The 60937-nt window shown below is 36.8% G+C and overlaps 4 protein-coding genes across 10 annotated transcripts in view; 3 read left to right on the forward strand and 1 right to left on the reverse strand.

Annotated features, from left to right (window-relative positions):
* LOC116165479 (calcium/calmodulin-dependent protein kinase type 1) overlaps nucleotides 1-1912 on the reverse strand; it is a 9342-nt gene extending 7430 nt beyond the window's left edge. The window contains exons 1-3 of the mRNA XM_031479948.1: nucleotides 1543-1912; nucleotides 1353-1487; nucleotides 1222-1296 (exon numbers count right to left, since the gene is read on the reverse strand). Of these exons, the coding sequence (XP_031335808.1) occupies nucleotides 1222-1296; nucleotides 1353-1487; nucleotides 1543-1655 (323 nt within the window). The 5' untranslated portion in view covers nucleotides 1656-1912. The remainder of the gene's footprint in view (nucleotides 1-1221; nucleotides 1297-1352; nucleotides 1488-1542) is intronic.
* A 7698-nt stretch (nucleotides 1913-9610) lies between these two features.
* LOC116165350 (double-stranded RNA-binding protein Staufen homolog 2) lies at nucleotides 9611-30349 on the forward strand. 7 transcript variants are annotated; one of them, XM_031479708.1, is made up of 13 exons: nucleotides 9612-9790; nucleotides 9892-9963; nucleotides 10148-10239; nucleotides 16718-16828; nucleotides 22308-22400; nucleotides 22454-22641; nucleotides 25899-26183; nucleotides 26233-26545; nucleotides 26597-27036; nucleotides 27088-27276; nucleotides 27352-27498; nucleotides 29019-29383; nucleotides 29435-30349. In XM_031479708.1, exons 2-13 carry the CDS (start codon nucleotides 9911-9913, stop codon nucleotides 29508-29510), a joined length of 2352 nt encoding a protein of 783 aa, XP_031335568.1. In that variant the 5' UTR covers nucleotides 9612-9790; nucleotides 9892-9910; the 3' UTR covers nucleotides 29511-30349. The 7 variants fall into 7 exon arrangements, with proteins under 7 accessions (XP_031335567.1, XP_031335569.1, XP_031335568.1 ...); XM_031479707.1 differs by having other exon boundaries at nucleotides 9611-9790; nucleotides 26233-27036; XM_031479713.1 differs by lacking the exon at nucleotides 16718-16828 and having other exon boundaries at nucleotides 9613-9790.
* Nucleotides 30350-33221: 2872 nt separating this feature from the next.
* Nucleotides 33222-46547, forward strand: LOC116165311 (oxysterol-binding protein-related protein 8). The gene is made up of 14 exons (XM_031479627.1): nucleotides 33222-33602; nucleotides 33654-33700; nucleotides 38745-38972; nucleotides 39052-39196; nucleotides 39243-39449; nucleotides 39497-39657; nucleotides 39710-39888; nucleotides 39944-40139; nucleotides 40214-40489; nucleotides 42542-42667; nucleotides 42716-42905; nucleotides 42953-43176; nucleotides 43537-43703; nucleotides 43751-46547. The coding sequence occupies exons 1-14, from the start codon at nucleotides 33422-33424 to the stop codon at nucleotides 43959-43961; spliced, it is 2538 nt and encodes an 845-aa protein (XP_031335487.1). The 5' UTR covers nucleotides 33222-33421; the 3' UTR covers nucleotides 43962-46547.
* A 5295-nt stretch (nucleotides 46548-51842) lies between these two features.
* LOC116166131 (polycomb group RING finger protein 3) lies at nucleotides 51843-59314 on the forward strand. The gene is made up of 4 exons (XM_031480972.1): nucleotides 51843-52061; nucleotides 52114-52266; nucleotides 57490-57779; nucleotides 57833-59314. The coding sequence occupies exons 1-4, from the start codon at nucleotides 51857-51859 to the stop codon at nucleotides 57956-57958; spliced, it is 774 nt and encodes a 257-aa protein (XP_031336832.1). The 5' UTR covers nucleotides 51843-51856; the 3' UTR covers nucleotides 57959-59314.
* The last annotated feature ends 1623 nt before the right edge of the window (nucleotides 59315-60937 follow it).

A 60937-nucleotide genomic window follows, 5' to 3' on the forward strand; every position in this document is an offset into this window, starting at 1 on the left:
TTATTAACGTTTTTTGGTTGCTTCTAGTATAATGTTCATGGGAAAGCACTTTATATGTATCTTTGCGCTCAAAAGTAAAAGTAGCATTCTTTTGCAGATAGGTACAATTGTCGAATCGTTAATAATCCCGATTCAGCGAACAGAAAATTGGTAGGGTAACGATAGTCTTTACCCATAAGTATTTTAATCATCCGTTTCTGTAAAATTTCTAATTGATGCAAATAACAATCTGCTACTGCACCCCATCCTAAAATGCCGTACATAATAATAACCGACTGTACTGTAGCGTAATATACCATATTTAATAAATTGTCAGGTAATATTGGTTTAAGTAATTTAATTTTGTACGTTAACAATCTTATTCGTTTAGTTACATTGTCCACATGGGCTTTCCATCGTAAGTTACAGTCAATTAGGATACCTAAGTACTTAACCTCAGAAGCTGCCATTATGTTGTGATCACATACACAATTTAAGTAGTTTTGATTTAAACAACTAAATGAATGAATCAAAACGTTATTGAGAGGAACTTGGCGATTTATTAATGAAAAATACACAAAATAAGTTTTCTTTAAATTAAGAGACAACAAATCAGTGTTTAGTTGGTATCCCCATGACCCCAACTTGAAATGGCAGGAGCTGCCACTGGCTGCTGGAAAAATCTAAATAAAATTTTTGAATTTGTGGGTACATTTCTCCGACATGAAACATTTTGATCCTTCGTATTATTTGGAAAAAAATATTTGTTTTTGCTAACGAATTATGAGGGTGATAGATTTTTACTTTGCTATTGAAACTATTTAATCAGGACTGTACTTTACAAGAATATTACTCAATTTTCCAACATTTAAAGTATCAAGAAAACTAATACAATGTCAATTGGGTTAACAACTTGTATCTTGGGTTTTTGTTTCTGACAGAGGGCATTGTCCGTAGCCATCAAACTTCATCATTCACATATAAATAGCTACTTTTCTATACATTTTAAACTCATTATGTAAAAGGCTTGATAACAGGTATATCATTTCAACATATAACAAGAGTAACAAACAAATGGAAATACTAGAAAGAAAGGATTGATATTAAAATCAACCGGACAGTGCATGTCAAAATTCAATAGCTAGGAAGTCAGTTATAGTTATTGCAACGAGAAATCCTGCAAGGTAGGACTTGATAATTTCATATGTTTTGTGGACCGCCCCTAGTAAGAAGCTCACTTACAATTCCATTACTAAGTAAACTTTAGATTTGTCCTCATAAGTCTCTAAAAGCTGCACGATATTATGATGAGTTAATCTGTAATGTAAGCAAATACAATTATAAATGGTATACTAAAGTGATGGTCATCTTACTTCCGTAAAACCTTAATTTCGTTCTCTAAAGAATCTTCTTTACCCTTCAGAGCCTTCTTATCTATAATTTTAATAGCGTACAATTGGCCATGCTGCTCTTTACTTTCACCTAGCCTTACAACCGAAAAGGCACCCCTAAAGAGAATATTACATGGAGAGAGCGACCAGTGAATAAGTAAACAAAACATACGTTCCTAGCAAGTCCTTCAATGTGTATTTGTCCTCTACACATTGAGGTTTCTCTGCATCTTTGGACTCCTTTTTACTCTTCTTCTCTGGATCTTTCTTTCCAAATAAGGGCATTATTATAATTTTAACTCCTTCCTTCTGGTTCCTATAAGTATGGTGTGCAAGAACATAAATATCACAATTTATTTTTAAACTGCCACTAAAAGCAACATCACAAAGCACTCAATACAAAAATTCAGCTATGAAAATATGCTATTTTACACATAAGCACGTTGGACAGTTGATATCGTATCAAAACGTTGCCAAAATAATCATCAAAAATAAGTTTGAGTATATAGCTGTCATTTATATTATGCTGGCAGTGATACCAATATGAGCATTAATGAGGACCCCATTTAGTTACCATGGCCATACTGCGAATCAAGGACACCGACATAAAAACCAAAGAGTACAGATAATTAAAGCAGTGGCGGCTTTTATTATTGGTCGATAATGACGGCACGGTTTCAATGCCTATTTACGCAGTGACGTCACCATTTCATTGATTAACTACCACAGTTACCATATCGTCTTCTAAAATTCAGAGAGTTGTTAGGGATTTGTTTTCCTAGAACCTTGAACCCAGTAATAACTTTCCCCAACGAAACTTAGCGTACATAGCAACTTTACCAACAAAACTCTGCAAAGCAATTCCTACTTCGACAGTGCTTCAAGAAACAACCAGTTCTCCTCCTGCAGAACCAGTTCGCCATCTCGACCTCACTCCGCGTTCCACCAGCCAGAAGACCCGCATCTGCGCTCACTCCGACGACGGCGCTCGCCGCGTGCACTTTGGCAATACAACAGCATTTTATTTAGCGCCGCCCGCTAAAGTGTGCATTAATAATTTATTCTTAATTATTATGCCCCTGGAGGATAGAATTTTTCTTTCCTTGTTAGTAAAGGTGCTGTAATGTGAAATTGGAAAACAGCGAATGCCAGCAACCCTCTGCAGTACCTACTGAGAAAAATGCGTGCAAAGTTGATAATTTATTATTTGTTATGTTCCTGGCAATTCCCCTATCATTTGCAAGAGATGCAATTTTTTATTAGTTGTTAAAAATAGTGCTATAAAGTAGAATTTAAGAAATCATCAAAGTCCTCGTGTGAGATCGAAGGGACTTCAGCGCATTTTTGTGTGGTGGATCATTAATTTATTAGCCAATTTTGACTCCACCATTAATACCATCAGTAAGATGTCGGTACCCACCTACGTCCCGTTCACTCTCAATGCGCATCTTGGTGGATTTCTCTAAAAACCCTCCACAAAATAGTACTCAATTTTTGGGGCACTTCTCGCTGGTAGCTCGAGCTTCTATTGGCGACACGAGAAAGGGAGACCGCGATTCGAGCTCTAAGACACTTAGGGCACAAAGGTCAAATTCGACTACCCCTTGAAAACGCGCGTCTTGCAGAAGGTGGTTAATATCACCCTTAGAAAAAAAACAAAAATTAGTCACGCAGGAGCAAAAATACCACAAAAATTACAGCCCTCACAATAAACGGATTATTATGTCAAGTGAGTTTTATTTTTTCTTAAATTGGAATTTTTGAAACACTGTAGGGTGGCTTGGGGTCCTATAAACAAAATCAAACAAGGAAAGAAAGCTGTTCGATGTACAAGAATAAATTACAGCTCTCGCAATAGACGCATCGTTATGTAAAAGTGAGTTTTTATTTTCAAAATTTTTGAAACGGGAAGGAGCTACACCTTTTATGTGCACTAAAAAAGTGACCGGTCACACCTGTAAGCAATATTAAACAAGGAAACAAAAATGATTTAAGTACCACAAAAATTGTAGTCCTCACAATGGACGAATCGTTATGTAAAAATCTAGATCATTTACTGATCTTATTGAACAATAAACTTGTAACAAATATAGCAAACGAGCTCTTGGGTCACTAAAAATTGTCATTGAGGTATGATAAACATAATACTAAAAACAGAATTGGAAAATTTGAAACAGTTCGCGAGATGTACACAGAGGGACGAACGGACGAACGGACAGAAAGTTCAAAATCATGAACCCGCTTTAGGAGCTCATTAATAACCAACCATCTTCAAAAGGATTTATGTATTACAAAAATACTTAAAACATTTATTTGTAGTTTTTATTTTTGGGTCATAATTTGGTGGTCTCCGCCTTGAAAAATGCCTACCATCTCTGCTACATCACCCTGGTTACGGGTGTGAGTCTCACGGGACCCGTGCTCTTTTATTTTTTTGCCAACGTCGTCTATATTCATTTATTCATTCGTGGGGGTGGATCCATGAGAGCGGGGCCTTTTCTCTGGTCCCTTCAGTGGCTTCTTAGGCTTGCTCTGCAGTCAGAGCTGGAGCCTCGCGATATTGGCTGATCCAGCACAGAAAGTGTTTCGTCCAAGGACAACAGGCAATTTCTGCCTCTGTTTCCATTGAAGTCCGGTGCACCTGTCTTCATTATGTTTTTTGTGTCACCTACGTTGGGGCTCCATACCGTAGGAAGGGGAGTTAGGTATTTAGACTGGAGCTTCCCTGGTATTCAGTTCGCGTATTATAGTAACCAGATCTGTCCTCCTCATTGAGCCTTTCGGTATCAGTAGTTTCATCTTTGGCTTACGTTTTTTTTTTGTTGAGAATGTCTCCTTTTGATTCGGGCGTTTAAGACTAAAATCCCCCCATACCTCCAAGTTCCAAAGACGTGATGAAAGTCAACTTGGTTTCTCGTCATGGCCTATCAAAGACCATGTCCAAGACGGCGACGTTTAACCCCGGCAGCAAGGGGGGGGGGGTGGCTGTACACACGATGCAGCATTAGATGAGAGCAACAACTGTTTCAGAAGCTGCTAGCATCTTATTATTCCATGCATTAAGATTAACTAGGGTGTCACATTTGATCATTCACTTTGGCTCTGTTGGCTCATTCTCATCACCCGGGAATGCGCCCGTTGCCAAAAACAGTTCCGCTTTCTACTTTGTAGGACCTTAAAGGTTGATTCTCACTATACATAACGTTTCCATACCATATCCATTCCATAACCATTCCGTAAATTATTATAGGCTACGAAATTGACCTTTAAGTGATATGTGCGTAAGAGATTTAGCCGCGCGCTAATACACATTCTCCTTTCCGTTCACGATTTTGCGAATAAGGGGGAGGGGAGGTTGCAAGTGGTTAAATTTTACAATAACTTGCGCGTTCAGATTGTCCCTTCAACCTCAACGGTTTTGAGTATTTTTTTAATTATGATCTATTGCCACAACTGTCAACCTAACACGCCACAAAGACTATGCAGAACTTGCAACAAAGCATATATAGTGCTCAAGAGCTCTATTCCTTTTCACCAATGGAATGCAGTAAATATTCTTCCTTTCGAAACCAGCAAGCAAGGAGATCGTTTTATATTCGTCACGCATATCAGTCTATGCGGAAATACTCCCCTGAGTGGACCTCCATTGAGTCAAATTTTGATAAGACCTTCCGTCTTTGTGGTTACTAAAACCGTCCCGATTTGGCACCGTTGAAAGTTAGTCACGGAAAAATAGAGGGACATTGTGTACCCACATGGTTTCGTCAAAGAATGCATTCTAATGTTATATCATTGAAGAAGAAATCCGATTTTGTAACAGATTTTCTAACATCAATTAAGAAAATCCATAATGATGTACGGTCACTGCCAACATTAATGGTCCTACAGCATTGATGGTTTCATTTTTTATTCATTTTCGTTTCTAACTGTGGAAGAACAGTCATTTTATCGTGTTCTTAAAGTTTCGATCGAATTTTCTTCTTACAGTTGAGGATTCCGAAGACCATTAATTCTGTCAGTGGCTGTAACCAACTGCAATAATCGTGTTTAAAATAATTGATCATTGCACGCCACGTCGCCACGCTGTTGTGGGAATGAGTAATGCAGCATACCAAACCCATTCCCAGAACACTCCTGTCATCTCATTGCAGACTACAATGATTTGATGTTAATTTTTGTGAGGAGACGTGTCTCACGTGTCATTAGGTATCAATAGAGAATTCCGCAAAAGTGTGTCACACATATTTCAAACTTATAGGAAGGCCTGTATTTTATTTCTATAAACATTTTTTTCGAGGAACGTGTGTAATGTACACCTTATGGAACCTTCAAGTGTTTCAAGGAGAAGCCAATGGATTGTTCAATGCTATCAATTTAGCGAATTTGTAACACCAAGTAATTAGTTTTTAGAATTTGAGACTTTTGTAATATAATAATAACTGATTATATTCGGAAATTACTGGGTCCTCATATCCAGACTTTATTTTTTTTGTTATTTATTTAAAAAAAAACGTTACATGAACCTATCATTCAAACTGGTATGACTCACTAGCATGTGTAATTCAAACTTCCCACTCTGATACAATGAGGTCGTTCAACCAATGAAACGTCACAAAAATCCGAACTGCGTGGTTGCAACTCGTATCACTATCGTCACAGCGTTGGCCTGTCCCTATTGGCCAATCAAAAATTGTCGTTAGTGAAACGAATTCTATTCTACCACAACCACCAGTGCATACGTCTAGTTTTGGTTTCGTTTTACTTTTGTTAAATAAACACGCCTTTTTGTTAAACAATTCCGTAAAACCCGCTGTAATTTAACGTAGTTGTTTACTTCATAACTAACCTCAAGTAAGTATTTATAGTCACCTTTTGCCTTCATCAAAACGCCTTTTAGAAGTTAATGGTCAATTTGTTTGAATTGAACTGATCAATAATTTTTTTTGTTTATTAGAATGACTTCAACGAACGTTAATGTTGGAATCGAGGGTAAAAGTTCAAGTCGTGTACTGAGACCACCTGGCGGTTCTCATTCAGACATTTTCGGTAGCAGCGGGAATTCTAATCCTAGAATTTGTGTAAGACAACAGGACAAAAGCTCTATAAGCGCATGCTTCGATTATGACTCGCAAAACAAGGAGGTAAAGGATAATCGTAACGATGTTAAAGCAGATTGTGATGATAAAAATGAGGAAAATAGTTCTGAGTTACCAGCGGGGATGCCCACGATTCCCAATCGAGTTCGTGTACCACCAGGTGGATTTTCTACTTCTTTGTGGTAGTTGAACTGATTAATTAAGTTAATTTAAGATTTTCATTATTACCTTTATCTTTATTTGCTGTACTGTACATTTACGATTTAATTGACTCTGACAGCTGACTGCGATTATAAATTGCCAGTGCCTTCATGTGACTGATTTTATAGATTCTTTTAAAATTTGCTTAATGTGTGAATATCAACTGAAAGTGTATCTAATCATACGGTAGTCGAACTGAAACCAAATTCTTCTAGAATTAAGTTAACACCTTTATATCTTTATTTGCTGTACTGCGTATTTACCTACAATTTAATCAACTCTGATTGTAGTAGTTATTTTATAAAATGCCAGTGCCTTCGCTCTGACTGACTTTATAGACTTTATTAAAATTTGCTTGATGTGTGAATATGGAACATGTATCTCAATTAGCGATCCATTTAGATAATAAAAACTTGTGAAACAACTTTATTACTTTGAAATTGACATATGGGGGTGGAGGTATAGAAATATTTAGCCTGGCAAAGTAGAGAAACAATTGAGTGGGGGAAGTAGCACTACTTTGTGTTTTTTAATGCTTTACTACCTTTTGTTATAGTTTTCTGCTATAAGCAGCAGGTTTTAGTTTTCTTCCTTTCTCTATCCATTGCCTCTCGTTTCATATCCTCTTCTTTCAGATTGTCTACCATCTTCATCTCTTTTCCTTGTACTCTCCACAGCTCCTTCAATCATGCCTTTTGGTAAACTATCCCCTCTTACCACATGACCAAGCCACATTCTTTTCCTTCTCAGGATTGTGTTATACAAAGATCTTCCTTCTATTCTTTCTAGTACCTGTTCGTCCGTAATCGCGTCCTGTCCTGCTCCAAGCATTCTTCTCCACATTTCCATAGCCTCATTTCTTATCTTGTTTAAAATTGTCCATGTTTCACAACCATACAGAATAACACTTCATCAAAGCACGTTATTCTTTTCCTTAGATTCATGTCCAACTTGCTACGCATCAGTTTCTACTTTTCCTGACAAATGCTTTTGCGATTCCAATGCGCGTCTTTATTTCTTCCCAGCTTCTCCTGCGATATTTCCTAGATATTTACAACTTTCTCTACCTGTTCCACCATTTCATCGTTCATATATACACTTGCACTTCTTCCCCCTCTCCAATTCTCATTACCATTAATATTTTTCTGATTCGAGCTAAACCATAATTACTTTTCCCCATCTCCTACTTGTTTAATTACTACTTTCAGATCTTATTTATTTTCGCTGTAAACAGCTAGGAGGGTAGAGGTCATCAGCAAACCAAGTAGGTAGGTACATTTTTCTTTGCAGAAACAAAACTATCTGCAAACTTATATGTTTATATCTGGGAATCGAAAGGCCTGAGGATTTACAGATCTATGTGGGAATTGACTTCCTGACATTATAAGAGATCCCGGCAACTTCTCGACTTTGATCACCACAGCAATTTACAGTCTGCCTCTGGAAAAGGTAGTTATTAAAATACATTTAACAATGAATTTAATATAGAAAATACAAAATGCATTCAGACCCCGCTTTATAAATGACCTGTGCACTCCCTCTAGAACCATCATCAAATAAGCCTTGAAAGCTTTAACATAGTAAGGCTCTCGAAAACAACACGGAAAGCCCTGGAAAAAAGGTTCTAGAAAGCGTTCTCGCGTTTAGAAAAAAACCAAAAAGTCCTACGAAAGTGATTGAATGCTCGCTGGAAAGGTTTTATATAGAGATCTGGAAATTGCCTGAACCTGGAAGGTTGTGTGTGTATTTGGCGTAATAATCTTTTTGCATTGATTTTTGGGAACTAACATAATTTATTGAGTATTTATTTGTGCTGCTCTTACTATCGTTTTAGAATAGTTTTAGCCGATTGAAAAAGCTAATTACTGCTCTCTGAGGTTTAGTTCCCCCATCTCGTGCGGTTTCAACTTTTTAATCTTTGCCCGGCAGCAGCCTCCCGCATCCGCATAAAATGTGTTTGAGCTGTCTCATCCTGTCCACAATGTCTGTATGATGGCCTCTACCGCTGGAGCAATCTTATTAAAGCGGTATATTGGCCTGTCAACAGCCTTAATATATTGTAATGGACCGTAGGTCTTTCCTAATAACGTGACCTTGACGAATAATTTGTCCTATATGGTACCCTCTACCAGTGATGAATCCTGTTCATCTCCTCCCACTGGTGTAGGGCTTCTTTTACGTGGCTTTGGTGCAGTCCACAGAAGGCTCCAGCTCCAGCACTTGATGTCTCCTTGTTTGGCCAGTTCATCTGTCTTACATATGTTGTCTGCACTATCCGAATGTCCTGGCACCCGCCATATGTGTGTAATATGGCTGTCATCAGTTGCTATAATTTCTTTAGATTGCAGATGCACTCCCAGACTAGCATTTCCCAAAATTCCCACGGAAACGGGCAGATAGCGGGTAATTATGGCCGCACGAATTGTCGTGGGCAAAAGCTGAAAATGAGATAAAAGAAGTATAATATTCCTCCTGTAAATCCAGCTTGCAAAACTTTTACAATCGACGACAGTTGTACGCCCACTGTTGCGTCCAGAAGTACGATATCTCGATGTCTAAATTTGTTTCCCCGTCCACAATTCTAGCTATTATGAGTGCTGAATTGGGAAATAGGAGAGGTATTTAAGAGGAATCAAATATTCCTTGCGATAAAGTGAGAGTTTTATGCATGGGCATTGATTATGACAGCCTGACAACGTTCTCAACTTCAATAGATGTGGATTGAGGATCATTTTGTAATAGTTTGCTCTGGTGTGGTTGATTTGATCTTTCGTCCTTAAAGGTTTGTTTACTACCTATTATTACCTATCTACCTAATAAATTTAAATATTTACTTTTACCAGGCTCGACAAAAATGAGAATCCATCCCGTATTGAAGCTACGCCACTGGAAGACCGATTCACACTAGAGCAAAGGCGCTCATTTTCTTATAGACAAATAATTACGGTCGAGTTTTATCGGGGCTTTGAATAACATGGCCGCATGTTAGTTACTGATTTTTCTTTACTGTTTGCCAACGTATTTAAGAGATTTAGTAGTGGTGTTTCGCAATTAATTTAAATTAAAAAAAAACTATAACGGTGTTTAATCATAAATTTAAACTAGTGATTCATTGACTAGCAGGTATATTTTGTTATTGCGTTTCTACCGGTTTAGGTTCCAATAATCCCTTATAATTAGTTAAAAACAAGTAAGCGTCGAATGTAATAAATCATTTATTTTAGGTTTAATAAGACGTAAATTATGATGCGTCACCCAGAACACCATCATCCCCCTAATATGCAAAGAAACACAAGGTGAGAGTTAAATTATGACCCAAGTTGCAAAGGCTGAGGATGCAAAAGCTCTTAAAGTAAACACCGCCAATGTAGTAGATTGTCTGGATTAGTGCATTTTTCGCAGTACCTTCCTATCATTATTATTGTTACATAGTATTTGTCGCATAATTGGTAAGATAGCGAGTTATTTATTTATTTACAGAATTGGTCTGCCACAAATGGGTCCACCACCCAATGCACGAACACAGCCTATGCTGATGAGTCTACCGCCGACGGTGCCGGTGCCTCATTCAGGTTAGTATCCTCTTTTGGTTATATACTCTAAAGTTAGCTAATGCATGATCATTCGGACAAGGTATTTACTTATTTAAATACATTATTTCGTGTATCTATCTTGTTTAGAAATAGCACAAAGTGTACATATGGTTGGGTGTTGTACCACTCGGGAAATAATATGAGTTGTCACAGTGATTAAGGGAATCCAATGCTCTAGGGATGTGTTTTTGCTATCGATTTTTGGCAAATATGTAAACAGTTTACAGGAATGACCTAAACAAGCTGTTACAAATTAAGATAGATTCATTGAAATTGGGAATGTCTCTAATAATGATGGTGCATAACAGGGGGTCACTTGTGTTATGTACGGTCAGCACCAAAAGTAATGTCTCTTGCATACCTCAACACTGATAACTGATAAGTCATGTGCTAATGTTGAAGCAAAATTGAACCAAATCACTGGGGAATTTGTGCAGTTGGGGTAGCTGACCGACATTACTTCTGACCCAGATTGCGGCCCTCTTTTGGATAAAAAATGATAATTTGATTCTCCTGGGTTGATAAGAACTTACGATGCCAACGAGTTTGCATTTCCTTTCCAGTGCATTAGCTAACTGTATGTAAATATAAACAAAGGTATCGTTGCTTTCGTTTAATTTATATTAAAATCTTAATGTACCTAGCGTAATTAGTAGTTTTATTATAGAAAATAGGGCCTAAGAACTTTACGGTATATATTTATTTCTCTGGCAGTTGTGTAATTCAATTGTGATCTAGTTCACAATTAATCTACCAATAATATTTCCATTTATATGATCGTTTGCACCAAAATTTGCAAGTTTTTATTTTGTTATTGTATACACCAGGTTTTAAGGTGGCAGGGCCTCACCAAACAAATTCGAACCAGGGACCTTCTATATTAAAGCGGAGCAACTTCCCAATTATGCTTTTTGCCCTACCGATTGACAGATATTGCTTTGTTTCTCTGGGCATGTGTGGAATCATACTGTGGGGTAATTAGAAAATTTGACACATGATCTTGTTTGTCGGAATAAATAATATTTTTTATTATCATTCTACGTAAAACAGGACTGGAGCTAAACATTAACACGTTTTTCCTTACTTTGAGAGGAATAGGTAGATTTGTCAACTGTTTTCCATTGGTCAAAGGAATAAAATAGCTAGGCTTCAATATACCGGGTGGTGCACGGTAAGTACCTACATAGGGATTTAACATCAGAAATTAGTTTTATGCGATATCCTGCCCTCCTGTACATTTTACAGAAAAAATTGTCGAGTTTAAAATTGTTCAGAATTAAAAGGTGCATGTTTTATTAAGCGTTTGGTATACCCGCAAATTTAAAAATAAATTTCAACATTTCTGTTATTAGTAGCAATTCATAAAACAACAAAAGTCATGGCTAGTGCTACTAATAACAGAAATGTTGAAATTTATTTTTAAATTTGCGGGTGCGAGGTTCAGATCTTGGCACCAAAAGTATGTAGTTTTAACAACAAAGCCGTAATCATCAACAATCAACCTACCTACTGATAATTGTTTATTGATGACACAGCTGGGACAAATCTTCCAATAAAGGATTCGAATCACAGATCCGAATCCTCTGTAGTGACTGGATTCACAGAGAGATGCTTCAATCAAATCCATTTCAATCCTGTAAAACGATTTGAATCTTAATCTGTAACTGTAAAAGTAGAAATCTGACCAAACCACCGGTCTCTGTAAAGGATTCGTTAAACGTGTGAAGAATCCGGACTCCGACTGAAAAACAGACGTTCACCATCAATCCTGCTTACAATTAGTTTCATATTCACTGATATTCAACTAGTAGGGCTGGGCGATTACGGGTTTGAATAATCGATAATCGATTATGAAAAATAATCGATTACACTGATTAATCGATTAATCAAATAATCGATTAATCAAATAATCGTTTAATCAAATAATCGATTAATCAAATAATCGATTAATCAAATCATCGATTAATCAAATCATCGATTAATCAAATAATCGATTAATCACCTAATCGTTTAATCAAAAGTCGATTGTCACGTACAAGGAGTGATAAATATCTGTTTGTATGCATTAATACGTTAATTATTTAATAATAAAAATAAAAAATAATTCCATTACTCTTTTCATCAAATCGTTCATTACTAGGCAGATCGATTAATCAATAATCAACAAAGTGTCCCTGGTTCGAATCCGGGTTCGGGCATGGATATTTGCAAATGCATAGTGGGTTGGTTGGTAGAACAGCCTTGGCTGAAACCCTGTCCATTTGAAAATGAAGGTCAAAAATAAAAATAAATAAATAAAAATAAATGATTAGGCAGCTTACTCTCCGATGAGGTGTGCTTTAGTTTTGATGATACAATCTTAATTCATTTTAGCTGCTTAAAGTGACGTTTTAACATCCGCTATAAAATAAAATAATACTTGTGAGCTGTGAGTGCTCCTTTTTGCGTAAACTGATTAATTAATCAAACAATCGATTAATCAAATAATCGATTAATCAAACAATCGATTAATCAAATAACCGATTAATCAAATAATCGATTAATCAAATAATCGATTAATCAAATAATAGATTAATCAAATAATCGATTAATCAAATAATCGATTAATAGATTAATTTAATAGGATAATCAAATCCGATTATCGATTATCGTTTGATTATAATCGATTAATCGATTTTTTTGCCCAACGCTATCAACTAGAAGGGTCAGTGTTGGACTTGATATAATTGGTTTGTAGTAATTACATCCAGGCGGAATAAGTTGTAAAATTGTACAAGCCCGTAAGTTGCGTAGTTCAACCATTACATCCAAGATGTAAGACGAGTGCAAAAATTACTATGTAATTACTTAGCACAATAAATAAAATGAATGAAATGAATGAATGAATGTAATTGGGCGCAAGCCTGTTGAGGGCCCAGAACAAGAGAGGGATAATAAATAAATTAATTAATTATCACGTTGTATTTTCATTAATTTAGTAATTAATTGCCACACAATTACAGGTTGTGATTAATTTTTTTAATACATATATTTGTTCTTCAGTAAACAATAAAGCGGCTTTGCAGTAGGGAATAGACGTTCTAGAAAACATGCATGTGTTCGGAAATCAAAAATTTTCAGTTATTTGTGAAATGTGCGGTTTGGTCCACCTTACACCGAAATAACTGAAACGAATCAGGTACGTTCCAAAAAATTGTATCTGCCACATGGCCATCTTGAAATTCTTCATTTGTATTGAGCTAAAATATCAACTTCATGCGCTCTGGGTCAAACATAAAATACTAAAATCAAAATATTTGCTCCCTTAAGACATACGGGGGAAAATTAAAAAATTTTGAATTCCAGAATGAGGGTAATAGAGATACAGAAAAATGTTTATTACAAAGGTTTCTTTATAATGATTGTAAAATAATCTGCCGTTTTTGGCATCAGTATACAGGGTTAGGTAAAAAGGTTATCGAACCCAACCAAATTTTTTTAAATAGAACTACCATATATTTTATTCTGAAAATATAGCATATTATTAAGTTCTATTTTTAAGAATACACTAAAAAAGTCAATATTGATTCAAAAAGACTCGTGAAAGATTTAAAAATAAATAAAAAATCTGAAAGTATTTTTTTTGGGCGTCGATTTCTGTGATCACTTGCCCATTCTGATGTAAATTTTTTTATATGTTTCTCGCCCGCATTCAAAAATTCCAACTTCCTCAATTCTATTCGTACTTTTTTTTAATTATTTGAACCGTTTGTTTAATTTTTTTAATCTTTTTGAATCTTTAATTTGTCTAATCACTTGAGTCTTTTTGGAATATCAGGTGTGTTGAATTTTTGAAAAGTGAATTTAATATGCTATTTTATACAGGCTGTTCTAATAATAAAAAAATTGGGTTAGGCCCGATAACCTTGTTACCTGATCACGTATACTTATTCTTAAAACAGAAGATACGGGAGAAAATCAAAAAGTTCTCAACTTCAATACAGAAAAATGTTACAAAGTTTTCTTATAATGATCATTGAATCGCGATCCGCTTGAGACAAGTATACGTGTTAACTCGTACATATGCATAAATAGCATTACTTTAGACATCTCAATTCGGGCCAACACTAAAAATAATGTGGAACGATAAAGCGACCAGTTTAACTCGGGTTAAATCTTGACAAAAGTACAAACCCGAATATACTCGGGTTGTAACACTTAAGCGGTTAAATAAAACATCCTGTGTTTCATTTTAAGAAGATAGCTCGATTCTGGATTACAATAGGAGGGTGGACAGGGTCCACACGTACATACGCCTCAAATTCGGGCCCTCTCTGACTAGTCGTCCGACCGCTCAACGTCACCCAAGCCATCACACACCTGAGGTGCACCTAAGGATGCTTGAAGGGGAGGTGGCTCTAATTGTAGCCATGTCCGGCCAGGATACGCCAACGTGGATTGTCTCAGTTGTACTAGAGCAGGACATTCACGAAGTCTGTGTAACATCCTCTACAGACTCTACCGCATGGGTTTCTTTAGTTTGCAGTGCCCAGAAAGTATGCCCATGACTAACCTCAAGTTTTTTCTTGATAGCTCTGTGCAAAAACGCGCCAGGCTACGAGATGGTCCTTTGAAGGCTTCTCTCGCATGGTGACAATTTAACATAATGTTCCACCTAGCCATGTGCTCCGTTTGGGTGTCGTTGCAACTGTAAGTGGAAGAGCCGGCTCTGGACCATAAGAGGCCAGTCTGGCTTTCTGTTATCTTCCGTTCCAGCATGCCCTTTGATCCATGCGAGCTCAATGCATGGTGAGATTCGGAAACCAACCTAGAGGTCATTTTACAGTGACCCCCCCTGCTGTTCTGGAGATTCTGATAGTTTTGTTGTGTTTGCCTAGTGGTTGGGTGATATGGAAGTTCAGTCCTTTGGAGTAAATACCAATGCCTGTTCTTTCCATTGTTTTAGATCCATCAGTGAATATGTCTGATTGGGATGCCTCATCCTCATCACAAAAGATATGATAGTTTCTCCCTAATATCGCTCTTCTAGGATAGGCAAACCGCTTAACCGCCTCGCCTGGAGTACGAGAATGGGCCACCTCAGCACCTCTGCTATTCAACAACCCCTTATTTCTCTGATGCAAGGATGCCAGCGTGGCCTGGTCTCTCACATGAAGATCTAGTGCCAGTGGAGGCAGACACAGAAGGGAGTTGCTCCCATCGCACCCTCTACCTTTTTAGCGCGTTTTTGAAAAAAGTAGCGCTTATATATTCACTTCGGCCGTTCGATTGGTCGGCTGCAAAAGTTTTTTAAGTATAACTCTCAAAGGAATCATCGTAAAATGCTCGGGTTGGCAGCATTAGCTTTGTGTGACAATTCTTTGCATGCAGATTATATTTCAGGACAAAGAGCTTCCTTCATAGTAAAACTAGCATAAAATGGGTTTGCTAATAAAACCTCTAGGTCGACGCATCGAGTACGTTCCAACTTGTTTTTTCTTGTGACAAGAGCTAGCTCCATTTTTGTCGGGTTGATGAACAAGGAATGTTTGCTACACCATTCTTCAGTTACTCTAAAGAGCTGATTGTATCAGTCTGCGTAGTAGAGCCTCAAATTTGCCCGTTATTAGTATGAATATATTGTCCGCTTACCCCAGCGTATAGTAACCACTGTCATTGAGGCGATAGAGGAGGTGTTTACACTAATTATTAATACCCTCCCCCCTCCAACCATCCACTGATCTCGAGAATCAGTTGCGGAGGACAGGTATAGTTTGTAGAAATTCTATGAAGAGTAGGATGTACGCCCCCCCCCCCCAAATCTTCAAAAGTTTTACTTGACGCCGCTAGAGGCAGGCGTATGCAAAATCTGAGACAGTCACATATAAAAATTATGCACATTTTACTTTCAGAAACGGCACCTCAGGAAATAATTCATTGGGAGGGAGATTAAGACAATAAAATTTCAAGGCCATCAGCCACGCGTTCAAGGTATAGGCTACCTATTGCAAAACATTCGAGGGTGGACAATTCCCCTAAAAGTAGTTCAAAACTGTAGCGCTAAAATCATTTGGGTTCATATTCTAAGCAGAATTTTTAATGCCGCATTATAAACAGTTCCAGAGTTTCTATAGCATAATTGTATGAAACTGATTGATTACCTTATCCATTGAATGCTCTTTTATGAGGTGATTTTGTTTATCATTTTAAATAAATAAAGGTTCTTCATTTTTCCTTATACTTATCTAATCTAGTAATTCCATTTATTCATTTACAAACAGAATTCCGCAAAGTACGCTACATGCTGGATAGGGTCAATTAGTGAAACTTTAGTTGGTACAGTTACACGTACTACTAAGATTAGCTGAGGAGTAAGGCAGGTATTTTTTGTTTAAATTCAATTTTTTTATGTGTTTTTTTTACTAAGGGAAGTACAATGTGTTTAATTTTTATTTACTTGAGTATGTATTAATTTCAGACATGAAGACTTTTTTTTTGTTGATGTTATGCCTCTCGCTGTCGTCCAACGTCACCGCCCTTTCAATAACCGAATTAAAGACGATCATGGGCAACCAAGCCTGCATAGAAGGTATTTTATTTTCTTTATGAACAAATAAAATAGTTTATCATTTTTTTTGTCTCAAAATCATACATCCATAAGGTGCGTTAAAACACATTAGGCTAAAATATACAGGGCGTCGATGGTACTTATTCTTAAATCAGCACGGAGGTTATCATAGCACATACTCTTTTCTGGGTCTGAGTCTACACTTAAATGGGACACCCTGTATGTTTTTATGGCGCACTTGTTTATCATTCGGAAGATTTGTTTAAACAATTATTAAGTTATACATCTCAACCATTGAATTTATAACTATCAGAAGCGCGGGTTAAATGGCAGGATATGTGACTGTTTTCAATAGTTTAAATTACAAGACGTAGATGTCTCTACCATCGAGAAAGATGAATAATAAAGTTTTTTACCTTTGTTAATTATTATACAGGAATCTGTAATGAACCCACTATCTCGATTTGTAATTGTTGTATACAGAATTCTAGATACCCAAGAAACGTACTTATAAGGCATTTATGTGGCACACAGGATGTTGAATGACGTAAGATAAACATTCTTCCTTTCATGAATCGTGACCTACTTAACATTCCTTAAGGAAGATTGAATTACATTTGAACAGGAAAGCAAAAAATACGCAGGCATCCTTGATCACTGTAACAGAAATTAAATGTACCTACCTATCTATTCTTAATTTTTGTGTGTGTCGGTTAAACCGTTGCCACCGGTTAAACTACCTAGGACAGGGGTCGGCAACCTATTGAAACGGAAGAGCTAAAAATTACAATTTACAAAATTTCCCAATTCTTAAAGAGCCACAAATAATTTTTGATTCAATATTATAGTTTTTGGCTATATACAGGGTCCTGCAACAGTCCGTCGGTTTTTCCTACATAGCTGATAGATACCTGGTAAAAATATTGGTGGTTGCGGATCTACAGAAATTATTTTTGAATGTACAGGGTGTTCCATTTTTACGATGTCAATTAATAACTGATCTTTTTAAATAGAACATCCTGAATATTTGGTTGTTTCAATGCCGTTTGTTCAAAGTGCTATAACTATTCTTTTTCAAATGGAACTACCACTATTTTATTTCGCTATTCGCTTTTGTCTTCTCTTAAATGTTTATAAGGGGTGCCCTGTGCTTAAACTCCGCAGTGTTTAGGTTATTCAATATTTTTCACAAAAGTACTTACTCATTAATTAATTACGTGTTTATACATCGGAGTAGGCTGGCTATAATAAAAAAAACAAAAGAATACCAGAAAGTAAACAAGTGTCAAAAATTAGATAATTATTTGCTGCAAGTATACTTTTGATACAAAATAAGATTAATTAAAAAGGCGAATTTCGAACAAATGAACTAATTTCTTTAGATAAATACGGAGAGCCGCAACTTTATAGGTATCAAAAGAGCCGCAGGTTGCCGACCCCTGATCTAGGATCACACGTCACACCTGGCAATTTTGATACAAAATAAAAAGGTCGTTAACCTCTTTTCTTTTAAATTCTGACGTTTGAAATTTGTTCTCAATGGTTAATCGATAACTTATCGATAATTATCGATTAATAGATAGTCAATCGATAAATTTTAAAAAAAATGGTCGACCGGTCAACAAAAAAAGAATTTTTTGCGCATGGGATTTACACAATATATATTCTGACTATAATAAGCAAAAATAAATAAAAAGTGCGATTAAGACATCGAAAATATTTGCTTTTACAAAAGTTACAGCGATTTGATTGAAAGCTTTCAGGGGCGAAAATTAAAGCTGGAATCTTTGTTTTCCCTAAAAAAAAAAAGAAAAATGGAGGGTGATATTTTTCCGCGGTTACTTAGCAAAGAGGAAAAAAAAATCCTGGAACAGTTTTAAGGCAATATTCCATGGTTTCCCGTTCAGTGTTTCCTGGGAAACCATAGAGCTGAAAATTATGACGAGCTGACAGGATTTGGTTTTGTATCATGGGGTATAGAATGTCTCTAAAGAATAAAGATGCACAGGTTACATTCTCATTTAGATCAATTTAAGGATAATATGGGAGCTTATTCGGAATAAGGACAACACTTTCTCGAGACAATGGAACTTAGGCACCTTCCCAAGGCCAGGAAGTTGGAAGCATGATGGAAGATCAGATTCAGTTGAACATGACAAAAACAGCAAAACTGTTCCATTTTTAAACATTTAGACTCTAAGATAAACAAATTATAAATGTAGAAACGTTACCATTTAATAAATCATGCCTATGCAAGTAGGATTCTATACGTATTTTTATTTTTTGGTTTTTTGCATTTTTTTCACACAAAAACAAATACATAACCATTTTTTGTTCTAATCCTTATTTGTGGCTATAGAAGCAATAAAAATAAGGTATATATGTCCCATGCGCAAAAATGCTGTAGACCCGTGTAATTTATCGAAAATGTTAAAGGATTGGTCGATAAACCTATAATTACCGATAATCTATCGATTAATCTCACAACTACACTATTAAGATAAATAATTATCAAGAGAATTTTTAACGACATACACTTTTCAATGTTTAGGTATACCAGTTTACTTCCAACAAAAGCGATGTAAGAGCATTGTTGAGTTGCCATATGATCACAATTCACAACCTACTGCTGTACTCATTTTTGAGGATTATCGTCCACTTGATCACCTTTGATTTCAGAAAACTTGAGCATCAAAAGATCCTGTTTTATTTAAATTATCTCTCGCAATATCAATACCAAAAAAACAAAAATGTTAGCGAGTGTACGCATGGATGATGTAATATATCGATTGAGAATATATATCGATGAGATTTATGAAAAAGTATCGATAGTTTTCTCTTGATAATTTCCGCTACTTATTTATTAATCGATAAATATCAGAGATAGACAATTTTCGTGGCAATAATAATCGATTATTATCAGCAGCTAACAATCATTATTAATTATTTTCAAAAGTTATCGATAATTATAAAAAGTTATCGATAATTATCAAACGTTATCGCTCATTATCGAAAATTAGCGTTACGATTTATTTATATAAGTGTTTAAAGTTATCGATAATTATCGATAGTTATCAATTAACGATTAATCGATAATTATCAGACTGAACAGACATCGATAAATCGATAACAATTTCATTTATCGCTCAGCTGTAGTAGGTATACGAATTCACGTAAACTGGGACCGATTTATTTGTGCACAATGCTGCATGGTTATAAAAAAAGCTGATTCGCGAAATTTAGTTATCAAATGTGAATGTGGAAATGATGTAGCTGCCTGCTTGCAACGGACAATATTTTGCCTTCAAATTTTTTTTGATCGTTTTTTAATAACAAAATCTCCCGCTTTCAGTAAAAATGTGGAACCTGCTTATTTTACTGCCTGTCAATAGAATGTATGAAATTGCATTCCTTCAAGGACGATTAAAAAGGAAAATATTCGAATGGTCAAAATAAATGGTTTGTAATGCTACCATCTAATGTCAATGTAACGCTCCACTTTCGATCGCCCACGGACTTTCAAACAATCGAACTGCCCCTAGCGGCGGCCAGTTGGCACATGATCACAAACTGTTATATGGGATCCGCGCTTCTGATAGTTATAAATTCAATGATCTCAACAAATTGTGAAAAGTGGATTGATGGTTACACAAATTTTTCTTCATTTCACCTAAGTTCTCTTTAACTGCTTTCACTCTTGTTCACAGCCTAATTTGTGTTGTCGTTGTCCCAAATGTGGAGCCTGCAGATTTTGACCATTGGTAATATTAATAAACCCCAGTAAGCAACCAGTTTACCCTCCCTCAACGTTAATCGAATTCACAGATTTATTTAGTCTGTCTTATTTTCTTGCACTATTCCTATTCGTTGTTTTACGGAATTTTATATACTTGACATGAACGCCCTGTATATTATTAAATCGTTTTTGAGTAAATTTTTCTTTTTGAATTAGAAAATCGGATATATATATTTGTGATTCTATGCTTGCTATCTGTATAACCATTTCATTTTCTATCCTTGCAGCCCAACTATGATTATTTTGATGTTATTCTTGATTGTGCATAGCGCGCATGTGTTCGGGTCTTAACAACATGACTTGCTATGGTTTAAGTTCAGATCTAAAGATAGCGTCGCGTGATCATGGCGACGTACATGGGGCCAGGCTCATAATCTGCCAATCGCACATTCTGTCACCTTTTCGCTGAAATACGTCTTAAGATATTATATGGGCGGAGGTAACTGATAGTTATTTTAAAAGATTATCGGGCATGACTGCTTCACTGCTCTGCAACTGTGCATTCATTTTACTCTCTACTCTCCCCATGTTTTATGATGGGAATTTTTTTTGCAACTAGTTCCCACAGTTCCCTCAAGATCTAGGTGTTTTTTAGAATCTTGGCGTGTATGGAGCTTTCGACCAACCAACTCGGTCTAGCACAGGGATGGGGAAATAAAATTAAAAGAGGGCCACATAAAATAATGACTCCATTTAAGCGGGCCAAAGAGAATTTATCAGATCAGAAGTAACAAAAAATCAGCTTGATAAAAATTATTGTTTCGATGCTCTGTGTGACAACTGAAATTATAGCGTCGAAATTTGGTTCCAAATTAGTGGAAAAAATTCGGAAAACGATGTTCCTCAGTCGTCCTGTTCATAAATTTGTTTTTACGAATAAAGATAACTGGTATTAACCGCGGGCCGGATCGAACCGTGTCATGGGCCGCTATTTCCCCATCCCTACAAGATATACTACCTGGTTTTAGCCTGGTGAGTTTGGGTCTCTCTTGGCTGAAAACCCACCAACTTAATATAAAGCGAATAACCTTGTAGCAAACTTGTTGCCTTTTTTTTATTTATTTTATAGTGGGCAGAGTGTTAGGTAATTAATATAGCTATTCAGCCCACTATACAATCGCAAACAGCCGTGCCTTATCCGGGATTCGAACCCAGGATGCTTGTAGCCAAAGTTAGAGCTACTAATGTAAACACATCTGCCACATAGGTCGGCGATCTTAATTTTTAGGTTATTTTCTCGTCTTAGAAGTTGACCGAAGGTGACGGGCTCTCGGTCATTTGGAGATGTCTTATAATACGACTATAGTCTTCTTTTTTTTTCTTTATCTTGAAATGCACTGTTTGGTAGTTATTGAGACTCAAAATGGATTACAGATATAATTGATACTCTTTTTATGGATTGATTAAACACAGCGCTCACACGTACATCAATGAATAAGGTTTAGGGGGTAAAAATTATAATGATTGTTATCTATGTCCTATTCTGTTGATGCAAACACAATGTAAAAGCTCCTTGTATTTAATTGAGTATCGCCAAATCTGACTAGAAAAACGGCCCTCTCTCCTTTTTGTATTATATATTTGCAATAAAGTTCTTGGGCCGCAACAAGTTATTGTACTATATGCAATCTTCTATACTTTTTATATTTTATATTTCTTGTTGTTGACATTACCTTATCTTAATTTATTTTTATATTTAAACAGGCGTACTGGTTACAATGCCGCAAGGCACTACGCTGATCACATCCACTGCGATTCCACATCAGCCGCAACCAAAGTCGAATATGGCCCAGCTTGGTAAATTCGTTAATCAGTGGCGATCAGCATTGCGTTATCCTAATATTTTTTAGTACACTACGATACAGAAATTACCGAAAATTCTCCCGATCAAATTACCACCACAGGAAACACTAATACTTCGTCTACTATGCCCACCAATAACTTGGCAAACAATAAAGAAAAGACTCCGATGTGTTTAATTAATGAACTTGCTCGATATAACAAAATTCAACATCAATACAGACTGACTAGTGAGCAAGTAAGTACTATCCGTGCACCCATAGCAACGATATAGCTCATTTGCATTTTATTCATAAGGACTGCTCCAAATTATACTTTTGGAGCAAGTTTGGGCAAAACATTGGTTCAAAGAATGTACTGCTTGAATTGGTAAAACATTTTTATATAATAGCTTTGGAATGTGGGGGGAAGGGAAGGTGACGATTTTGGTCGTTTTTATGGTTTATTCATATAGACAACAATTTAAGGAAATTTCTTAATCACGCCGATGTCCATGGGTTACGTTCGCCCAGTACTGGCAGTTCTCAGAGTGTAGTTTAATTTGGTCATAATTAGAGCACATGTCCACTGTAAAAGGCATTTCCTCTGTATGAGAAACGCCAGACCATGTTAGGGGACATTACTTCACTGTTTTGCCTGGTAGGAAACCTAACTTTTAAAAATTTGTCAACAGAGCTTTGGTCAGGTATTAAATTTTACGTGGGAAATTGAACAAAATTGAATGGATCTTGCAGATCTTCAGCTTCAACATCTTCCTCGCGAAGTCAACCACTATAAATCAATCTGGTGAGACAAGAAAGACATCTCATAACTTTTTTGTGACGGTATGCAAACAATCTCTACAGAGCGTGGGAACATTTTGTCACGTTACTAACTCGGACAAGACCTTCAGATCAACGCATTGCCACCTCAACCTTAAGGTCCGTTCAGATATGCGGGAACCGCGCGATTGCAAAATCAAGCTGTAGGACGTGTCTTCACTCAAACTTTGTTTTTTTGTTGTGTCGAGGCGCGATGGAGCGTTCACTGAAATAGCGATACGCGATGAAGTTCTGCAACGGAAACTCAAGCGGCCTTTAAGGAGGAATGCATTCGGAAATCCAAAAGTTAGAACTCTGAGTGGCACATAATCTTCCCCCAAATCCAAAAAAAGCGCGCATGACCAAGTCTCGCATAAAAAATGTAGATTGTGATTTTTGACGTCCGAGGAATCGTCCATTTTGAGTTTGTATCTCAAGGACAAACTGTCAACGTAGACTGACTTGGATGTGTGTGAATAGTGCCGACCGCGCTTCATGTCTTCAAGCTCCGCCATGGCGACACAGCATAAATTCAATTCACAATCATGGAACTTTTAATTAATGCAGGAGCGATGTACCGCCATCTTTCTCAACTTGAACCATACCCCCTTGTTCAATAATTTTTGTAAAAACCTACTCATCCCCAAAAAGTGAACTTTTTCGTATAATACTGTTTTACGAAATAGTTGACCAATACGGTTGATAAGCTTTAGAAAATTAGTCTAAAAATCGGCGATCAGACCGAATAGTTTATGTAGTTTTGAAAGTTGGTAGTTATTTTTTGAGGTGTAAAGATCAACATACTAGAAGTCCCTGAGCGCGAGCCGGGGGAGGGGGTTTCTTTGTTCAATTTTGTGCTTGTATCTCGAAAACTATGTATTAATAATATCTTTATTACCCTTTCATTACTCGTACATTAATTATTAACGAGCTCCTAGAGAGTTTATAATTTTGCAGTGTCTGTCCGTTCGTTAGCACGATATCACGATAACGAATGGACCGATTACGATAAAATTTAGTAGATGGATTCTTTATCAAATTTGTAGATCGGAGTTTGTGAATTGGCAATGTAGCCCAAAAAATAAGGAAGGCCCTTTTGACATCTCTGTGAGTTATGAACCGATGCATGAAATTCAATATGCGCATAGCTTTAGCCATATCAAACGCAATTCCAAAAATTGAGCCTAATCGATCAACATTCACAGTGCCCTTTTCGCATCTCGACCATTTATAAACCGAATTACAAACTTTTTTATTTATGAAGGTATTTAAATGAAATTTGATACATAACCACTTGGAATAAAAGCAAATTTAACGCCAGTTTCAAAATTTGGTTTTGCGCATGCGCAATGCCAACTCTTATTTATGGAGGCATTTAAATAAAATTTGATATATAGCCACTTGGAATAAAAGCAAATTTAACGCCAGGTTCAAAATTTCGTTTTGCGCACGCGCAGTGCCAACTTTCTTATTTATGGAGGCATTCAAATGAAATTTGATACATAGCCAATTGCAATAAAAGCAAATGTAGCGCCATTTTCCAAATTTGGTTTTGTGTAGGATGTGCAGTGCCAACTTTCTTATTTATGGAAGCAATTAAATGAAATTTCATACATATACACTTTAATAAATAAAAGCAAAACTAACACCAGGTTCAAAATTGGATTTGCAAATGCGATAGCCATACCCAGGAGCTCGTTTTCTATATTTGTTTAGTTTATTTATATTAAATTTTCACAAATTATGTGTACATTTTTACTGTAAGATCAATACTTTGAGAGATACAAGGGCTCGAATACCTGAGAAGACTAAAAAAAATCCCTTGCACCACATAGTAACTGATGCAGCTCATGGCACTCTGATCGTATGTCCTTTTCTCCCGTCACCCGTGTTGCTGAACAGTGTGCAAAATAAATTAAGTAAAATAATATCATGTAATAATAATTAGTATTAATTGTTAGCAATATTGTACATAAATAGTTAATTAAAATTTGTTAAAAAATCTTATTCGGTTAAAAACTTAAGGTCTCATTCTTTACGCTATCAATAAGAGAAAAAGAAGCAAAAATTAGCAACCATTAGGTGCTAATCTACCTTCAGCACATTATTGTATATGAATGCAATTGGTTGTGAAAATTTCGTCATAAGTTTCTATATAAATAAAAATTGTCTGTTTGTATATATGTCCCTTATGTCTTCCTACACCATTCATCGGATTGCGATGAAAATTTGGGGAACGGTGAGAGGTATACTGGTGACGGTTTCTAATGTAGTACACGTGGTCGAGGTGAGGCGGCGCAGTCGCACCGAACATATGTCCCATGCGGAAGCGGGTTCGCCGCGCCGGGTCTGATAAAAACTGTATTTGTTTAAATAAGATTATTAGAAATCATAAAATATATATAATTTATAATAATCAATTTATTAAGTAATAATTATACTTACAGTAATTAACACTGACTTTTTAAGAGCAACAATTTTTTGTAATTTTTATCTGCCATATTGGATCCGCCGTTTTGTTTGTTGAAAATCTAACATCAGATCGTTAATCAGCGCACCCAAATCTGATACATACAGCTTTTTAGAAAAATCGCTCATTACCTTCATATTTTGTCCAGCTTTTTGGGATTTGGTACCCAATAGTTATCCTATAAGCAATTAAGTAAAGAGCAAGTTTTTTTTTGTTGGTTTGCAGGGTCCTGCTCACAAGAAGCTGTTCACTGTTACTCTCAAATTGGGCAATGAAGAATATGAGGCAGAAGGTGCAAGTATTAAAAAGGCCCAACATTCTGCGGCTGCTATGGCCCTACAACAAACCGAGTTTAAACACCCTCCACCGAAAACTAACCGTAACAGTCGAGGTAGTTTAAGAAACGGATCAGGTATGGTAACTCCTACAGTCGAACTGAACGCATTAGCGATGAAACGTGGTGAACGAACCGTATATGTATTAGAAAATGGCGCTCCCGCTCCGGCGCAGGTATTTTGAGCGTATTAAATTCTTTCCTGGCTTACACCTTCCACTGTAGGGTTACATACCGCAAGCTTCATATTATCCCCGGCACGTTTACAACCCCGGACAGCCGAGATACGCGTATGATCCCAGAAGAAACGCTTCTGCGAGAAACTACCACACGCACTATGAGAATCGCTACTACAGTCAGTATCGCTACCAACATCCTCCCGGAGAGCCATTTTCAATTCGTTTGCGTGTGGGCGAACGTGAGTATCCAGGCATGGGATACACCGTGCAAGCAGCCCGCCACGATGCAGCTGCCAAAGCCATCGAAGACATTAAACAGAAAGAAGTTGACGATTCCCAACAATGTCCGGCGAATAATGGTAACACGTATATATATATGCCTCACAGTTTTATGAATCCCATGTTATTAGTTTTGTCTCAGAATGACGTCTGTAACGAACTTAATAGTGAGCTTAAGTCGCCTATTTCTTTGGTACACGAAATAGCTCTTAAACGAAGTCTCAATGTGATCTTTGAGGTGTTGAGTGAAAAAGGACCTCCCCATATGAAAGTTTTCGTAACTCAGTGCCGTGTAGGAGATTTCATGACCGAAGGAGAAGGTAATGGCAAGAAAATATCGAAGAAAAAAGCCGCAGAGAAAATGTTGGAAGAACTGAGTAAACTGGGGCCACTACCAAATACTAATAGCCAAATCGCTTTAAAACGTAAACGTGTAGTTAATAAGAAAAAACAGAGAAACCTAATTAAGGTTAACACGGACCGTGCGACAGATTATACCGAGGAAATTAATCCTATCTCGCGTTTAATTCAAATACAACAGGCTAATAAAGAAAAAGAACCCGTTTATAATGTAAGTGTAGCAGACGTGCATGTATGTTCGCATTGAATGAAGTTTTTGTAGGTAATTGATGAACGTGGGGCACCAAGGCGAAGAGAATTTGTTATCGAGGCATCTGTTAATGGTCACGTTTCAACCGGCATTGGACCAAATAAGAAGGTGGCAAAGAGGAATGCTGCGGAGGCTTTATTACAATTATTAGGATATACAAACACTTCACCAGCTCAATCTGTTCCAAAACCCGCACTTAAAGTTTGTATTTAATTTAATCGTCACTAGCTTTGCAATATTTGCTGATTGTATAAGGCGTAACAGATTGAATTTTAGGTAGAGAAGGAGGTGGAAACAATTGAAAAGACTAGAAAAGTAACTTTTATGGAAGAGAAGCAGGAAAATCACATTGGAGGTAGTGGGGGACGCCAGCTTGTTCCTGGATTGCTTTTAGTAAATGATCACACCGTGGCGTTCCAACAGGTGGGTATTCTGCTTATTACACTACAGAGCAAAAAAAATTTGTTGAGTATAATTCAATTTCATTGCATACATAATAAAAATATAAAAGATATCAGTTTCAGGGGATGATTTTATTGGGGTTTAAATCCACCTGCGTAAGCTAGATGAATTGGGGTGTAGCAGTCATTCTTTTGTAAGTTTGCGACTACCAGTTTCATAAACTATATGTGAATGTTACTTAATTAATTTATATATATAGGGGGTCCCATTTATTTTCAGACAGTCGATTATTGCAGAAGCGGGGATATCAAAAATTGATTTATATAAATTATTATTCATATGGAAGGGCCCATTTAATTATACGAAACTGTCCCTTAAGAGTCAAGTGTAGGGCAACTTAATTTTTTCAAATAGAAACCTATACTTTTTATTGAATATTCTTATTCTACATAGTGGAATAATAAACTTCTGTGGGAAACACTTTTGACGCTTTTTCAAAGGTGCGATTTTTTGTTTGAGCTAGGAAGCTGCTCTGTCAAGAATTTGGCACATTTTCTTATAAACGCTGGTCTATCTCAGTTGTAATCATGGTGTATAATAAAGATAAAGGTGGTTGCACCGCTGCTTGAGTCAATGCGGTTGTAGTGAGCCTTGAAACTCACGGAATTGGAGTGAGAGGTAGTGAAGAGAGATGCAGTAAACGTCAGCGCGGCGGGTACTTCAGAATACGTTAAATACCCCCTTCATTGATCTTTTATCTTTTTTATCGTGTTACTTTAATAAGTACTAGAATTTGTTGTTTCTTGTAATTCGCATAAAAGTGGTATTTTTGCAAAAGCTGTTCATTTTTTTATGTAGTAATGTGAATTAAACAATTTTATGAAGGACAACAACATAAGATACGGAAGCTGACAGCTTTAAAACTGCAAGCGAATTAATGTAGTTCTTAATATACAAGTTCATTTTCAATTACGGCAAATGCTATTTATTTATGCTATTTATAGAGTAGGTATACTGTTTTAAGTATTTATTGTAGGAAATAATGATTTATTTATTTATTTGCTGTAGGTCACGTGCCAGAATTTGGTTACATTTGTAAATAATGCTAAAAAATTAACAATTTGCCCAATACTTATTTATCGAGTAGTGTCCGTGTAAGGATAATTACGAATTGTTGCTGATTTAGCATTATTATATGTCAGAATAAAAGTCATTATGGTGCAATAAACCTGTATATTTTTTACGTATGTCCATTATTTCAACGAAATACACGCCATAAACGTCGCCACGGCGTGGACGTATACTCTGTCAGAATTTATCTTCAGTGCTGCTCGGATCGCGCGCACCTGTCTTTATTATACACCATGGTTGTATTATATAACTAATGGTTCAATTTACTGACAGTTGTATGTACAAAATAAAATTGATAACCCTTGGATTCCTCAACAATTTTTTGTGTTACTTGTCCCAGTTGACAATTTCAAAACTAATGTTCACTAATCTGAGCTGAGGAAGCAGAAAATAATACAGTATGTTTTTAGAGCAAAACCAAAACTTCGGAAGCTACAACATCGGGCACGAATTCGGGAGATGCGGGTAAAGGTGGCGGATCAGGGCAAACTCCGAAAAAGTCGCCGACCGTAACGCAGAGCGTACGAGCGAAAGATCAGTTGATATATTTGGCGCAGCTGCTCGGTGTGCAGGTGCAGTTTTCCGATTTTCCTAAGGCTAATCATGAGATGTACCTGACGTTGGTTTCCTTAAGTACAAATCCGCCTCAAGTTTGTCATGGGGAGGGGCCCAGTACAGACTTGTCGCACGAAAAGGCTGCTCTGGAAGCACTTAGTGTGCTTTCAGAATTAGGGTTAGACAATGTTACACCTACGAAAGACGCTAGTGCAGAAAAGTATTTTCCTAACATTATCGGTGGGGGAAGATGATAACTTTTTTGTTGTAGTGTACATGGAAACAAACCACAAGTGCAGATACCAAAGGGCGGTATTAATCAAAACGGAATAAAGAAGCAATCATAAAAAATTACTTGGAACTCTTTTACATCTGTAGCAATGAAATAATGCGCCAGTCGTGTAATCTCATCGTTGCGGATCAATTTGTAACATGGGTTCCATGCGGCCATGTCCGACTTTTAATGTTTTTTATGATTTCATTACATATAATATTATATGCCATGATTTCATGTGCACTGGCTATATAACAGTGCTATCCCCATTGCGTTTTACAGGGCAGAAAGCACAATAGGGAAAATACAGTAGTACAGAATTGATTTGCGAATACGGCAACTCTTTTTTATGAAATTGGCCCATTTGTTAAATTGATTACTTCGTAAAATTTATATTGTCGCTGTTGCCTTCAGTTGCTCTCGAGAATATAATGTTACTTGATATTAGATGTTCTCTTGTGCTATGCAATTCTGACTGCTGACACGTTGAAGTTTGTCGATTTCAGTATTTTGAGTTAAACAGTCTCGATTAGACTTTTTCTTTTTTTTTGTTCCGTTCAGTATTTTAGTAAACATTCTAACTTGGTACCTACTTTCTGTGCAACGTAATATTTATTTTCATTGAGGGTTTAGTTGTTCTAGTAGGTGGCATTTGGATAGTGTGTATGTGCTCTTAATACGTTTCTCTTGTATTCACTGAAATCAATAAACATACTTCTTAGTTTTTTTAATATATAAAAGGTACACTGTAACATAGCTTGAAAAAAAACTAAATACATGTGTTTGACTGATGGTATGTTATATTCATATATATATGAAATCATCTGTTGCCCTTCTATGTTTATGTTCTACTATTGTTTATTTTCGTTTTAAAAAACTTCATAACTAATAAAACCAGTATTTTATGAAAAATATTTAACTGTGTCTTATTGATGGTATATCTTACATTGTGCTGTGTACTGCTTTTTTTTTAACCAACTCTTGACATTATTAAAACTGGTTGTCATGCATTTCACTAACTGCATTTCTAGTAAATAATTTAATTTAAAAAATAATTTTAGCCCAAGTGTTGCATACCATGAATCCTTAAAGGCATTATTCTTTAGAAGAAAGAAGTATTCAAATCCTACAAATATGTTCTTAATAAATTGAGGTCGAGGAAGCAACATTTGAAAGCAGCATTCCAATTGTCATTCTTAAACCATCCACTCATAACATGCTCCACAAGTTTTTGGTTTCAGATTCAGCCCAGTTGCACTTCGAGAATGTATGGTTTTTAATAATAATAATAGCCTTTATTCCCCCATAGGTCTCATGTCAAAATTTGAAAGTAAAAGACATTCCGTGACAAATGTTTTCTACTAATCATGATAACGTGGGCATAGATTGAATGTTTAATACAAATTACAAAGCGTCTGCAATTCGCTTAATGAAACACAGGTGATAGGTAATGTCAAATTGGTCTCGAATCTGGAGAGGGAAAAATAATTTTCACAGTTGGTAGGGGTAGTGAAGGATTGCCAGGTGAGGCAAGTGAACCTTAATTCGAAAACTTCAGCCTTTTTTTACACTTGCAATATTAAACTGATTTTTAATAGTTTCAAAAATTGTTTAAAATCTGTTATTGGATCAGTTGGGAAAAATGTTTGTAGTGGTGTAGTCAAGTGTTTGTCCATTCACCTAGGTTAAAAAATAAAGTTTAATTTTGGGTATGCTATTGAAATTTGAAAGACCGAAAGTAATTGGAGAATACCAATGACTGTTTTTTTTGCAGCAGAACTACTGAAAAAAATTACAGTGGCATTCGAAGTATTCAAAAACCCTTTTTAGCGCATTTCCAAAAAAATTTTAAAAATTCGCTATTGCTTAAAATTTCAAACATGTCAATAAATTGACATTGCACAGTCTGCGCATGCGCACATCTGTTTTTACTATGTGCAATACGTTTGCCTTTACTAGAAGTATTTGTGGTTCAGGTGCCAGAGCTATAAACTACCGAGAAAGAACGAACTAAGCGTAATAGCGCGCCCAACTTCGTTGGAAATGCGCTAAAAATGGACCTCATCTAACTTTCTTATTATTTATGTGTACCACTATTTTTTAAGGAGGTTTAGGAAACCTTTTAAGATTGCTCCCGCTAGGCTTTATAGCGGGTGGGTTTGTATCCACTAAAACACTGTAATTACACAAACCGGGTACTGCCCTAGGACATATCTTCCAGCTTGCGCGCCTTGGCGGTGGATGTAAGTAAATTTGTATTATATTGCCTGCCTTATTATTCTCTCTCTTCCGTTCCTCCACCCCTACCCTTGATCTCTCTCGTTGAGTAAATCGTGAAGCGTAGTTAAATCTTCGCTCGCTACCGCCCATTGTCATATATCCGGGGTTGCCTCATCGTCACCTCATTGCGCCAATCTTCTATCTTGGGCATCAGCCGCTTCGTTCACCACTGCCTCCTGTTCCATTCCTGCTGTCACATCCCCATCGCTTCCACTTTACCCTGGCCCGCGAGTCCTTATTAGCCTTGATGGCCACGTATAGTGAGACTAACATCCGCGATCACAAAATCATCTTTGCCCGCCACCGTCGTATACGCGCTTGTTACCCTGATTGCCAGAAGCCCTACGGAATTTCCAGCTCCCTTAACACATCGCCAGGACCAGCTTACTTGACTTCCATTTTTCTGGGTACACTCCTGTATCCAAAATCTGGTCTGAGACTATTTTCCAAATCTAGGGTGGATCTGAGCCTAGGTTAACCATCTCCGCAAAGATGTCCGGGCCCCATGCTTCATTTACCGACAGTTCGTTGGCGGCAGCTACTATTTCATCAACCTTCACTACATCTTCGGTTCTCACTCTATTTGGTTGCTCACCATCAAGAGCGGCCTCAGACGGTCGTGGATATAGGCAAAGCGTCGAACACCACCGCCGTTCTTGCCTTAATCTTACTCCGCCACTATCCGGTCCGGCCTTCCCCCAGACGTCATTGTCCAGGTTGTCCCACAACCTCCTCTTATACTAGCGCCCATCAGGTGCTTCGACTCGTTTCTTTTTCTTTCCACAGTCGTCTGCTCTGCCGCACACATTCTTGTTCATAACTGCGTTGGAATCTCCTCCTTATACGCAATGCGGGCCTTTTTTTACGTTGCTGGGTAATTTCGTCGACCCACCTGTACACCCCTGGTGATACGCTCTTCTTCCAGACTTACTTACGAGGGTATAACGTAACATTGTAGCCATTTGGGAGGTTCCTATCTCGTATCCCTTGTTATGCTTGTCAAGCTGACACTGATCCCCAGGAAAACCAAACGCGCCAAAATGACTGGGAAGAGGAGGATAACCGCGACTACCTTGGAAGTGATGGGGCAGGTACCTATAGAACCGAAGGATCGTCCTTGGGGTATGGATCGATAAAAATCTTTTCCTCATACCGCACGTTACGGTAACTTGCGAGAAAATCAGGAGACGCTACGCGGGGCTGCCTACGGACATGCCCAATATATGTTGGGGGTGCCAGGGCGAGCAAGAGGAGGTTGATGACCACAGCAGCGATCTCTGTCATGTGTCGAGTGTTGAGGGCCAGAGAGTTCGAAGAACGGGGAAAGTGAAAAAAACAGGAGCACAGCTATAACTAAACACTACGCGACCACACGTCCCTGACCCGGTTTCCAGCGACGAATGCGCAAGCGGTCCCCTGGAGAACATATGCGTGTTGACACACTGTGTACATATCGTGTTTCCAATCGGTACGTTAGCGCTCTTTCTTACCAACGATACGCTGTCACTGCTGAAAATCTCTGTTATGTTATGAACGCACGTCTTGCTTTTGTACCTCGTAATCAAAGCACAAACTAATGGAATTACACTTTCGTTTGCAATTTTTTTAGCAAAAAATGTTTCACGTTACTTGCCACCTTCAAGCACAGAAATGTCACTCGAAAACCGCTAATCGTTAAGTGTTTCGATTTTATGAATTATTTATATGAACATGCCAATAATACATGGATCTCAATCCTCCACCGATGATTTGAATTCCAGTGCTACCCAGAAGTCATTTAAGGGAGATGATCGAAAGCAGCGTGCCACTGTACTACAAATGCTACCGAAATTGCCTTCAAACGATTCACTCCCTCTTACTAGCAGTCCAGGTCCAGCTTCGCCAGGTTTCGATTTGTCATTCGAATAGATTGTTTCAATTTAGATTCATGTTTTAGGTGGACCTAGTTTCGGTGAAAAAGTTGATAATACTTCGTCCGACAAGGTAATTGTTTCTGTAACGCTTCATTGTTTATTTGTAGTGGAATATAAGAGCTAAAAGGGCTTACTGTCAGTCCCTTAAGTTCTTATGTCATTTGTATTGATGTTTTATGGTAAAAGAATGTATTTCGTTTTAGATGTTTGAATTAATTGCGGAAACAATCGTTTCCTATTGAGTACATTGAAACAAAGAAAGCTTGCACAACGTGGTGGTGGCATATTGTATTCGAGTGGTCGACAAGTGTAATGTGGCATGCATCGCATATATTTTTACTTAAATTTTTGCCCAGCACTTCTCAACGTTAACTTTTAGTCTTATTAGTGAACACGTTTTAATCACGATGTAGTTTTGGCACTATGAATTTTCCATTGCGAAAACAACTTCCATACCTACTTGTGCCGTTTTGCATGCCTCTTTTTGTACTTCATCAATTTTCATTTAAATGAAATGTGGCAGTAGTAACTCACATTAACACATCATGTTTTGAGCATACGTACATGTCAAATGAAAACGAGTCAAAACATTGTTTGGGGCTAGTATGTGTAGGTTAACCGATCCACATCTTTGATCAATTGTTTATTATTGAATGATATATGAGGCCTATAGGTTTTTTTGAATTTAGGTACCCTTGTTTAAGCTCAAGTAATTGCATACGATTTGTCTTATGTTCCTCAAGATAATACTACACTAGATAAGACATTTAAATGGAAGAGTTATCAAGTACATATTTATTTAGTTCCTTGATGAGGCTGTAGGGGGCTTTTGCTTTGAAACACATGATAGGTGTTCGAAACAAAGTACATCACTTCCATGAGCTAGTGAACATTTCTTATCATCAAATTTCACATAAAGGTAAAAACAAAAACTGGGCGTCTCTATTTATGATTTTGGCAATTTTGTATCTTCAGGAATCTAAACAACATCTGATATTGATTAACAATGGCATTCCAGTTTCAATTCTCAATTTCAAGTGCCTTCCAAACAAAAGTCAATGTTTGATAGGGGTACAACAGGTAAAATATTGGTTTTTCCCTGTAACTTTTTGGTCAAGTGGCATAGGAAAAATTTATACCTGGGTCTTCCTGTTTTGTTCCACATACTTGCTGCGTGGAACAAAATAATAAAGAAACCATATGTTAAGCAAAGGTCTGATCAATCTTTGCGGGACGTCAAAAAGCCCATTTTTTATTATTGAAGGTATGCTAAACATTTTGGTGATATTATATTCGGAATTTTAGCTGTCTGCTACTATTTCCATAAGAAAAATATATCCAAGAAACAATTTAGTTGGAATTTTGGATTTGCACAAACATTTTTAAGATTTTTCACAAAGTATACAGGGTGTCCTAGGAGGAATGGGCAATATTTTGGGAAATTTAAAGTATAGGTTATTTTAAGACAAAAACTAATAAACTCGACTATGACTAAAATCATTTGTCTCTAGCCAACTGCTTCGAAACAGTTGAGAATAAAAATATAGTTTATTAGCGTTTTTGTCTTCAAATAACCTCTACTTTAATTTCCCAAAATATTACCCATTCCTCCTGGGACACCTTGTATTTAAAAAGCTATAATCAATTTTTGGCGTGTTTTTACGTTTCCGTTTATCCCAAAATATCTACAGAATTTTAAATATGAATATCTCAAAAATGTAGTGTTGGAAGAAGGTACTTAAAAAGCGACAATGATAGATGTCGACAAGACTTTACGTGTGAATCTCTGAAACAACCGAGGAAACTTTTAGCCCTAGGAAGGAACCAGAATGCGTTATATATTTAGAAATAGTGTAAGGATAATTTACAATTCGCTTTCCCGCCCTTATTAGAGGTATTTTTCTAAGCTACTCGGCGCTTTATAAACTCTTTCAGTGCTTTTTTTTTAGGTTCTCCTTTCTTTTGCGGGGCAGTTTGCCTCAAGGCACCTTTAACAGTCATGCGAAGGTTTGATTTCATGACTTCCAGTTCCGCCGAGTTATTGACTCCTGCGGGACAGTTCTTGAGATTGATCCCAGAGAGGTCCCAGTTGGTCCTTCTCAGATTTGTATTAGGACTAAATCAAACTACAAATGTGCAAATATCTAAAGTTTTTACCTGGGATGTATGACACCTTTGTTATCTTTAAAAGGAAATCTGTACGTATATAGTTTTAAATTAGGGGTTGTTTTTTTCGAATTGCCACTATCAATATAAAGATGCCATTTTGATAAGGAATGACACAAACTATACCTGGGAAAATAATAGTTACTGAAACGCACACTAGCGGCGCAACTATGTCATGAGCTATCTGTAGTGTTTAAATCTGTGCCAGTAGTAGTTGATAAAGTAGGCGTGCGATTTCGTGATTTGATAATATGGTCTTAACACCTCAACACAATGCAAACCAGAATAACAATTTGCAATTAGTTATGAACAAAACGCGCCAAATATATGCAATAATGAGTGCATTTTATTGTGATTGAAAAGTTAAATGAATTATATCAATCTTTGTGGTCTGATATGGAAGTGGATATCCGAGCCAGTTTTACTTTAAGAAAGGGGGCTGTTTGAACAAAAGATATTATTGATTGAGCTTAATTATCCACACTGAAATGTTGCTTCCGACTGGCCTATATTCGTTAGTTACTGTTGAGAGTTGCTTGAAGTCGCAGGCATAGAAAAATGTTCTTTGTTAGAAGGCTCTAAGGTCTTGTGGAACGTTTGTATTTGAGAGATGTTTACTTTGACTTACTTTGTTTACTTTTTATTTAATACATTTTTAAAGATTTCTTGTTTTCTTTGCCTCATATAAGATAGAGTGAAAGGAGATTTGAATGCAAAGTGGGGGACGAAGCGTTAGCAATATCCACCTTTACAAAATGAAACATTTATCACATCATCATCACTGAGCAAAAAGATAATCTGACATTATATGACATAACGACTGCCGACATTTTCATGGTGGACTGAGTGACCAAATAAAACCAGGCAACTATATCTGAAAATGTAATAAAGCTAGTCCTTTCGAGTGCCAAAAGATAAAATGCTGGAAATTTTTCACTTTGGTGTACATCGCCTTAGCGATCAGATAACTTAAAAAGTGACGACTATATTAGAAATTTGTCGCTTTTGCCTTGAATTAGTTATAAAAATAAACTTTTTAATGCACATATGTCCATTGTGTGTTTTGCACGGGAGTAAAATCATCTCATCTGTCACCGTTCAAGTAGCGCCGCGCGAACCGAAGGCGAACTCGGCATTTAATAGAAATTATGGCATTAAAATCGTCGATGAAGCGGGTTCGAACCCAATCGCGCGCGTTTCTTTTATCTATAATGCATCGTGGCAAAAAGAAGGGAGCGAAGGAGTTCGACAGAGAAAGAAGTAGTCACTTCTGTCAGCACTCACCAAGTGCCACTTTCGAATTTTATAACTTCAGGATTATAAATGTAAGTAATGTTGTACTGTAATTGTTTTCGAAATGTGATGTTTCGGGTATTTAATATCAACTTAGCGAAGCATCTCCTGAAGTAAGTAGTACCTACATTTATTTTTTTTTATACGGCAGGATTGGTAAGTTGATGTCGTTTATTTATAAAGAAGACAATACGATTTGGTTCTTGTTGAACAAGGAAGTTCGTTTTTCCGTTTCACGTGCAATATTGGTGGTTTCGGGTCTGCTATTGGGTAAAATCCCTTGCAAAAATGTCAACCAAGACCCATAAATATAATACTAAAAAAAGTTCTGCTTTATACTCGTATGATGTATCCTCCGGGACAATTCTCAACCAGGCAGAACATGATTATTTTTGTGAGATGTCTGAGACCAGGGGTCTCCAAACTTTTCAGCCTTAGGCACGCACTAATTGCTCATCAATTTCCCGAGGGCCAGAAGATATCGACATATTTTCAGTTGTATTCTTAAATTACCTGCAATCATTCCTGCAGACCTCATTAGTAGTCAAATGAAATAGCATTGTTCGTATCTGTACCTTCGCAATGGCATGCGGTCACCACGCCACCCACAAAATTGTAATTATTTTCTTCGTCGACGTCCGCCTCCTGTCACAATGAAAAATCCCAAAATCCCTTTTGGAAACTCAATAGCCTCTATCAAATTCCGAAAATTCCAAAGAATTAACTAGACACATTTACATTCACATCTGACATGAATGTGCACGAATAGTTATAAGCTCCGGCGTGAAAAATCTATCCGTGTCGCACAATGGGCACACAGATAATTAATTGACAAAGACAAATGAACATTCTCTTGCATGCACCACAGATAACTGATTTCACGTGATGGCACTGCAGTACTACTAATGCCATGGAATAATGTCGGTGATTATGACAATTTCCTATCTCACCTAACTTGCGATCTCACCTCCGTTTACCCTTTTTGTTTGGTGCGCCATTTCAGGGTAAGTATTTTAGAAATCTGCAAAGTCAACGATACTTATTTCTTTGATATGATTTTCTTTCTGGTGGTGTTTCGATAAGTTAAATCAGTCAAAGGAATATAAGGATGGCAAAATATTTATTTATTTATTTTTTATTTGTGTTGTTTAAGTGCAAACTACATCTCCCTCGACATCTCTCTAATTAAATAACAAATATTTTTTGTAGTTTTTGTTATGGTTATGCTAATCTTGGGGGTTTTTTTGTATCATTTTTTATGACAAATTTTACGTACTATTTTCTATAGATACTAGCAATGTAAAATATACAATAGAATTTCCACAAATAATAATAATAAGGCTTTTATTTGAAAGTTTGCGTACTAGAAATTTATGTTGTTAATTTAGGTTTATTCGTAGCCTCCAGATGGCGACGTTTTAGAACGGAGGTATAGATTTTGGCCCGCTTCTCCAAAAATGTAAATATATCAGTGGTTAAAATGTAAGGGATTTCGGTTTTTGTTTTGGAATTGGTAATCGTAAAAATAATTTCCAGCATTTTCTGTAAAAAAACATCTTACTTTATTTGGCCACTCAGAACAGTTTTAAGGTTGCATTACATTACTTTAGTACATATCAAAGTTTTATTTTAATTTTCTCTCATTAAATCTTTAGTCGCCCGATCCAAAATTGACTCGAAAGGAATCTTACAAAGCGCAGAGGAAAAATTATCGGAGAGAAAAGAAGAGAGTGGCCAATGAGTTGTTAAATTCTTTGAAGGATCCTTCGGTGGTTGTTTTAGCAGATTGGTTAAAGATTAGGGGATCACTTAAATCATGGACCAAGTTGTGGTGTGTGCTCAAACCTGGACTTTTGCTGCTATATAAAAGTCCAAAATGTAAGGTAGGTTGTATGTCATCAAGTCCTTGTTGATGTACGTCCCTCAGGAACGGTTATATTCTGAATTGCATTTTTTTTTCAGAGTAATCATTGGGTAGGAACGATCCTTTTAAATTCTTGTAAAGTAATCGAACGGCCGAGTAAAAAAGATGGATTCTGTTTTAAACTATATAACCCATTGGATCAGACAATTTGGGCCCCTAGAGGACCAGAAAATGAAACTATTGGTAATGAATTAACTTTTGCGTATTATACCACAATTTCTTCTTGTAGGTGCTGTTGTACAACCATTGCCGAATTCGTATTCTATTTTTCGTGCACCCTCGCAAGCTTCGGGAATGTGTTGGTTGGATGCCTTAGAAATATCGCTTCGCAGTGATTCTGCCTTGATACGTTCGATTAGTACGAAATCGACGTGTGGTAGTACTAGTCATGAAACACAGTGGTCCGAAGCGGATTACGAGAAACATTTTGTACATGGTAAGTTACAATAAGATGGTTAGTTGGTCTTAATTAATTTGTGTTAGATCTCGACGATGCTAGTCAACCCGATAATGGGGCTCAGTTAAGCACGGGAGACGGAGAGATGAGTGATACCGAATCGGAAATCTCAGTTAAAGAAGAAGAAATTGACGAGGATCCTCCTGAAACTCCGTATGTACTTATTGAAGAGGAAGAGTTTGGAGATGTAAGGATGTGAAATTATAAGTTTTCTAAGTTAACATCCGTGTACGCCTAAGGCAGGGGAACAAGTGGAGGAATTGGCCGATGAGCACAAATCCCTGATTTGGTACTTAGTAAAGCAGGTTAGGCCTGGAATGGATCTCAGTAAAGTTGTTTTGCCTACCTTTATACTAGAGCCGCGATCTTTCCTTGACAAACTCTCAGACTCCTATTATCATGTAGATATTCTCTCAAAGTGAGTACATTGACAATTTAATTGGTTGGTAAATAACCTCCCTTGTTTATTATAGTGCAGTTCAAGAGGATGACGCGTTTACAAGGATGAAAAGTGTCGTAAAATGGTACCTTTCCGGTTTTTATAAAAAACCGAAAGGATTAAAAAAACCTTACAATCCTATTTTGGGAGAGACTTTTCGTTGTTGTTGGCTGCATCCTAATGGCACAAAAACGTTTTATATAGCGGAACAGGTGTCACATCACCCTCCTGTAAGTTCTTACTTTTTGCCATTTAATTTGTTACCATGCTGCTTGTGAGAATATTTCACAAGTTGATATTGCAGGTATCTGCGTTCTATGTAACTAATCGCCAGGAAGGTTTCGCAATAAGCGCTTCAATACTAGCAAAGTCTAAGTTTTATGGCAATTCTACTTCGGCCATATTGGATGGTGTTGCCGTGTTGACACTATTGCCTAGGGGCGAAAACTATACATTGACAATTCCTTACGCTCATTGTAAAGGTATACTAATGGGTACATTAAGTATGGAGCTCGGCGGAAAGGTGTACGTTGAATGTGAGAAGACAGGATATCGCACCGAACTCGAATTTAAATTAAAGGTGAACCAACTTATTTGTTATCTCGGCGGGGGCAAACTAGTAAGTTCTGATGTTTTAGTGGCTCACTTAATGAGAGGTGGGTTTGTAGTCGGAGGTATGTTCACATATTCTAATTCACACGTCCTTTATTAATGAAAGCCACATATTTTTGAAAACTCATATTTTTTGCATTCCACCATTCTATTTGCAATAGAGCAGGGGAAATAATCACCAAGTATCACACTACACTAGGTAGCCAGCGTATATGCAAAAGAGTTGTTTCGTGTCAAGATAGTTCTTAAAAATGTTATAGGGGGCTTTTTAACCTTAGAACGAAACTGATTTATCCGAAGCAGTATTTTATGTATTTGAATCGTGTTTGAGCTACATAGAAAATATCCAAACTTCATCCACTAAGTGACGTCTTTGAATATAAAATATAGGAAGAAGAATAACTTAATGTAAAGTTTTGTGACGAGTTTGTTTGAATACGGTGATGGTAGGTGAGAACCCTAGACTCTGTTTGGGCTTGTTAAAGGGGTGATAAATTGTTGTTTATTACTCGTGGGAGAACCCCCGTAGCATCTAAGTGGGCATAATTAGAGTTTAACTAACGCCCTCTTCCGGATTCTTTTCGTGTCGGAGCGCGCAAATCCCCAATTTTCATTTCTTTCCTGAGACTTTCAACAAGAATGTGAAGCGGAAGTGTCGTTAATTCTATGGGTCTAATTGTACAAATTAGTTAATAGTGTCTTTAGTAATTGACTTTTTTTTGTTGTTGTAAAGTTGGCCCCTCGGGCAGTCATTATTTAATCACCGAGTTACGCAGGTTAGATGGGTGGATTTCCTTTCTCTTTTGATTTGTTTTAGGTAATAGTCCTGACGTCGAGATTGTACCCACAGTTAAGATTTTTCTTTTTCTTATGATTGCACCTTCCACCCTTATCCAAACAATTATTGAGCGTTGTCATATTGTGTTGGGAGACTTTTGTGTATTGTGCCTTGTAGAACAGTTTTGAGTCTGACTTAATTAATAATTTAAAAATAATATTGCTATATTTTGTGGTCTTAGCAAGAGGTTTCGGTACTGTAGATCATTCATTGTTAATGTGGGAGTACCTCAAGGATGCGTCTTGGGCCCCATCCTCTTCATACTTTTTATCGATGACGTTATTTGTAAATTGTCTCTGATAAAACCTGAAAGATGTTCAAAAAAAGGTTTGTGAAACACTAGATAAACTCAGTACAGGTCTGTTGATCAGAAAGAGGTAGTTTAAACTAACCTGATTATGTTAAACTGACCTATTTCTACTGAGCAGACCTATTTTTGATAAAGACTCGTTTCTGCTCAACCAACCTGTTTCCGTCGTTCTACCCAAAAATCGCTCAACCAACCTGTTTCTGATAAACAAATCTGTTTCCGGTGAAAAGCAGAACCGAATCGAATGCCCTTGAACTTGATGCGTGCGCAGCTCCCAAGGTCAAAGTGGGCTCATAGTTGGAAATACACCTAAATAAAGCTGCAAATAGCATTTCCCCAAAAATGTATACAAATATTGCCATAATATTTTCTATTCATTCAAAATCTGTGTTACTATTTGTGAGCAATCAAGCGGTGGAGAGAATGGGAACTATTCGCCTTAATTAAACTAACACCATATCAACAATCCGATGTACGTTATGTACTTCTATTTTAGGGTTTTTCTTTGTTTAAAGTTCGTGCGCTTCTGGATGTGTGATATGTAGTTATTTTTTCCCAGCCGTTGTTTCATGGATCCACAGTAATGTTTCCTAATTGGATAATGATACCACAAATTGTGGCGTATACTCGTACTTTTACGTTTAGTGGAGTTTATAGCAGATTGAATTGAAAGTATTCTCTGCTATGGTTACTCTTTGGTAGTAAAATACACCATTGGTACATAATTGTTTGTTGAACAAGTGCTGTACCTACGTGTATTTTACAATGTTTTAAGTAAAAAACTCATTCAGAAAGAAGGGAGCAAAAACTAACCAGAACTTACAGATGTACTCGACCAACGGCTCTACAAATATTTAAAACTTTATTTATAGCCGTTTCTGGGGGGCGTTGACCAAATTAACTGTATCTCCGGTCGTCTGAAATTAGGAAAAGAGACACTCGCAACACTGGATGGGTATTGGGATGGTGTCATAAAAATCAAAGACAGGCGGACTGGGGTAGTAGAAGTGTTTGGCAAGCAGTCTGTATTTACAGATTATTTGTAGGAGGAGCAAATTTTGTGGAATCCCACCAATACGATTAGAAAAATGCGATTGAAACGTTTAACTGTATCGATTGAGCATCAAGGAGAATTTGAATCCGAAAAACTTTGGCAACATGTATCTGCCGCCATTCTATGCGATGATATGAATACAGCGACTGAGGAAAAAACATCTTTAGAAGAAGTGCAGCGAGGTACTATTCTAGTAATATTTTTCATATTTATAGTAGCGACCTTTCAGCTTGCTCTAAGGAGCGCAAGGTGAAATGTGAAGATTGGTTTCCGAAGCATTTTCAGCAAGACCTGAAGAATGGGCAATGGGTTTATAAGCATTCAGATTTGCGACCTTGGGATCCTCGCAATGATCTCTATCAGTATGAGCATGACTATATTATACAAACGAAAACCAAACATCCTGCACCCATTATTCGAACGGCTAGTATAATCAGCGTAGAGTTACCGCCGGTAAATTTCTCTCCATGCTCCCCCATTATTGCTTAGTCAAAACTTCACCACTTCAATACGCCCTCCACTATAGTTAGCAATAGTCTCCTCAAATATCTTGTGTTAGTGATGCTGTTTCACTAAAAGTCCTGACTCTTTGGCCGTGTGTTAAAAGCAGCTTAAGCTGAAACTCCGCCCACTCAAAAATAAAGGCAAAAAAACTTGAATGATTGTGATAACTAAGAAAGTAGTCCCAAGCGTCAATGTTACAGAAGAACGGTGAAGTACCTAATTAAAAGTTGATATTGTCCAATCCTAACGTTTTCTTTGCTTAAAAAATAAGTTCCGCAGTTGTGTAATTTACAATGTTTGCTTCTCTAGAATGAACCTCGTGTAGCAACCACAAAGTCAAGTAAAAGAAAAGTTGCTACCAAGCAGATATCGTCAGATGCAGATATAAACGACAGCGCCACCACCTCTGAGGAATTTCATTCAGATTCGGCGCACTCAGTTAAAAAGACTTCTCCGTTTACTGCGACAAATTCCAGGTAATCCAAATTGTATTCCGTCAGTTACTGATGCGCATATTTCTTAGTATTATGCTCGCCATCTACGATCTGGAACAGAGTTTGCAAGAGCATGGCGAAAAAATTAACGTATTACAACGTAATCTCACAAAGATGCATGAAGAAAATCGTACTCAAAGCAAAAGGAGTAATTGTACAGAAATACTAGTTACCATTGCGATTGTTGCAGCGCTGCAAGCTTTATTCTTTCATTATTTCAATAGTGCGGCACGTATTTAGATAAGTGTAATTGACCATTTAGCAATTTATACCGATGTTTTTTCTACTTTTGGTAATCGTAGCGTTTTTATTAACACCAATTGAATGTTAACTAAGGGTACGCTAATCATTCTGATTTTTTACTCTTCAGTGTCTCTTTTCGATATTATTGGTATCACTATAGATTTCCCGCAACCAAATCCTTGCTCTCATTGTCTTACTAATAGGAGAAGAGGTAGTTGGAAACTTTTCTCCAAACCTTTCACAATAATTGATGTGTCACGGCACAGTAGTAATAAAAACTCAATGTTCTCTTTGAAAATATTAAAAATAACTTAGGCATAAATTTGATTTCAGTGAGCCACAGTGACCCAGTAACAGTTTACTTATTTTGGTACCATTGACAGGCACGTTTAAAATAAGTTATTACCATCGACGCCATTTAGGCAATTTTGTTTTTTGACTGATTTTGTATTTTGTAAACTCACTGGTAATTGTTTTAATTTTCCAAGGCTTTATCAATAGTTAAAGTAAGCTGGAACTTGGTGCTCTCTTTTTCAAGATCATTCACTCGTGTGCTCATTTCATAAAGTATACAGGATGTCTCAGGCTCCTTAGATTTATCAGCGCAAGGTAGTGTGCGACTCTCCTTCTGATCTAGGTTGGTAAAGCCACTAAAACCACTCCTTGGCCTAGCATGTTTACTTGCAGGAACCGTTTTCCACTTCTTTCTTCTAGTAAAGGCCGTTTATTTTGTATCATCCTCCTAATTTTCTTTCGTCCAGTTCTTTCTCTTTTATTATTCTATTAACTGTACTGGTGTTTTCCATATCGAGCTATTTTTGAGTGCTAGCTCCATTACGTTGTCTGGTGTCGACCTTGCCGGTTCCCTCCAGAACATCAAGCAAGATGATTTATGTCAGTAAAATTAATTAATAAATTAGGATTACGTAAAATAGAGTACATCAAAACTCATTGGTTCTATCCTCGATTCCTCATTTGTCCAATCAATCGATTTGGGCTTTAACCTTCATTGCATTAATGATTATTTTAATAATGGTAGGTTAATGCCATTGTTTTGTGGTGGCCAGGTTTGAATACGGCCTGCTACTTTTAGGCTTAAACGTATGTAAGTGGTAATTTGGGTGTATTTTCACGAATGGCACTTGAGTGTTTTTTCCCTTTTCAGAAGGCATATGTGGAACTGACTGGATTCTTAGACCATGGTGTAGAGTTTCCTATCCCTAAAAATTGAAATTGAAGCCTTTTTAATTTCGCCTTTTGTGTTTTTGCAACTATTAATATATAGTTTCAACGTACTCAGTAATCCAAAGGCGCATGGGTGCAAACTGGATTGTAGTGGGACGACAGTGGCGGCGCGTTGTGGTGTGTCTTGGGGGTGCACAATTTAAAAAAAGGGGGAAAAATGGGGCCACGGGCAAAACGCTGGAGGCGAAAATTTTTTGAGTGTCACCGCAACACGAAGTTTTTTGGACCTATTAAATGGCATAAAAAAGCTTATTGATGAGACTTCTAAATACTCCAGGGTTTATGGCTGCGGAGAGCAAGTTCCAAAGCACCACAAAATTTTATATCTACGGTCTATAATTTTGGATAAAACATACCTGTTCTTTTTTACTTCCTCATTACGTTTTTCGATACTCAAAACGATATGCACTATTTAACTGTTGCCGTATATCTTGCTTACCTAATAAATTAAATCTCAATTAACAGATATATGATGTGCTTTTGAAAATTTATATTTTTTAATTTTTTCGGATAAATGCACTAAGTCTGTAACGCCATTTTTTGTCGATTCTGATGCCTCATCACCGAGCTCATCACCAAACAACAAACACGGAAATCAATACAGACTATTGTTAAAGTTACAACTGCATAACCAGTCAGTTTTTTCATACATGTCTATTTTAAACGATCGTTTATAATCCCGACTTCCTTTATTGATTTTCGATATTTCCAAACTCGGTTTTGGGCGACCCGCATTTTTTATTTTAATTTGATCTTCTAATTTTAGTAAATTAAATTTAATAATTATCTTTAAATAATGAACGGTAACGTCGCAACGTTATGTAGCCCGGCGAATACTGTTCACAATGAGAGTGTGCTCTTGCTATACTTTACAACTTGGACCTTCGCAGGGCGCACGGGGAAAGGCGACGTAGCGTTTAAACGAATCAGAGATCGTAGCTAATTGTGCACTGCACGGGAAGGCGGAATGGGAATAATTCTTAATACACGTTCAGCGGTGTGTCAGTGTACCCGTTAGGTTTGGCATTTCAGGTAAGATAAGTGAACTATTTTTATTGCGAGATACGAACGTGCAAGAATGTTAAATACATAATAGAATTGTTATTGTTTTCGTTATTTTAAAACGATTTTTGGGAATGCATGTGGACTTATTGAGAAACCACCACTGTGGGACGATGTCCATTGTTTCTGCCTACATTGTAACTATATTGACAATAAATGCATTTTAGTGTGTATCAGCGAAATGAAATTAATTAAATTTTAAATAACAGGGGGGGGGGGATTCAAAAACCGTTTGGGCACATCCATTGGTATTTTTAGTTGGGCATTTTTTTAAACCAGGGGTGTGTCATGTAGCAATGGCCAATTTCCGACTTTCCAACCGTTTGGCTGATATACACTGTACCTATATCACTAGTCACTCAAATTGTTTGTGGTAGACTTCGCTTTTTGTTACTTCTGCAGAAAGGTTTGGAGACCATAGTTTCAGGTTATAGTTTTTTACCACCCAGACAAGCATTAAGTAAGCGAGTGCATTTTTGTTTCTAATCTTTTACTTTACCGTCCACTCTATCGTATGAGAGTTCGCTACTTGAATTTAAAAAAAGCAAAAAATGATTACCTATATTTCAAAGTACATGTGATATATAATTCAACCTATTTTGCAATGTTATTAGTTATTTGACTTTTTGAGTATTTAAATTTTGTGTATGTTGTCCAAATAATTTATTATAATATTTAAGAGCAATTACTGTTACCTGCCAATAGGTATGTAGTTACTTAAAAGTAAGTAAAACTCGTTAACCTGCGATTAAACTGATCGTTGGTTTAGCACCTCATTTAGGTACAGCATCTTTAATTCAGGGGACTTTTCATTTGTCTATACAAATGAGATGTACTTGTTGTTGCTTGCAGAATTGCACGTCATCTTGTGATCACTTAAGGTGACCCAGATATTTATATTTATAAAAATTTGTAAATCATTGAATTTACATGGGTTGTGAGAGGCGCTGGTGCTGTACCCATCTTTTTATGAACTTGTACGTTATCCTACAGTTTAAAAAGCTTTTATTGTTATTCCTCAACCACTTTTTGTGATAATTAATGTAAAGAGAAATAAAATTTCAATATTACAATTACTGTTTATTCTCTTGTCATCCATCTAAGTTCAACTTCTGGAAGATGATAAACAGAGGAAAAGACATTTAGTGGGAGAGAAATACGAATAGAGGACTGGAACCAGCACTTTATGAAGGTACTATAGAGGAAGGGGGAAGGAGATGAGATATCAAGAGAAGATATGGACTAACAATATAAACTGAAGAAAAACTGAAAAGAGGCGGCAGGGAGGGACGAAATTTGCTCTGCAGATAGTATTAAGGAGAAGCTGATGACTACTGGAAAAATGTAAAGAAAGGGTAATAGTGCCGATAATAGATGAGATGATAAGGACTGTATGGAAAATTATAGGAGAAGCACGATGGCGTATAGAATCTACGTAATTGTATGGAATGCAAGATTACACAGAGAATGGGATGTTTGAGAAAACACCATTGGGCTTTAGAGAATGGAGGGGAACGGATCGACTGTATATATCTATTATACAGAGTGACGGAAAAGGAATTGAAAAGAAAGAGCTCAATGGTGATTGTTTTTCACGGATGTAAGGGCAGCGTTTGACAGAGTATAAAGGGAAAAAGTATAGGAAATTATGGGAGGATGGAAAAATAGACAGAAATTTAAAGAACAGAATCAAGTAAATAGTCTGAAGTGTACTGAACAATCAAGATTGAGACAGAGATGCTCATGCTCACTTAGTCGAACCTTATTTACTTTCTACATAAGGGATATGGAGAAAATATTAAAACAGGGTAAGTGGAGGAATTGTGATGAGAAGAAGGAATAAGATATGATCCCGCCTGGCCTACCCAGATGACAGTATTATTGGTAACAAAGGAAATGATGGGGAGATTGGAACGGTACTGGAAAAGAAAAGGAATGGAAATGTCGAAAAATTGAAGACAATGAAATTTGTAAAGGGTGATAGAATGGAAGTGTAAGAAAATAAGAGAATTTCTTGTTCTTGTTGAGTTTTCCAACACTTTGTGTACGCGCCTGTATGGCTAGGTCGTCCGTACAACACACGATTTTTATGCCCTTTGTCGTATAATCTTTCACAGGGTCGGTCCAAGAACTAACCTCTGTGGAACACTTCCGCTGTTGTGTTTTTATTAATCTTAATACTTAGTCCTTTTACGTATGTAATCCTCTAATACATTCAGCAGGTATTTATCTATTTTTTTTTAACTTTCTTACAATGAGTTTTCAATCCGCTACGTTAAAAGCATTCTTGACATTCAGTCAATAGGACCGTGTATCAATCAATCAATACACGTTTATTTACAATTTATGGGTATGATACAATAATGGGGTTAGTGGTGAATAAATGGCGGACTGCTCAGAACTTGTGTCCCCTTCAGCTCTTGGTTAGTAGTACAATGCAACAATGATTATTATATATGTTTATGCTATATATATTGTGCAGGTATCAGCTCGTGTCCTTCTTGGTGCGTTGCGGGTCGTCGTAATGTGGGTGATGGTGGTGGATTCCGTTTCGCGCGTCCTTATCTGAAAAGAAAGGAGAAGAAGGCAGTAATTGTAGCATTTTTAAGGCAGACGCAACTAAAGACGTCGAAAATCACTCAAAATCACGTGATAGAGTATCAGATTAAAAGTTGTATTAAAATGTGTGCAAAAATTTAAAAAGACGGTAGCATTTTCGTAGCAGACGCAGTTAAATGATTTCAGGTCATCTCATTTCGGCGCGTATACTGTAACGCGGTAGAGTGAGACGCTTGCGGTGTGGCGATCTTTCTACAATACCTATAAAATTGTGCGATTAATGAAATAATTCCTAGGGAAGTTTTTTTCGTCAATCGCTTCTTTTTATCATTATGACCCCATAAAAATTTCTTCCAAAATTTTGACCCGGAAATATGTTATTTTTTATATTAATTCAAAAAAAGGGTTTTGTTTATGTTTTTTTTCAATATAAATCAGAAGCTATAGTACTTTTACATAAAACATATCTCTATAAGAAATTAAAGCGTATTAGCATTGACTAATGGTATTAGCGATGGACCTTAATAATATAATATAATATTTATTTCCATCCAGTAAATCACAGATTAAGGATATTGGACAAGTCAATCTTCACAAACAAAATGATATAAACACGTATTTGAATATATCGTAAATTAAGGTAAGTATATAGATATATCACAGTTCCAGTTCCTGAAAAAAACAAAGACGAGTAAAACTTATAAATAACAAAAATATAGAAATCACCTTAGTGTTTCGTGTAAATGAAAGTTCTTTTTTTTAATACAGAAACATGGGGCAATTTTTGTTTAATGAACAACCATCAGTACCTAAAATTTCTTATTTTATTATGTATACCAGTTCAATAAATAATTTGTTATTCATGGCAATGATATAAGATTTAATTTAAACATGAGTAATTGCAAAGGTCTAACAATGACAGTTTTTAATTTCCTAGGACCTAGTGGATAGTTTTGATTGTGTTATTTATGAAGGTTTTCAGGACTATGTTAGTGATCAGATCGTGGCCAGATTTGTTTTTTGACAACGAATATATGCCTTAGTTCTTTTGGGCTTTTTGGTTTTATGGGTGCGTGCGTTTCAATATGACGAATGATTGTATTTTGTCAATAATTTAGGCACCCAAAAGATTTAGCCTGCTTACAGACTCGCACAGCCTCCACAAGCCCCGGTTATATTCTATTACTGGGCCTTTGATTACAAATTCATGATCATATGAACACATAATAATTTTCATACACATACGTCGTATAGCAATTTTGATAGTTTAATTTCATTTATCTTAATTAAAAGACAATGTGGAAAATAGGTTAAATGTCGTCTTAGGCAGCACCTTTAGGAGCTCGTGATTCCCGGGGCGTTTAGCCTCGCATTCGGAAGCGTTCGGGAGCATTCGGACATTCTAGAAAGATGTTATTTGTTATACAGAAAGGTATAAGCAAATTGAATTGTGTTTTGAGTTAGTTTCAACATCGATGCGCTCGTGCTATGTTATATAAATTGTAAGTGATAAACAAAAATTACTGCTACGGCTAAAATAGAGCTAAAATCGAAGCTCGCCAACAAGCCATGGACGCCACAATGGAAGCAGGCCCGCAAGAAATAAGAGGTGTACGATTCAAGAAGCGATACAAGATTTTGAGCAAATTGTATCACTGTTAGAAAATCGGTATGGAGATAAACATTTACCGCAGCTGCGATGTATTACGCCCAATTAAAGAACCGAACGCAAAGAGCGGGCGAGATTTTGTTAAGAACTTGAAGCCGATATATCCCGATTGATAAGATTGGCGTATCTTACGGCTCCACAGAAACCTTTATACAGCAGCTGGCGGTGCAGACATTTATCGATGGTCTTTATACGCGGCATGAGAAATTGGAATCGAGGGTTTGGCGAATTCTCTGGAGTTTGATGTTGCAAAGAAAACGTCTCGCGTGACAAATGAAGAAGATGAAAATCTAGAAGAAATGAGTACCTAATAGAGCAGAGAATAATAGAGGGGAAAACCTGCATAGAAGAAGAAATGGTCCCGACAGTACAGTTACCATATAACCAGGGAAAACTATGACGGGTCGAAGGGAAGAAGCGAGCAAGTTGTGCCTCGTAGACTGTCATTCAAGTCGCATCATCCGGGAAATGGAAAAGAGAAAGCCAACCTGGAAAGAGGTATCTCGACAAGGTTCAATTTTAAAGGCGTATTGCTCTCGGTGGAATCGGAAGTACTACAACAATATTTCTAGAATGTTCTCCAAGTACTCCCAAACGCTTCCGAATGTTATAGAACAAACACGCCATATTATCCGGAAAGAATGTATCATATCCGCTTTAGTTTCTTATCGCCGATAACTAATCCTTCATGCCGCCTCGATGCCTCGGGATTTCTAGAATATTCGTTATTCACGGACCTGAGAAACCTTCTACCGGAACTGTGCGTTAATAACGATTTTTTGTAAAAATTAAGGGAGTGTTAAATGACTTATTTTGCAAGATCTTATGAGTCCTTTAAAGCTGTTAAGAGTCGCTAATATTCTGTAAGAGCGCCAAGGAGTCTTTCAAAAGAGTCTCTCGGAGCGGAACCTTTAAGAGGTTTTTTGAGTCTTTAAAAACCATTGCGTTTCAACTGCGAGGTGGATCCCAAAGGGATTACCTATTTTTTATAATGGACATATAATGTCTATATGGACATTATTTAAATTATTATTATCATTATACATGGTGAGTTTCTTCCGATGATAGACGTGAGGCAAAGCTGGAGCTGAAGCAGTGATGAAATTAAGATTAGGGTACTAAGTGCATTGAATTGAACATGTTGTCCATGTCTTCTGGAACGGAGCCGGAGGATTATAGCTCGTCATTTTTGGTAAGTAGCTTTGAATTATAATAATCAAAGGTAAGTAGTATGTCATTACTTTGGTGCTCGATTGTACAGTGTGCAGAACGATAGGTGCGGCATCTATGTTACGCTTGTGAAAACTTGGGAATATACCGCAAGAAACCGATCACAACCCCTTCCTCGACCTCTTTAATGTATTCAGTTGAAAGAAACACATGTTGTGTATTGACGGTGATGTGGTTAAGTTTACAGTGTATCTTAAAAATAGTGTATAATTGTATGAAATTGATCATGGAAAGAAGAATCAAATTAAAAACATTAAATAGTCACATAACGTGCAAAATTTGCCGCGGGTATTTCATAGATGCAACAACAGTAACCGAATGTTTACATACCTGTAAGTGTAACACTACTTGTTTGATTTATTTCTCATATAACACTTATTACAGTTTGCAAAAGTTGCTTAGTTAAGCATTTGGAAGAGAACAACACATGCCCGACATGCACCATTGTCATACATCAATCACATCCGTTGCAATATATCAGTTTCGATCGTACAATGCAAGACATAGTTTACAAATTGGTTCCCGATCTCCAAAAAAGTAAGTATCCACTTTTAGCTTAAATCTACTGAAGGACGGTAGTATTACTTCGTTGTCAGCCAAGCACATATCAATAACTTATATTACTAGTTGTAATACAAGAGAAGCACATTGGATTCCACTTAACTGAGAAATTTCAATGATAGTATTGACAAATGCAATGGATGAGTTTGGAGAGTAGGTACCTAATGGTTTAAGTCGAAGGTAAGGAATGAGTGGTCGATAGTGTATACTTCTACTAATTGAGTGTTGGAGGCACCCCCCACATAGTCCTTGTTTCAATCTTTAGCAGTGTTGTGTATGTGGATAAGGTTTCGTGCTATACGCATTAGGGTTATGCCCTTTTACTGATTTGTACTTGAATCTCGTAAGTCTCTTAATTTTTAACAATGGCAAAATGAAAACTGCATGATGGACAAGTAAAATATGGTGAAGAAAGGGGTGAGAATTTCCTGGGTTCTTAGATCGTTTAGCAGAAGTAGAATTGATGCTTGATAAGAATAAGTTTTGCAGATCATATCTCACTGTCATTTTCGATGATTCAAATTGTGTTACCACATAATGTGAGTTGAGCTGCAAGGCATTTGCATAGAGTGACCATAGCCATCTGGTACTGTTGTAGATTTATATTAGAATAAAAAGTCGTTCTACAGGTACTTTCTCTTACAACTGGATAATTCCACCCCTATCTCTGGTTCTTTAAAGTTTCAGGTTCTCAACTTTAAGCGGAGAGCGAGGGGCTAAAGGTTGCATAAATGATTTTTTACAAGCTGCCAAGTTAAAATTCTTGAAACAATTCCCTTTACCCTTCACTTCACTGTAACATCAACGGCTATGAGTTCCAGTGTTTCCAGATACCATTGTACGAAGGTGGGCCTGATGTAGATCCAGGGATTCCTAAAACTTTCATAACACGATTCTTCGAGTCTTATTAGCCTTGGAAAACAAAACATGATTTTTTCACTTGTTTAACACCATGTCGGAAATCACGAAAATCTAGTATCCGGCTGTGACCAAATTCATTACTCGAGAAGGTGTTTCTGATTTAGCTAAGTTTTAACTTAGACTATGGAAGTGAAGGGAATTGTTGTGTGGCGGCCATATTCTTGGTGGGAAGAAAAGTTCATTTACATCTTAGAGAGAGAAAGAGAAGTGTATATCTTGTTTACTCCGTCAGTCGTTTGTATTTTCAACGGCGATGTTACTGATGGGCAGACAAATTATTGCTTCACTTTACCATCATCGTTTATCGTTTATTCTTTCTCTAAGAGTTTTACCATATTCTTTTCAGAAATTTTGTTGCCATTTTTAAAATATGTGGGGTCAGGTAAAAAAGTTATCAGACCTAGCCTCATTTTTTTTTAGTGGAACACCCTGTATATTTTATTCTACAAAATATAACACTAAAGAAATTAAAAAAAATTCAATATTGGTTCAAAAAGATTCAAAAGATTTTTCAAAAAATTAAAAAGATAAATACATTTTTTAAATTCTGTTTTTAATCTTTTGGAAATTTTTGGAATCACTTTTGAAACAGAAAATTGAGCTATCTTTTTAGATTAAAATATATGGGATGTTCTATTTAAAAAATGGGGTTAGGTCCGGTAATTGTTTAGCTAACATATATTTATTTTGAAAACGGCAGATTATTTAAAAAATACATGCTTTCATGTCTCTTTGAACTAAGTGGCTCATTCTGCAATTGACAAATTTTGGATTTTCCCTCGTATCTCTCGCGAACGCATATTTTCAAATTTTGATCATGTTACTTTTAGTTTGACCCAAATAGAATACTTATATTGGAACCGGGATTGAAACATTTTTGATAGCACTAAAAATTACGGAGGTACCTTTTTGAAAATTTTTCATATATCTCAATCCATAAAATAAACTAAACGCCGCTACCTCATTGTCAAAAATATTCTCGAAAATATCAAATAATAATACTCTCTTAGACGTACCCTTTGTAGTGATAATTTTGTGGGTGATGCAAAATGCACGAAACCTCGACTCCAAGGGTAACTCGTGCCGAAGTTTGAGTTACACGGGAAATGCAATTCAGATTTCGAGCTACTATTTTAAAAGGCACTCTGTCCTTTTTTACCAATCATATGCACACAATAGTGGATTAAATTAAATAATAAAATAAATCAATGATTCAAATATGGCAAGGTATCCAAGGAAACCAATGTTTGTTTTCTTGCTCTCTTTCTGATTACGTTGTTAGTGCAAAAACTTCAGTGTCGTTGGCAACATATATTTTCTCGATGGGCTCTCAACCTACTGATAGGTGTACAGGGTTGTTCAAAATCGTGGCTCACCATTAGGTTCTCTGTAAAGATCTCTTTTTGTAATTAAAAAACGCATTTGAAATTTTTCAAAAATCTTTGGCAATAGGTAACTGAGATAGCACCGAAAAACTGAAAATCTAAACGGTCGGAAATGGATTTTGGAGAATCTGAATCTGTTATCAGAATTTCCATAACACGCATGAGGTAGAAGCTACACTTTCTTATGGACGCCATATTGGTTTTTTATAAAATGAGATACCTAGAGGAAAAAAAAAGAAATTCATTTGAATGCATCACCATCATAGCCATGTTCATTCATCAAGATCTAGTTACCCGTGGATGTTTTGTTGAGTAATGAATGTAAAACATTTGATGTTGAAATTTTTCTTGTAAATTTATGGAAAATTATAGTGTGACATGTCATTATTTTTCTTCTTTTTGTCTATCTCATTCTGCAAAAAATCAAATCTGGCGCCCATAAGAAACAGGAGCACGTTGTAGCTTCTTCAGTGTGTTGTAGAAATTCTGATAACAGATTTAGATTCTCAAAAAAAAGTGCCCATAGAATGCTAATGCGATGCAAGATTTATAGGGCATTTGATGGTGTCCGTCTGTCCGTGAACACAATATCTGTCAAGCGCTTGGACCGATTTGGTTGAAACTTTGCACACTTATATTCCTCAAGTAATAAGCCTATCGAAAATGGGTCAAATCCAATGACCCCATGGGATCACGCTTCTCTGTCCCTGCCAAACGCTTGAACCTATTCGGTCGAAACTTTGCACAGTAGACTTATGTGCCACACGTAACAAATCTATTGAAAATGGGTCATATCCAATGACCACTTGGGGTCACGCCTCTCTGCCTCTGGCAAATGCTTGAACCGATTCGGTTCAAACTTTGCACAGTTAACATATATACCACATGTAACAAGCCAATTGAAAATGGGTCAAATCCAATGACTGTGGGGTCACACCGAGGTGCTCTGCCGCTTTTTATGGGTTTATTAATTAGATGCATGTTGTCATTTGCGATCTTGAAGGCCGTTTTGACATCCCTGTCTGAGATAAGAAGCGTTGCATTATCTGCATAAAGGAGGCATGTGACATTCTGTGGTAAACATGAAGGCAAATCGTTGATGGTGCCCAAGATTGATCCTTGCGGTACACCACCTTTAATAGGCAATCTGCTCAAGAGTAGATCATATCATATCATCATATCATATTTATTATTTGTCACGAAATACATTCCATATACTTGTATAAGAACAGAACGTACGTAACAATGTGTCAATTTTACATAAATTATAATGTTAAGGTAAAGCATACAATGAACAATAAACATAAACAATAAAATCATCTTTCGAGATATTCGCTCAAGTGGTAATATGACTGGATCATTTAAAGAAACGCTCTGTGGACGATGCTAGTAATAAACAGCCTGAGTCTTAATTATAAAGATGCTTTAGCTTGTTTACCAACGTTTTATGTTCGACACAGTCATATAGACCTCTCTCGAATCCTTCAAGTGTAGAGGTTGTTGGATGTTCCACGTCCTTTTCAAAAACCAAATTGTTTGTCGTAGAAAAACTTGTTTTCTTCAAAGAAAGCGACCATTTGTGAATTTAAAATTCCTTCTATGGTTTTTGAAAAAATGGTCATGATTGAGATTGGTCTATAGTTATTCATATTAGTCACAACATGGAATTGATGATCAGCGTAAGGGGTGGTACAATTAAACTTTATGTTCTTTTTATAATGAAAAAAAATTGATTTTTTCAATAGTCAACTTTTGGGCTCTCTGCGTCAACCGGTTTTGAAAAAGAATTTTTCTTGTTTTATTTATCTAATCCCCAACCTTTTCAGGCTATTACAATTTCGAAATAAAAAAGTGAGTTTTTTCATCTCATCCTATTCTGTGCAAGATTAATGCACGTATGCAAAGTGTAGCCATTTGCACATATGGGCAGACTTTTCATCTTGTTTTATTTTTAAAATGTGAGAATAAGTTTGTTTTTTATAGGGATCCATTGATACCGCCATATACATTTACTTGGTGATATCAGCATTGGCAGCTCATATGTGCATTATGCAGGATGTGTCATTAATTATGTCAAAAAGAGTGGAACTAAATCGGAAGCATTTTTTCCAAATAATTCGAATATTTTGTTCAGACTTGGAAATTGGTCTTCCTGGGTCGTCTGAAAGTTACCCTCTCAATGATAGGAATGGAAAGTGGTCAATCCCCCACAATAGTTGTCTTTGCACCAGATCCCCAAAGTCTTGCCCAAGCACCTTTAACAAGTATGCCCCATCAAAAAATCTATGTGCAATGCAGAACTCTTATGATGATCTTTACAGATCCTTTTGTTAGCTACTGGCAGAAATAGCGAGATTCCTGGAAGGTTTTGCTAAAAATGGAGTTCTCCAAAATCTTACCGAATGTGGATTTTCAAAAAATTTTGAAATCCGAATGTAATAGAATAAATCCAAATCTGAAAGTTCAACGGGATATACCCAGGAATATCAAGTAATATCAAAAGTTTTAAATTCGTTGCACTCTTAATCTTGCATTTGTACTTTTTTAAATCCCTGGTACATTTGTGTCCTTGCATCTAGCAAGCATGATTCCTACTTTTTAGAACTTCAGATTTTTATATCTTGTGTTCAGGTAAGAACCCTATTGAATTTGGGGTCAAAAGGTCAAATGTGTCCGTCCATTCATCGGTCTGTGTGCACAATAAAATAAATAATAGAACGTCTTAAGGTCTTGAAACTTGGTATATTTGGGTCGCCCGCCCGACCGTCAAAGGTCCTGAAAGTTAGACTTTCATGTGGTCCTAGGTATGTGACACTGTCTAATGTTGTTTACCCTAAAGAGCATTCCAAAACGATAAGCACTTAGGTTTAGTTGTTGTGTTTTTTTTTTTCAGATGAAACAAATCGTGAACGTGAATTTTATAGACTCCGTGGCTTACCGTGTCCAAAAGACATACCTCCTAATCCGGGAGATATCGTCGAAGATAAGCCGGCCAGCGATGTGCACGCAGAATCGGATTATCATCGGCAAGACGAGCAAGTGAACGTTTGCTTGGAGTGTATTAGTTCTAATTTAAAAACTCTTAAACGGAGGTTTATTCGATGTTCCGCGCAAACTACAATACTCCACCTGAAGAAGTTGGTGGCGAAAAAAGTTTTAAATGGAATGGAAAAGTATAGAGATGTAAGTGTGGCGACATTATTTGTCGGTGGTCTCACTAAAATGTTGTTTTGTAGATTGATATATTGTGCAATGATGAACTGCTAGGAAAGGATCATACTTTGAAATTTGTCTACGTTACCCGATGGAGGTTTCAGAATCCACCATTAATCCTGCAATATCGTCCGCGCATTGACCTGTAAATATACCCAATGATTTTGAGGCAGCCCTTTATTTGTGTTACGTTTTATTATTTATTTTGTTTCTTTTTCTGAGTCTTTGCGTTGAAAGACGCTGTCTCAAAATTTCTTATGTATAGATTATGGGTGATAGTCACTTGGAGAGAGCATTATTTATTTCATATTTATTAAATCTACATAACGCTGGTATTTATGAGTGAGTATGTACTGAGATGAACAATCAAAAGAGTTCACCTTCTCGCTTATGTTTTTAATACCACGAAGCTATTAAAGAATGATTTACACCTGATGTACAAAACCACCTCTATGGCAGTCAAATAAAAGCCTGAAATAATATCAAGTTGGTCCATTAGAATATACAGTATTGAACACTGATCATAAATCAAATTGATCCGAAATGAGGTGACATAAATTCTTGTTTTTGAAGTAAAAAGGTATGAGAATTTTAGAGAAACCAACAAATGTATGACTAACATACATGTGTATATGTATTAATAATAGTACTGTTGACATAAATAATATAAAGACAGTTTCTTCACTAAGTTATTTTGCACATTTTTGAGAATACGTATGTACATACTCAGTACTTAAAAAAAATTATTAATGCACTAATTTTCTCAGCACCGATTTTCTGTTGCATTTTTTTATGTATAATATATTAAATTTATAATAGTATGGCATCTTCTACTGGGTCATAACTTAATGTGATTGTAAATTTGATCTCCAAAGCCAGTTAGGCTTAATGAGTAATGGTAAAGCAAGTATGCAAATGTCCCAATTGCAATGTTTTGATTAATCGATCAATCATTTTGGACCGCAATAATGTAAATAGTAAAAAATCTGTATTTGTAGGTACAGAAGCAAATTACTTGTTTTACCATTATTTATCTTGTATATAAATCACTGTATTTTTTTCATGAACAAGATATGTAAGCACCATCAGACTCCTGAGGGAGCCCGCATCCTCGACCTGTCTGTGTTAAATCATTGTGTGCAATCAACATTTTCAAGATATACATATATTCTAAAAGTATGATGTTCATATTAATACAGTGATTGATGTTAATATATATTTCGTTTAAGTTGTACAGTAAGGCCGAGACAAGTTTTCGCAATTTTGTATTTCAGTCGTATAGGAGATAGGAGTATAAACATATGTATTATGAGTGCCTGCATCTAAATCAGTACGAAAATGACGAAATGATGAAGATTATTCGTCACTTGAATTGCTTTATGTACAGATACTTAATTTTCTACGTTATCAAGTGCAGGTTTATCATATTCACTTGTATAAAAATATTTTTTTAAATTTTGACTATAGAATTTTTTTTGTAAAAAAGTAAACTTTTTTCTATGATATCCTATTTTTTGAATAAACAGAGCTGTTTCGGTTCACAGATTGCAGATTCTACGAGGGTGCGGTAGTTACATACACCGATGGGTGGACGTTGGTGGAGTGTAGAAGAGCTCTCCCACTGCAAGCGAGAGACTTAGCGAGCTGCGCTGAATAAAATGCTATAGTGTATTTGAACAATTTATTTACAATATATACAGGTACGTTGCATGCCGAAGTTCGGCTGACGGAGAACTGAGAGCGGCGACGGTGCAGTGTTGGAGTCCTCAGCTGGACTGATAACAAGTCAGCTGGTTTGGATTGTGGATTACGATAGGAGGGTGATCAAGGTCCACGTGTACCGCTGCGTCTCTGACTAGAGTCGCCCATCTCCAGCCAGGATATCCCAACATGGATCGGCCCAGTTTGTCTAGAGTGGGACATTCACAAAGTGTGGTGTGGCCGTCTCATCGTCTGTGTAACATGCTCTACAAGATGGTCATTCTACCAAACCCTTGGGGTGCATGTGTTTGTGTAAAGTATACCCATGAGCAGTGGCGGACTGGCCCGGGGGTGCGGGTGGCGATTGCCACCTGGCCTGTACGTCATAATGGCCCGTTGGAAATTTATTAGTATGTGCTGTATTTAGTTTCTTGCACTATTAATAAGTTATGAACACGTTTCTCTAATTGGGGTTGATGTTAGGTTGTTAAAAAATTAAAAAATTCTGTTTTAATTGAAGTGTTTTACAATGAATTTATCTTTTTTGTCGTAGCATGAAAGTGATGAAATACAATGATAGGCGACGCGCCTCGTTTGGATTGTATATCTTGTTACTTTTAATTATCAGCTGCAATTTAAAAAAACCTGTATTGTAATTGATTTCCGAAAAAGGAGTACTTTAAAATGAAGCAAAAAATGTTTTTGTGGTGCACCGCAGAGCTACCCCCCCCCCCCCCCGCCACTTTCATTACTACACTAATACTTTAATGGCCCGTAACCTATGCAATTCCACCTGGCCCGTAAGTACCCAGTCCGCCCCTGCCCATGAGTAACTTCACGTTCTTCCTATAGCCCTGTGCAAAATTGCACTAGGCTACGAGGTGGTCCTTTGAAGGCTTCTCTCGCATGGCGACAATCTAGCATCATGTGGTGGGTTTGGGTGTTGGTTGTTTCCACTGTAAACGGAAGAGCCTACTATAGTCTACTAGTGGTTGTGGGTGATATGGAAGAAATACCAGTGCCTGTTCCTTTCATTGTTCTAGTCCATCCGTGAAAATGAATGTCTGGTTGGGGTGTCACGCCCCATCAAAAAAAGATGTGATAGTTTTTCCTTAAAATGAATTGAGTGAGTGAGTGAACTCCAATCGCCCTTCTAGGATAGTATGGGATAGGCAATCGCTTCGCCCAGAATTCGATAGGGGCCCCTTGCTACCTCTGTTATTTAACAATCCCTTATTTTTCAGACGCAACGATGCCAAGAGTGGCCTGCTCTCTCACGTGGAGGCAAATCCAGAAGGGGCTCCATGACGGCTGTGCAATTCGCAAGTCTTGTGTCTTTGCACATGATTAAGAAGTGCTATGGTTGCGAAGAGTTTGATTCTACGAGACAATTGAACCATTAGGTCTTTTCACGGCAGTGTACATCA

The sequence above is a fragment of the Photinus pyralis genome, unplaced genomic scaffold (assembly GCF_008802855.1).
Source record: "Photinus pyralis isolate 1611_PpyrPB1 unplaced genomic scaffold, Ppyr1.3 Ppyr1.4_LG3a, whole genome shotgun sequence".
In the NCBI taxonomy this organism is placed as follows: domain Eukaryota; kingdom Metazoa; phylum Arthropoda; class Insecta; order Coleoptera; family Lampyridae; genus Photinus; species Photinus pyralis.

Bases quoted from the DNA above. Each gene is read 5' to 3' on its own strand.
- LOC116165350 (XM_031479707.1), top strand. From the start codon at position 9,911: ATGATGCGTCACCCAGAACACCATCATCCCCCTAATATGCAAAGAAAC. The intron at 26,184-26,232 runs GTATTTTGAGCG...CTTCCACTGTAG, and splicing joins GCGCTCCCGCTCCGGCGCAG to GGTTACATACCGCAAGCTTC. The intron at 27,499-29,018 runs GTGGGTATTCTG...GTATGTTTTTAG, and splicing joins ACACCGTGGCGTTCCAACAG to AGCAAAACCAAAACTTCGGA.
- LOC116165311 (XM_031479627.1), top strand. From the start codon at position 33,422: ATGAACATGCCAATAATACATGGATCTCAATCCTCCACCGATGATTTG. The intron at 33,701-38,744 runs GTAATTGTTTCT...TTAAATCTTTAG, and splicing joins ATAATACTTCGTCCGACAAG to TCGCCCGATCCAAAATTGAC. The intron at 39,658-39,709 runs GTAAGGATGTGA...TGTACGCCTAAG, and splicing joins AAGAGGAAGAGTTTGGAGAT to GCAGGGGAACAAGTGGAGGA.
- LOC116166131 (XM_031480972.1), top strand. From the start codon at position 51,857: ATGTATTCAGTTGAAAGAAACACATGTTGTGTATTGACGGTGATGTGG. The intron at 52,062-52,113 runs GTAAGTGTAACA...CACTTATTACAG, and splicing joins AACCGAATGTTTACATACCT to TTTGCAAAAGTTGCTTAGTT. The intron at 57,780-57,832 runs GTAAGTGTGGCG...GTTGTTTTGTAG, and splicing joins GAATGGAAAAGTATAGAGAT to ATTGATATATTGTGCAATGA.